Here is a 67265-nt window from a genome sequence, read left to right on the forward strand (position 1 = left end):
CAAACATTCTTCCAGTTCAAGCTAACAGTTTTTTTATTCAGTATTTAAATTGTCTGGAAAAATAAGTTTTGTTTTAGTTGTTCTTTGCAAAAAAAAAAAAAAAAGAAATGGATTAATAAATAAAAATCCTTGTAGAAACCATTCTCAAAAACTTTCTGGCAAAGTTCTTTAAAAGCTCTAAACAAAAATGTTCTTCAGTAACATTAATAGAACTTACTTTTGTTTTTTTATTTATATAGCACAATAAAACAACGTTGTTGACCATTGACCATTATCAAATCAAAATAATAAAACACCAGACAATACAGTAAAACAGCATACAATGGCATGGTACTGTACATACAGAGGGAATGGTGCAAAGGAATAACACGCTCAGGATGACTGATATTATAATCCTTTTCCAAAAGGTGAGTTTAAAGATTTATTTTAAATAGAGATTCTGTACGGGTTATTCTAATAGATAAATGTACACTATTCCACAATTTGGGGCCAACTATGGCACTTTTTAACCTTGATCTTGGAGCCTTTAACAGTTTCCAATTTGATGACCTTAAACATCTAGCAGATTAGTTCAAAGTCACAAGTACCGATAAATAAGAAGGTGCCATACTATATTAAAACCTTAAAAAACAAAGAGTAAAATCTTAAAATTGATTATTAAACATACCGGCAAACAACACAGAGATAGAGTAAAACAGGGGGATTTTATTTTGTATAGTCATATTTGTAAATACAATTTTAAAATCAAGATGTACTTGCAATTAAAATATAACAAAGTGATATGCACGGCGGCCCCACATCAACGTAAGCTGATGAAAGGTTGCGTAAAATTTTCTGAACCATTAAATAGAATTACATCCCATGTCATTCAGAGGAATGACCGAGAGTGCTCTGATTTGTGCCGGGCCCAGGAAAGAATTTCAGGGGAGAAATAGGATGAATTAAGCTACCATATATAGCAACAATTGGCTTCAGCGATGTGTGTGAACATTTGAAGGAAATCAGAGGGCAATGATACATTAAACTGGGTTTTGTAATCCACCTACTGTACGTATGATGCTCTCAAAGACCTGAACATGAGGAGAGATGATTAGCAGGATGGCTAAATCGTGTATGGATGGAGAAACCAGAGGAATGTTTTCCCATTCATTGCTGTGTAAGCAACAAAACTGTGTCTTGTAAAGTTACAGGCTATTCAAAAGTAGGTAAAGCATGTGTGTGTGTGTGTGTGTGTGTATTTCAACAAAACTTGGGTCAGACCTTCAGACCGTTCTGACTCTGTATGCTTTATCTTTTCTAACTGATCGAACATTTTGTTTAATCGTTGACCAAATCTAGGAAAAGTCCCTTTGAGACGATCAGGGACTCTAAACTTTTGGACAATAACACACATTGTGTATTCAAATGTCTATTCACTAGCAAAGGTTGACAACTATCTTAGGACATGCTTATTTGTGCTAGCGATATGCTAACAACATGTTACCAATATGTCAGTGTAAGGAACATTAAAACACGCTAGCAATATGCTAAATCATCATATGGAGCATGCTAGCAACTTGATAACTCATGTTAACTACATGCTAAATAATGCTAGTAATGCATCACATAATGCAAGCTACACTGACTCTTTAAACTTCAAGCTTTTCAGACTTCAAGCATTTAAAGTTTTAATGCAAGGCTTCAAAGTGCTAGTGCACAGCTCGTGTTTGAATCACTGTGAAGCGCAAAGTTTTTCCCGCCATAAATCTCCTGAGGCTGGAACTTAAACCCCAAATAAATACTAATACTGCTAAAAGCCTGTTGAGGAAAGACTTGCCAAGAGGTCAGATAAATCAGCGATCATCTGCTGCCAAGAGTCAAAAACTCTTGAGATCCCTCACACTTCAGTTTTTACAAATAAACGCCTGCCTCACGCCAAACTGATATTACTCCAAATCAAAGTTATCTTTGTATAACATGGTAAATGTGAAACAATACATGTTTTTATAATAATTATGTTGATTGAGACAAAACAGGAATGTGTAAAAAAAAAATGCTTGAAATGGCATTACTTCACAATTTATAGTTGTAATGTGGTGTATTTCGAATTATTACAAATCTGGGCGGGGCTTGATTATCGAATTTGTTTGTTAAGTCTGACGTCATGCATCATCGCTTCCACGTCCAAATGCTTCGTACCAAAAATAAAAATACATGGTGCTAATTTACGTGAACAATCTAGTGTAATATAATCATAAAATTTATCTCCATATCAAATTTCCAGATGCTTTCTTTCTTTGCTTTCTTCCTTTTGTTATCGTTAAAATATTCGTATCTTTGATGCCATGATCCCTGAGTCTGTACACCATAGTACTTTTTTAAAATGTTTAGCATAAATGTGTGATATTAATAGTGCCCACAATCGGCGTTGAGATGGTTTGTGGTGATCCAGATAGCCTTATTGGTATTTGACATCTGCTAAAAAAAAACTCGTTACGGAGGTGAGCAAGTTTTGATAAATAATAATAATAATAATTAAATATCAAGACATTATTTACTTTATTTTCTTTGGAATGACACTACTGATGAATAATTCACAATAAGACAGAAAATAAGAAAGTAAATATTTAATATATGTATTCAGTAAAGAGTCAGAATGTCAGAAGAGTTCCCTCTCTTTGATCTAGTCTGTAAATATTGTTCCTTTATTTTACTGTAGCCTACATCTGTGGAAAACTTTAAGAAACCTGCAAAAATACATACAGAACAACCCATTAGCATTTACAGTATTACTACATCTCTTAAAATAATAATGCATCCTATGGGAAAGAAGCTGTGAAACCCAAAGTAAACATGCAGGAGCTGCTTCGGGACACCAATAAACGCTTATATCAACAATTAGCTTCATTTGAATATGAGTCTACAGAGAAAGATGGATTCCAGATGGAGACTCATGTTGAGAGTAAGCTCATGGAATATTATTATTCCCCGGAACGGTGACGGACAGATATATAAACGTGCTTAGATGCTTAACACATTTCCAGCTGTGGCTGTGACTGTGTGGCCTTCTTCACAGCGTCCCGATGGTGTTTCCAGAGCTGCTGGAGCTTCCCGTCTGCAGTGAGGAATTCTGAAGCCCCTCCCATTCCCCAAACGTCTCAGATGTTACGTAATTCCCTCTCAGCCTGAATGATCACTTTCAAAGGAAGGCAGAAATACATTTTGAAATAAATATTCTGAAGAATTCCAGTTCAGAATATTACATCACCTTTACAGAGTGAAGATCAAAAGATTCTGTCCTCTAAATAAATGTGTTTCAACTCTGTAATAAGACAAGAAATTTCAAAGATTTATGTTTCTGAAATTTCATTACGACTTGATGGCATATTTAACAAAAATATTTGCATGTCTATCCAATTTCTGCCAAATTCACCTGGGGTGTCTTGCCTTAAAAGGCACACAAGCTTCAGAAAGTTTTTTGATCTCGGTTTAAACCCACCAAATGACTCACAACACTTAGACGCATTTGCCTTTATGGAATTAAGCTAATCCAGATGTTTATTTGATTTATTGGTAATGTTGGAATCTGTGCGAGGCTTCTAGCTGTGATCATTCCGTGTTTCTGTGTTGATAATCAGAAGCTTCTGGCCCTGGAAGTGGAATCATTTCTTCGCCAAAAGGAGCGGCTCATTTTAACAAACCCCAGATATTAAAAAGAAAAGTTGCACTGCTGTTCAAACTCCTTGACAAATATTATTGTTTAATTTCCCTATTCATACGCACATTTCTGCACAAACAGTGTGCTCAGCAAAGAAAATGTTGTAGTTGACAGGAGTTCAGCATAATTTTTTCTTTATGAATGTTTAACTTTGCAGAACAGCAGGCAGTTGAACTGCTCCGGACCAATGAGGGAATTATTAACAACTTTGTTTATTAGATGTTAGCATGATTAACAAAAAAAAACCTTGTTGTTGTGTTTGCTCCGAATGCATGGCTATTTTTGAATGACTGTCAAGATCAACTCTCAATATAATCTTTTTACCAGCATGATGGTGTAGTTATGACATGGACCAGCAGGAGGCTGAAAATGAGCAGATCTCCACATCTTTAGCTCCAATCTGACTTGAGATGAGTTTCAAATGAATACCCTCAGATTCTAAAGAATAGTCATTTTTGTCAGCATGAATCAAATGAGATGAAATAATGGAGAAAGGTGATCTTGAGACTCTCATTAGCTGCATTCATCTGTTATGACAGGTGTTTAACGCTGGAAGAGCAGACACCTCCGGATCAGTGCAGAGCCTGAAAAAACATGGCAAAAGCAGCTTTGAAATTTCCAAGAAGCCGCAGCTGCAGAGATGTTAAGCGTTCTCAAATGTAGTCTGCAAGAGTCATACAAGGACACACAGGGAACATCGAACCATCTCAAAATGTTCTGGTAAGGTTCTCTTAAAGTTCATCCAGTAACATTAATAGAATGTTCGTTTAAAGTTATTTCTTCTTAACTAATGTTCTCCAAATGTTAGCACCAAAAAAGTTAATCATACATCATCAATGGAACTGGAACTTTTGTTTGTTTTGTATTTGTATTTGTATTTTTTTAATGTGAACCCGAACCTATTGATTTTTAAATGTTACTTGTTTTAAATATTTTAGGGAACATTCAAAAGTAACATTCTCACAATGTTTGCAAAATGCTAAAATTGAAAGTTTCCTAACATTTGCATAACCACAATTTTTTTAAAGGGATAAATAATAATAATAATAATAATAATAATAATAATAATAATATATATATATATATATATATATATATATATATATATATATATATATATATATATATATATATATATATATATAATTTTTTTTTTCAGAAATGGGATCATACAGTAAATGGTACTTTAAATATCGTCCCTGAATGATTATAAGATGGGATTTTTGTTCCAGAAGTTCACAGAATACCATAGTATTACCATGGTACTCGTCTACAAAAAATTTAATAAAATAACAGTTTCATGAAATAAATAAAATCCAATACAATACTATTCCATGTGACAAATAACAACAAGAACATGAAACTTTTTACTTTTTAAAAAACTGTATTTATCTTTATAACTCAGATCTGTTTTGCTGTGCTGTCTAGCTTTGGGCCCTGAATGTTGCTTTAATATCTAAATGAGACATTATAAACGTTTCTAATATCCTAAATCTCCAATATTAAAATGCCTGAAGCACTGGAGACAAAGGAAGAAATAATATCATTGTTCACGGCTGAAAATCCCTCTGAATGTTGTTTTTTCTTCATTGTATCTGCTTCCTCGATAATCCATTGTCAAATGACAGCTTTTGCTTTCTTTAAAAGCAAACTCTTGACCTCAGTGTTACTACATGAAATGACCCGTATGTGCGAGATGAAATAGTCTGTTTTACGTGGCATTTGGGAGCTGCTGCGTAAGAGGGCTTTATACAAGCCATGAATCTTCAGGGACAACATGTCCTCCTTAAATCACAGCTTCAATTTAGCGTTTAGCTCAGAGATCTGTCAAAACACAAGCATGTGTACAGAGCTAAAAGTTCATAAAAGAATATTGTGCAACAGTTTCCAACTTGCTTTTTGGACAAGCTTAATTTGACTCTTGAGAAAAACTGATTTGACAAAGCCTAAAGTTGTTAGCTGGTCTTAATCGGTTTAACCGGCCAACTGAAGCACCCCAAACCTCTCTAAAACCTGAAAACAGACTGGCTAAATCAGATCAGCCAGGCTGGGAGACCAGATAAACACTTTAGGCTGGTTTAAGAAGGTTTGTTTTTAACACAAAAGATCAATAACTTGAACATAAACTCACCACAATACTTTTTATACTTCTTCAGAAAAAAAGTTGCCATTGTGTGAAGATAGTAGGAAATCAGTACAGCAATGATTATATATTGCAATCAAACTTATGGCACAGTTTGGTAGATGTGTATGTTGTTTGAGAATTGGCATCATCTGGGGTCCTCTGAGGGGTTGGCATCATCTCTTCTCAGGTGTTCGGTCATCTCTGGTCTTTGTAAGGACTGGATTCAGACTAAGGCTTGTGTGATTCATAGTTACCTCAGGATGGCAATCCCGTGGCAGAAACAGAGAAGCAAACAGAGAAAAATTAGCTGCTGTTCCAACCAAGTAAAAAATGATATGTTCAACCCAAGCTAAAGAATAATAATGTGTATTTGATCAGAAATAACTGAAGTAGAAGGTTAAGAGATAGATTATGTGAATTTTTAATCTAGATTTAAACAGAGAGAGTGTGTCTGAAACCCGAACATTATCAGGAAGGCTATTCCAGAGTTTGGGAGCCAAATGTGAAAAAGCTCTACCTTCTTTAGTGTTATATTTATATTTTAAGATGTTATTTATTAATTTGATGGTAAAGCTTGATTTTCATGATCCATTATGCAAAAATTCAGTGTCTGAAGTATGTGGGAAATTGTTAAATATAATGTATTATCATAAAATATCTTCTGCATTTTTGAATCCTTTTCAGAAGTGAAACTACACTGAAACTACAAAAGGTGAAAACATTTACTGATGCTCAAGAAGGCCAAACAATGCATTCATAGCAGGGGGTGTATTTTTTTGAACAGGATGATGATGTGTAAATTCTTCTCATTTTGTTTAAAGACCATATTTTTTAATTTAGTTCTGGACTTCAGAATCTACATATATACTTATATATTTCCCAGAATAAAAATGAGGTATAATTTACCCTGATCAACCTCTGTTTCTTGGTGCATTGTTTGGCCTTCTTGAGCATCAGTAAATGATTCCACATTTTGTAATAGTTATGCATGAGTTCCACAATTGTCCTCAGTGTTAAAAGGTGGATTTGGATCATACAATAACTTTTGGAAAGGGTTAAAATATGCAGAATATGCTGGAAAACCAGATAATGTGCAGGAGCTGGGGATTTTTCTGAAGAACAGCAGGCAGTTAAACTGCTCAGGACCAAAAGAGTCATGAACAACTATAACAAAATATGAAAACAGTTGTGGTTCATCCAGGAAATGACATAGTAGGGTTCAACTGAACTATAAACACCATGTGACTAACGGCTCTGTGGTAAATTACTGACATCATGACATCACTGACTGACTGCTGATATCAGAAGAATGTCATCAGTCTATTTCACAAACATTCACAAGAGCCTTCAAGAAGAAAGCAACCTATAATATCTATTTAAATTTCGCTTTTCTTAAAAGCGATATACACCTTAAGAAAACTCAAAAACATCTCTAAAGTCAGAACAACTGAAACACTAAACACACAAGCACTTGAAAAAATCACTAAAGGAAGAAGAAACTTAATTACAGTGTTCTTCGTGTAGCGATCTAAATTGTTAGATGCAATTACAATCATGAATATTATCAAAAGTATAGTGAGTGTCTCTCCAAACAGTGCATTGAGCACAATCACACACAAAATTGTGAGTTCAGCACCTACTGCACAAAACAGAAATAACAGGTATAGTTCTCAGACATTGAGTTTTTTTTTTTTTTTACTCAAATGATAAACCTAAAAATGCAAAAGCACCGTTTGAGACTCTAAATGCAGCATTGCATGCTACAAAAACTTCAGACAAAGTCCTTACACTAGCGATTGATCCAAGAGTCACTCCTAAACCAACTGTGAATAAAACCTGTTTTGATTTTTCTATTGTTACTGACTTGCGAAATATTTGACAAATGCAGCCACAACTGTGGAGCACAGAGTCAAATTTAGTGCAAAAGCAACATGTGGACTCAAAGCATTCCTTAAAGATGCCATAAATGTCACGAGTCCAGCTAAAGTTGCCTCAAATATTAGCTGTGAAACTGAAGGCACGGACAAAGACGGACAAGTTTGCCGCTGCTCAAAAGCCAATCAGAGCGTTCATTTCAGCCCTGCGGCATATTTCCCAACCAATCAGGTTTCTCGTTTCAGCTCGGGGGGCGGGATATAAGTGTGCCTTCTGATATCGCTGAAGTAAAATACTGCTTTATCCACAGTAAGATGTTAGGGAAATGTGTCTGATGATAGATATAATCTATGACATCTGAAAACAGCAAAATACTGAGTCAACATATTCAAATGGGAAAATAAACTGATTGGCTGTTCAAAAAAATGGCTACATATAGGAAATGTATCATAAATATTACTAGTGTTGATAGTTTTTGTAAAATTCAGTGAAATGAGCCATTGTACTTATAAGGAAGACAAAAATCATACCTTGGAGGGACATGGAAAAAGTCTTGAATAATAGGAAAACTCTTAGAATAACTTTTATGTTCCACAGAAGAAAGACAACCATACAGGTTGGGAAAGACATAAATATGAGTAAATTATTACTCAGTGATTACTTGATTATGAAGTTCTTGATTTTGGTGAACTAAGTCTATCCCTTTAAATAAAATACAAATACATCCCTTTAAGTAAAATAAATTACATGACTATAAGTATGAAAATATACTTAAGATATTACTTATTTTAACTTACGTTACTGGATTATAGATAAACGTGCTCTCTTTCACTTTTATTCCTGTATAATACTTGGTCAAATTACAGCTCTGCTGATGATGTATTATTTAGATGACAAGTGTAATGCTGAGATGGTTTGGTCCCACACTCAACTTGAATTAAAAAGGAATGGGATCCAGGAGATTTGTGAGTTGCTCAGTTGTGACATTTTGTTTTATTCCATCCTCTTCACAGGTTTTCTGAACTGTATTATCAGCATTAAAGAACACAATAGTAATGCTGGATAAAACCAGAAAGAATTTAGGAAGTATTCCAGATATACTTTAAGCAAACTCTACAACATCTCTAAAATCAGAACAACTGAAGCAGTAAACACAAAACCACATGGAATCAACACTAAGTCGATTGTAGTGTCCTTCATGGTGGGCTCTAATTTGAACATTGCAGTTGCAGTCATGATTATTAGCAGAATTATTGTAAGCATCTCTCCAAACAGTGCATTTAGCAAAATCACACACAGCACTGTGAGTTCAGCACCTACAGCACAAAACAGAAATAATAGCAATAATTCTCTGACATTTAGTTTTTGGGGCTCCGATGATGAATTTATGACTTCAAAAGCTCCAATCGTGACTCCAACAGCAGCACAGCATGCAGTGAACACATCAGACAAAGTCCTAATGCTTGCAATGGATCCAAGGGTTACTCCTAAACCCACTGTCAGTGTAAAAAAAACTTTTTTTTCTTTATCATTTGACTTGCACACTGGTAGATAGTTTATAAGGGCTGCCACAACTGTGGAGCACAGAGCCAAATTTAGTGAAAAAGCTACATGTGGACTCAAAGCATTTCTTAAAGATGCCATAAATGTCACGAGTCCTGCTAAAGTTACCACAAAAATGAACACTGTGCGCTTCTGTTCAGTAGCCAAAACAAATGCAATCAGTGAAATTATCAGACTCCATCCGACCAAAACTGTCATGCATTGTAGATGAGATCTTACTTTCTCCAAGTTTACCATCTATTTCTTTTAGCCTTTGTAAAAGCTCCAGTCTTTCAGCTTCTAACTGTTGTCTCAATACTGAGTGAAAGCTGTGACAATTGAACCAAACTAACTTGTCTATTTCCGCTATAAGAGTTGCTCTTTGAGCAGGTTTTGTTTCAGAGTCTCTTATGATGTGAATTCTTCCTCCACATGCGTTGATCATTTCTCCAGCAATCCCTCTGGATGCTCCTGTCAAAGGTTCCTGGTGGTTTTGGAGCAGAAGAACAATGCAGTACTGCAGGACTTCTGCTCCCAGCAGCTCCTGGGCTCGTTTCTCAATATCACACTGTTGTGATTGTTGATCTTCCAGATTCAGGAGCATTAAAACGGCGTGAGGTCCAGGAGACGAGAGAAACAGCGCTGTTGTGAAGGTCTGTCTCGCTGCGTCCTCCTCACAGAGGTTTGGTCCAGTGACCAGCATCATTCTACGAGCCCCGTCTGTAATTACTGGAGTCTTTACAATCTCTCTGTCCTCCTGTCCTCTGTCTTTCCTTCCTGACAGAAGATCTGCAGCATCTTAATATTACTTATTAACATTTGTACGTTTCATACAGTAAGTTGGATTTTATTTACAGGTTAATCTTCACATGAAGTTAAATCACAACAACATGATGTGAAAACTGCATTGGTTTGTCTACAGTCCTGCAGAGGAGGTAAGTGGACAATTAACATATTTTCATCCAGAGCTAGAGGATCTTACCAACAAGTAAAATGTATACATAATAATGAGTCTTTTGTGTTTTAGTCAATGTTTGTGATTTACACTAGATTAGGGTTCCTCAAGTCTTGTCGTGTAGAGCCAATGCGCTGCAGAGTTTAGGTTCAACCTTGATCAAACTCTCCTACCTGTGATTTTCTAATGATCCTGAAGACATTGATTCGCATGCTCAGGTGTGTTTGATTAGGATTAGAGCTAAACTCTGCAGGAAAGTGGATCTTGTGGGCCAGATTTGAGGATCCCTGCACTAGATTAATGAAATCTGCTTTTGCCAAATTACTATTAATGAACCAAATCATAATGCAACATTAAACAAGTAAGAAACTGATTACGTTTTCTACTATTGCTTTGGGAAAATTCACTACCACCTCTAAAATGGACAGAATGACTAATCCAATAAACACACAAGCACATGAAAAAAACAGTGTAAGACAAATTAACCAGAGTACAGTCTTTATCATTTCATTGTTTAAATGGAAAGTCATAATTGTCAATCCTAATATTAGCAGCCTTATTGTCATCATCCCACCAAACACACTCACAAACCAAATGGAAAATGTTGCCCCAAAGGTACAACACAGAAATGACCCTAGTGCTTGTATTGACTGTTCACAGCTAATCATTGTGGCGAAAACACTGAATGCAAAAGCACCAACTGTGACCCCAGGAGCCGCATAACATGCTATGAGCACATCTGCCCATGTCCTAGTGCTGATGATTGTTCCCAAGACCAGAGCTGAACCCATCAAAAGCACGAAAGATATCATTTTAGCGCATGGAAGTATTAGCAGCCTGAAAAAAAATATTATGATATGACTTATGATTAATCTGAAGTCTTGACAATTGCTCTTAAACTCAATATCAGCTAATTTAGAGTCTTTTGTAAGAACAGTTGCTAATGATGATAATAAGGCCAAATTAAGTGGGATGGCAAGATCTGGACTCAGAAAACGTCTTAGATAGACCATAAACAATACAAATACAGTAAATGCTGCACCATAAATCAAATTTATGTCCTTTCCTTTAGTGTAAATAGCAAGAGCAGTTACTGAAATGAAGAAAATCCATCCTATGATTCCAACTGCTCCTCCAAAAGTTTCATATATTACAGATAAAACCTGGTTTTCATGCATATCTTGAATGGTTTCTTCAGTTTCTAATTTATGAACTGAATAAAAGCTGCCACCATTGAGCTGAACTAACTTGTCTATTTCTGCTATAAGAGTTGCTCTTTGAGCAGGTTTTGGTTCAGAGTCTCTTATGATGTGAAATCTTCCTCCACATGCGTTGATCATTTCTTCAGCAATCCCTCTGGACGCTCCTGTCAAAGGTTCCTGGTGGTTTTGGAGCAGAAGAACAATGCAGTATTGCAGGACTTCTGCTCCCAGCAGCTCCTGGGCTCGTTTCTCAATATCACACTGTTGTGATTGTTGATCTTCCAGATTCAGGAGCATTAAAACGGCGTGAGGTCCAGGAGATGAGAGAAACAGCGCTGTTGTGAAGGTCTGTCTCGCTGCGTCCTCCTCACAGAGGTTTGGTCCAGTGACCAGCATCATTCTACGAGCCCCGTCTGTAATTACTGGAGTCTTTACAATCTCTCTGTCCTCCTGTCCTCCGTCTTTCCTTCCTGACAGAAGATCTGCAGCACTGAATCTGGACTGACCTCTGACCCCCACAACCAGGATCCTCACTTCATCAATGTCATCATGAGAAGCTGAAAAGGAAAGTTCAATCATCACACAAAGAAAAAAACTAATTGCCAGTGGAGTAAGAAAAAAAAATCGAAGATACTGTATGTTCTCTGATATATTGTATGTATATATATGTATATATGTGTTTATGTGTATATATATATATATATATATATATATGTATGTATGTATGTATGTATGTATGTATATATATATATATATATGTATATATATATTAGGGGTGTAACGGTTCACAAAATTCATGGTTCGGTTTGATAAGAAACACTGATGTCACGGTTCGGTACGGTTTGGTACGTTTTAGATACAGCAAAATGTAAAAACATCTCAACTTTTCAGAATGCCGCAAGCGCACCGCGGGTCATGTGACAAGAACTAACCAATCAGCTTCATCCTTTCCTATAACAACGTTGAAAGCTCAGCCAAGATGAAGGAACAGCTGATCATAGTTGTATATGGATTGCAATTTTGAAATAAATTAAGTAGCAGAGCTAGCCTACTGCAAGCGATTTTCAGAGCTGCAAATCCATTTATCCTTTGCTGAAATTTCCGCGTCTTCATGGAGAGAGCACGTCATTGTTGCTTAGCAAAGGCAGATGCCTCAGGGGCGCTTCTGCCCAAGCACTTTGGAAAGGAGGAGAAAGACGCACCTAGCGTTTTCCACGCGTTTTTAGGCGCAATATGTGAACGGCCCCTAAGGCGCTCGCTCACTCAGCACGCGCAGAAGGCTCGTTGCAAAATGTCTAATGCATTTATCAGACCAGAAATAGAAGATTCTCCAATAACCAACAGGTCTGGTGTTTGGGTGCACTTTGGATTCCCTGTAAGCTATAATGGTGATGACAGAATGAATGGTAAATAGTAAGGTCTCATATCCGCGGCTATAATGTAAATGTAACGTAAATGTAGCCTACAAATCGCCGCGGTGATGTCTTTTGCCCTGTTTGAATCAGTTGGAAATGTCTGTATAAATGCTGCAGGGATAGATGGTTGCGTGTATTTTTCTCCTTTTTTCCGTCTTTTCCCAGATACTGACACACTAAGGTGATGTCGGCGTAAATGAGTTGACATGTTTCAAGTATTCCCGCTGGTGTTTTTTATTTTTTTTATTTTTTTATTCCCGCTGCTGTACCCTATTGTCATGTAGCAAATGCGACCGTTGTTTTTTTATCCACCACTCACTTGCCATCACCTTTATAGCTTACAGGGAATCCAAAGCAAATGCACTCAAACACCAGACCTGTTGGTTATTGGAGGATCTTCTATTTCTGGTCTGTTAAACGCACTGGCCACCGCATACCGTGCATGAACTGCTCGCTCACTCAGCGCCTGACTGAGTAGCCTAACATAAACATATAAGTTGGTGTTTTTTTCTTCTTCAGGAGTGTCAGGGGCGTTGCCTGTTACGTCGTTTGGGTTATTGGGCTACCTTGTTGAACGCATATCATTATATTTCACTTTTTTTTGTTCAAATATAATTAATTAGTTCAACGAACCGTTCGGTACATAATGCGTAATGCGAACGGTTCAATACGAATACGCGTATCGTTACACCCCTAATATACATTAATATATATATATATATATATATATATATATATACACTGATGGGCAGTAGCATTGCTACCACCAACACTACACCTCGTAACGTCATTGGCTCCTCAAACTGTCAGTCAAACCTCATCAATCCACCTTTTTCGTGAATGAAGTATGGCGTGCAGTTTGGAGCATCTCAGCTTGTTTGCATTCGGAAGAACTGTTGATTTAATAAATATAGTGTTTTCTTTACTCAAGAAACACAACATTTATAAAGGCTAATGTTTTTGTATTTGAGGAGCGGAGAAGAGTGTCTCAGCATTTGTTGTCAAGTCACAGTCAAATACAGGTCAAGATAATGTTAACTGCATCTCCTGCACTCCATCAAGCCTCTCCCATCATAGCTGTCACCATTCAAATTAATGCACAATCTGTATAGCATGTGTGTAAGACTCAAATACAGTTATGAAGTAATAATTGTATGACGAATAATTATTTCAGTGAGTAAAACTGACTGTGTCTATTATGGACTACATGACATTATTCAATTATTATTCAATTATTTTTTAAAATATTATTATTTTCAATGATTGTCCCTGCAATAATTAAAAATGAATTTTGTCTAAGTCGAAATATAAGGTAAATCCAGCCCTGTACATGATACTGATTTTTGTTTCTAAATTGGTTTGGAACAGTTGTTGAATAAACAACTAAACTGAACTATTATACCTGTCTGTCCGCTTGACTGACAGTTTCATAGATCACTGAGAGAGCAAGGACTTGGTATGATGTTGGTTCAATATAAAATAATAAATTAGTAAAAAAAAAATAACTTGGATGTAGTTAACTACTTTTGCCATTTTGCTGTCGCTAAGCTTGCTACATTTCACAGGGCTGTAGTGTTAGTGAAGTGAAGCTTCATTTAATGAAGGGTAAATATTAGCTTACTCTAAATTGCTTGAAGAACTGTAATTTTTCATTCAGATGAATAATCAAGTTGCTAACAATGCTTTTATTGAATTTTCAAATCCCAGAGAACACAAACTGAAAAGATAAAGAAAAAAAGCAGCTACTAACCTTCTGAATATGTGATGTCAAATGCAAGAATCAATATTAGCAGCCAATTTGCATTTATCTTGTTTGACTTCATCTTATAACCACAGGTATGGTCTCACAAAATGAAGTTCAGAGCTGGGATCGTTGTGAGAAAACCAGAAAAAACCCGTAATGTGCTTAAAGGAGTTGTGTCATTATCAGGTTTATGATCTATTTTCTGTTTGACTGAGTTTTCAAGATTCCTGTCATTTGACCATGTCACCATTCACCATGTCACAAAGCTCAGATCATCTCAGACTGGTTTCTTGAACATAACAATGAGTTCACTTTACTCAAATGGCATCCACAGTCACCAGATCTCAATCCAATAAAGCAGCTTTGGGATGTGATGGATATGTTTTAATGAGAGATTCGCATCATGGATGTGCAGCTGACAAATCTTCAGCAACTGCGTGATGCTATCATGTAAATATGGACCAAAATCTATGAGGAATGTTTCCAACACCTTGTTGAATCTATGCAGCAAAGAATTAGGGTAGTTCTGAAGGCAAAAGAGGGTCCAACCCTTTGCTAGCAAGGTGTACCTAATTAACTGGCCAGTCAGTGTATATTAGGGATGTCAATGTTATTAATGCATGCATTGTCTCTTTTGCATAGATTTGAACACTTTGTTGGCATTAATGGAAGTGCATTAGCATTAGCATATAATCGTACTTATATCACCGCCATTAGTTCGTAGCAGTGAATGAAGATGTATCATATCGATCACAAGTGCAGTATGGAGTACCTCAAGGCTCACTACTAGGGCCGATACTCTTCACGCTTTATATGTTACCCTTGGGAGATATCATCAGGAAACATGGTATTAGCTTTCACTGTTATGCTGATGATACTCAGCTCTATATTTCTTCGCGGCCCTGTGAAACACACCAATTTAAAAAAACGAATGGAATGCATAGTCGATATAAAAAACTGGATGATGAGTAATTTCTTACTGCTAAATTCTGAAAAAACAGAGGTGTTAATTATAGGACCTAAAAACTCTGCATGTAATAACCTAGAACACTGTCTAAGACTTGATGGTTGCTCTGTCAATTCTTCGTCATCTGTTAGTAACCTAGGTGTGCTATTTGATCGCAATCTTTCCTTAGAAAGCAACGTTTCTAGCATTTGTAAAACTGCATTTTTCCATCTCAAAAATATATCTAAATTAGTTATTAGTAATTAGTAATGCTTTATTGGGTGGTTGTTCTGCACGCTTGGTAAACAAACTACAGCTAGTCCAAAATGCAGAGGCAAGAGTTCTTACTAGAACCAGGAAGTATGACCATATTAGCACGGTTCTGTCAACACTGCACTTGCTCCCTATCAAACATCGTATTGATTTTAAAATATTGCTTATTACTTATAAAGCCCTGAATGGCACCTCAGTATTTGAATGAGCTCCTTTTAATATATAATCCTCCATGTCCGCTACGTTCTCAAAACAATTTGATAATACCTAGAATATCAAAATCAACTGCGGGCGGCAGATCCTTTTCCTATTTGGCGCCTAAACTCTGGAATAACCTACCTAACATTGTTCGGGAGACAGACAAACACTCTTGCAGTTTAAATCTAGATCAAAGACCCATCTCTTTAACCTGGCTTACACATAACATACTAATATGCTTCTAATATCCAAATACATTAAAAGGATTTTTAGGCTGCATTAATTAGTTAAACCGGAACCGGGAACACTTCCCATAATACCCGATGTACTTGCTACATCATTAGAAGAATGGCATCTACACTAATATTAGTCTGTTTCACTCTTATTCTGAGGTCACCGTAGCCACCAGATCCAGTCTGTATCCAGATCAGAGGGTCACTGCAGTCACCCGGATCCAGTACGTATCCAGACCAGATGGTGGATCAGCACCTAGAAAGGACCTCTACAGCCCTAGAATTCACATAGGCTGGTCCATTCTCACAACATAACAGGTATTAAACATTTCAAGTCATTTTAATTACAAGAATGAACTTTAACAATTTGCTATGTTTATATAAAATTACATTTTAGCCAAAGAGGAATTTTAACTGATTTCAATGTTTTAACTTTAAGTCAAATAACTACGTCCGTCCACTGACTCAGTAGAATGACAAATAAAGATTGTAAACCAAACCAATATAATAATGTCCTTTTATTTGATCCACTGCAAAGATGAATATATAAGAATTGTGTGGTATAAATCCAGGCCATCACAGACCACATCTGTAATGACAGGAGCAGCTTCATTTATGTTAAGTATAGTAAACTAAGTGTATAAAATGTTAGAGCTTAGGATATTCGTGGTTCATTCTGACTCCATTGAACCCAAGGTGCTACCTGTAAATTGTCACTGCAATGCTTCAATGAATATCTTCATTAAGATCGTCAATGTCCTCATCACTCTTTCTTACAATGGTGTATTCCCACACATTTCCATCAGAACCCGCAATTTCAACAGAGCAATTTAACCAGTAGCTTGTCTGTTGGATCGGACCACACAGGCCAGCCTTCGCTCCCCACGTGGATCAGTGAAACTTGACCCGCCCATGACCCTGTTGCTGTTTGACCACTGTTCCTTACTTGGATCACTTTTGATCAATACTGACCACTGCAGACCACAAACACCACTACAAGAGCTGCAGTTTTGGAAATGTTCTGTCCCAGTCATCTAGCAATCACAATTTAGCCCTTGTGAAACTTGCTCAAATCCTTAAGCTTGCCCATTTCTCCTGCTTCTAAAGCCATATTCATTTTGTATGGTGCATTCACACAGTATAAGCGAAGCCTGTGATTTTACTTGCATTTGCATGGTCGATCCGCACGGGATTAAGATCACAGACAACCTCTGCAATTATTACAAATGACTGGAGGTCACCAGGTAATACTTATTTCATGCAAAATGGGCTTAACACATTAGCTTTGAGGACAAAATGTTCACTTGCTGCCTTACTTCTGAAGAAGTCATGTGTAAAGCAAGAATCAATATGGCGATCCAGTTTGTTTTTGTCTTGGTTAATTTTATTTATTAATCTGGTCGTCTCCCACAAAGCAGGTTTAAGAATTGACAATAGCAAACCATCACTTGGTTGGGTCTCACAGTTCTTGCTTCAAGTTTTCTTTATCAGCTGATCGTTGGTTGTAGTTAATGATTAGCTCTACAGTCTGTGCAGATGAAAGTGTGATGTTCACAATGAACAGCCAGTCACATAAAACATGAAGTGATTCAGCTAAATCACTTCCCTGCTGTAGTACAGTTGCTATGAAAAAAAATGATTTAAATATATTAACAGGTTAAGAGGAAACACTGCTGCAGTGAAAGCTCAAAAGGAATGTTAAAGCGTCTGAATGTATGTGATTGGAATATATTGAATTTATTCATTTATTCATTTATAATTTATGTAGATCGACAATAAGCTTACAAATGTGTAAGCTTTGCCATTTGAAAAACTTTATATAATTCTGTATTTTAATACATTGAAATATTCAAATTAAAAGCTTAATATTACTTGTCAAAATATTATTGCTCGTAATGCATTTAGGGTTTGTAGAGTATAACACTGATCACTTAAAAGACTTCTAGGTGGTTTATATGTGGCACCAATGAACAAATCATATTTGCAAGTTTCATACTTTCTGTTTTATGTTTATTTGCAGTCAGATCTCCAGATGTGAACCTCTAATCTGCACTGCTGGTTAAAATCAGAGGAATTAAGTGGACATTTCACAGACATCTTTATCCAGAGCGACTGCAGACTGTTATAGTGAGTGCTTTTGTTCATGATTCATACACTTCTCTGCTAAAAGATATTAAAGATTAATTTCTAGTGCAGTTTTATTGATGTGAAAACTGCATTGGTTTGTCTACAATCCTGCAGAGGAGGTAAGTGGACAATTAACATATTTTCATCCAGAGCTAGAGGGTCTTTCCAACAATTATAAGTAAAATATATATAGTCGGCTGCAAATATGTCTTGACCCCAAAAAATTCTAACAAAAGGTTTCTCAGTGTTTTACAGTAGCATCAAATGTACTTAAAAACATACTAAAAGTTTACCAAAGTTTGACTCCAAGAAAGGCCCCGTTTTTCAAAATGGCTGCCGCCAGGTCCTTAAAATGACCATTACTCCTTTGTATTCCTCCTAGACCAGAAATATTGGTGCCTGATACATGTTTTTGCCATGTAATATTATAGCTAGCATATTTGCATGATAGATAAGTGATTACAAGTCCAATTATATATAAAAGCAATTGGTTACAATATGTACAATTTCCCTTAAGTACATGCAGGTACATGTAAAACAAAATTGAATATCATGGAAAAGTTATTTATTTTTTGTAATTTAATTTAAAAAAGCAAACCTTTTATATTCTACATTTATTGCACATGCACAAACTGAAATATGTAAAGAGTTTTTGTTTGAGTTCTGATGGTTACGACTTACAGCTTCAGTATCTCAAAAAATTAGAATATTTTCTCAAAGATCAATCAATAAAAGATTTACAAAACAGAAATGTTCAAGATCTCCAAAGTAGGTTTAATTATGCTATCAATACTTGGTTAGGGCTCCTTTTGCAATTACTGTCTGTGATACTGCAGGTTGCTTTGATGGGGCCTTCAGCTCCTCTGTATTGTTTTTCAGATGTTACTTATCTTCCTATTCACAACACCCCATAGATTCTCTGTGAGGTTCAGGTCAGGTGAGTTGCCTGGCCAATCAAGCACAGTAATATCATGGTCAGCAAATCACTTGGAAGTGGTTTTGGCAGTGTGGGTAGGTTGTGAGGGTTTTGCACTTTGTTTTATGTTTTGTTTCTTGTGTCTAGTATCAGCACATGGCTTTGTTAATTGTTTTCTCGGCCATGTGCTCCTTTAGCCCCTCCTCCTTGTTTCCTGTTTACCACACCCCCCTCGTCAGCTTGGTCAGTCTTATTGTGCTCAACTGTCCCTCATGTATTTTCCTCCTTATTTATAGTGCCCCTTACCCTTTTTTGTTTGCTGGTTCATGGTCATTCACACCCTCTCTGTCTCTGTATGTGGCTGAACACGCGCCCGTGTCTCCTTGTCTGGTTGGTCTTGTGCCCTTGTCTAGTCCTTGTAGTTCTATGTTTTTGTCTTGCTCCTTATTTTAGTAATTTGTTTGTTCTTGCTTTTGGCTTTTATTTTGTAATATTTATTTGGCTTTTCTAGTCTTGATTCTTGTTGGTTAAACTGGTAATTTCTTATCTTGTTACTTAACCTTTTATTAGTTCATTGGCTTATATCTTCCCTTGTCTTGAGTTTAATTCGTGTTTTTTGTGGAGCTTTGTCCTGTCTAGTTTTGTGTTCGAGTTCATGTCCTGTCCCCGTGCGTCCTGCCCTGGTTCTACCTACCTGGCACTTGGTCTGTTTCAGAGTCAGTGGTTAACAAGTGTCTGAGATCTGCTCTACGGTGCCTTGTGTGGTCTTCTCCATCAGCCTGGTTTTGCTGCCCCCTCTGTTGCCAAGTATTCTGCCAGTTGTTTCCTGAAGCTTTCCCAGTGGCCTCCCCTAGCTGTTCCTGTTAACTGTTATCCTGTTGTGTTATCTATTGTTCACTTCACTACCCTCTTGCATCAGTCTGTTTTGTCAATAAAACCTTATTACCTCCCAATGAAATTGGGTCCTCCCTCCTAGATCCCTGACATAGGTGCTAAATTCCTGCTGCAAAATTAAATCAGCATCTCCATTAAGCTTGTCAGCAGATGGAAGCATAACGTGCTACAAAATCTCCTGGTAGATGGCTGCATTGACTTTGGACTTGATAAAACATAATGAACCAACACCAGCAGACGTCACGGCACTCAAATCATCACTGACTTCAGAAACTTCACACTGGACTTTGGATTCTGTGCCTCTCCAGTCTTCCTCCAGACCTTGAATTCCAAATGAAATGCAAAATTTACTTTCATCTGAAAAGAGGACTGTGAACCACTGAGCAACAGTCCAGTTCTTTTTCTTCTTATCCCAGGTGAAATTCTTCTGATGTTTGTTTTTTTGGTTTCAGGAGTGGCTTGGTTTTAGGAATGTGACTGCTGTAGCCCTTTTCTTAAAGATGTCTGAGTGTGGTGAACCTTGATGCACTTCGGCTTCGACCCCAGCTTCATCCCACTCCTTGTGAAGCTCTCCCAAGTTCTTGAATCTGCTTTTCCTGACAATCTTCCCAAGGCTGAAGTCATCCCTGTTGCTTATGCACCTTTTCCTACCACACTTTTTCCTTCACTGAAGGACTTCAGTGAACTCTTTGAAACACTTCAAAGACTCAAAGTTCAGTTGTTCATCAGTGGACCACTCCCGGCAAGGGGAACAAATATGTTTTCACGGTTGCTTGGGCTGAACACATGGCTACAAAGATCTTGTAATATAAAAGGAGTAAATTTCATCGACAACTTCAATCTTTTCTGGGGCCATAGACAATTGTTTAAACCGGATGGCCTTCACCCAAACAAACTTGGTGCAAGAGTGTTTAAGGACAATATCTACTTCTCCCTCCGTCATCCTTCAGCAGTGTGTGTCAATCCATTCAGCACACACACACCGGGTCCAAGTCATCATGTGGTTGACGTATCCCACAAGGACACTGATAACACCACACAGCCAAAACAATCACTGCTGATAGACACTATCCCTGCTGAGCCCTGTCCACAGAGCTCACAGACTGACTGTGATGTATCAAAAGAGCTACAAGATTCACCACCCAAGTACGACTTTCTGGAAAACAGCCAGGGAAGCCAGGACAACACATCACAGCCACCGGAAACACCAGAGACACAGCCCATCTCACCAGACACATTGTCCCTCTCTCCAGCATCTCCACTTCTATGCTTCTCACAGAAAATGGAGGAATTGGTGTATGTTGGGACTAAACTCTCTCACTCATTTGCTGCTAGCAAAACAGCGGGCCCCCCAACCACCAAAGCCTGTGGGCCCTGTTCCTATGAGAGCTCTCCGACCGCTGCCACAACGCCAGGGTCCAAACCCTCTATCTGCTGAAGGTGAACCAAAAACAACTGATAGCAGCTCTCAGTGATATGTGTCGGGTCCCCGCTATAATAGCAGCAACATTCACAAATGCTTACTGAACAAGCGGAAACCCAGTGTGCCTGTAGCTTTCTCTATTTCAGTTTTATCACGTGATAGAAAGTCTAAGGCCTTCTCAAGCCGAAGGGCAAACTCATCTTATCTGCGGCCTATTATGCATCAAACTAAGATTGATGTAAAGACACCAAGCACTGCCATCAAGTTAGCACTTTTAAACATTCGCTCACTAAAAAATAAATCATTTCTAATCAATGACTTTATAACCACAAACAATCTGGATTTTATGTTTCTAAACGAAACATGGCTAGAAGACAGCTGCAGTGCAACAACCCTAAATGAAGCAGCCCCTCCTAACTTCACTTACATGAGTGTTTGCAGGACTGTTAGGAGAGGTGGGGGTGTAGCTGCTCTATTTAAAGATGTATATCAATGGAAGCAAAGCCCCTTTCACACTGCACGTCGGACCCGCAATATTCCCGTAACATTGCCTGGTCGCCTTCTGTGTGAAAGCAACCACGTCCCGGAATTGCTTACCGAATCGAACCCGGGTCGGGGACATAGTAACATTGCGGTAATCGATCCGGAACGAGCGCTGTGTGAACAAAAGCCAGATCTAATTCCGTATCGAAGTGATGACGCGCGTTATCGCGCGACTCTTTTACCGGCTGTTTTGAAGAAAGATCAACATTCGCGACGAAAACATATGTGCAAACTGTAATGAAGCAGAGATCAGTTAGTTCCACACTTTCCGCGCTGACTCAGAGATCGTTTGCTTGCTTCAGTTAAAGTATAACGTGCCAAGCGTTGTCGACTTGTACATTACACGTCACGCGCTGATGTCACGTGTCGTTACGGGATCTTCAAGGGCTGTGTGTGAAAGCACGCACATATACCGGGTCATCACTGGCAGTGTGAAAGTGCCAAATCTAGCGACCAGGGAACAATTACAGGAACACTTTACCCCTGTATTTGCCGGAATGGCAGTGTGAAAGGGGCTCAAGTGTCATTTGGTCAGTACTTGTCTTTTGAATATCTAGGGATTGTGCTGAAAGGTGCCCCACGCATTCTGTTTATTATTATTTACAGGCCTCCAAAATACTCTTCAGCATTTGTTGAAGAGGTCACAGAAATGTTATCAATAATTTCCTCAGAGTTTGACTGTTTTGCAATTGCAGGGGATTTTAATATTCACATAGATAATGCAGAAAACAAAACTACTAAAGAAATGATAACGGTTCTAAACATATTTGACCTGATTCAGCATGTGCATGGACCCACACACAAAGGTGGACACACTCTGGATCTAATCATCAGTAGGGGTCTAAACATTTCATCCATTGTTATTAAGGACGTAGCACTATCTGATCACTTCTGTATTTTCTTTGACATATTGATCTCTGCTTGTCACGATCGGTGTACAGGAAACACAGAGAGGGAACCAATTGTAGGTAAGTCATTTATTAAGGGATAATCCAAATGGGTAAACAGTCCAGGCAGGGTCAAAACCAGAAGATCCAAACAACATAAACAAGACACGAACACAAGGCAAGGCACAGCAAGAATGACGGACATGAATAATACTCAGACATTAAACAAGGACTCCGTAACACAGACTCAGACAGACAGGGTATAAATACACAGAAGGATAATGAGGGAACAGGAGACAGGTGAGGAACAATCAATTACACAACAAGGAGGAAGGTGACCAAATAAGGGAACAGGAAGTGATATGGTGACAGACACCGTGAGAAAGGAGGACATCTAGTGGAATATAGATCTGTCTCTGTCAGAAGGAGATGCATGAAGGAGAACACAAGTGTACTATTTATGGAGGCTATATATTTAACACCAAGCATTTCTGCAGACTCTGTTGATATTCTCCTTGATTCCTTCAACTCAAAAGTTAAGAATGTTATTGATGATATTGCACCAATAATAGTCAGTAAGAAAACAGACAGAAATCAGTTTGGAGAAGATCAACAGCAGTTCAGATTATGAAAAGACAATGCAGAAAAGAAGAGCGGATGTGGAGGAAGACGAAACTTGAAATCCACTATAGCATCTATAAAGACATCCTTCATGCTTTTAATGTGAAACTAGCCACAGCTAGACAGAACTTCTTCTCAAACCTTATAAACAGTAACTTAAATTCAGATCGTCACGTCGGAGCATGTTCGCGACTTGGTTGATCGTTGATACAGATCGGCACTTCGGAGCCTGTTCGCGACTCTGTTGATTCAGATCGGCATTCTTTGATGAATAAAATGTTAAATAGAAGAGCATTTATTTAAAATATTAATATTTCCTAACAATATTCACAGTTCAATAGTTTGGGGTCAGTAAATTTTTAATAATTTTAAATAAACGCTGTTCTTAAAAAAAATTATACATCGAAGAATCCTGAAAAAAGTATCGCAGATTCCAAAATAATATTTGGTAGCACAACTGTTAATCGTTCTAAGAATAAATCATCATATTTTCATGATTTCTAAAGATCATGTGACACTGAAGACTGGAGGAATGATGCTGAAAATACAGCTGCACATCACAGAAATAAATTATATTTTAAATGATATTAAAATAGAAACCATTATTTTCTATATTTTATTTTGATAATTTTTAATTATTACTGAAATACAACCTTTTTTGTTTTTGTTTCAAACAGTTCATTGAACAATAATAAATGAAGTACCTGAAGCTGACAATTAGTAAATGTATAATAATTAGCAAAGATGATTAATTTAGCGCTGTAAATGCGCGTGTCAGGGGCGGGGACACGCCTTGGAGCGTCAGACGCGCTGAGGACCAAACACAGCAGAACGGTAGGAAACTTCACTCCTCTTATTATTTCTCTTTTACCATAGAGATTTATTTTTAGATACGTGATCTGAGTCTTTCATAGAGTTGTAGAGTTATTAGAAAAATAGAGTTATTTTTTACATTCTTTGGTAAAGTTTTCAGATGGAGACTTTGGAGCCTGTTCGCGACTTGGTTGATTCAGATCGGCAATTCGGAGCTTGTTCGCGACTCGGTTGATTCAGATCGGCAATTCGGAGCATGTTCGCGACTCGGTAAATTTTCATCCTTTCTTTTTTTTATAAGAAATTGTATTCTTTATTAGATTTTAGAATCTTTTATTCAGGATGTGTTAAATTGATAAGAAGTGAAATCAAAGATTAATATTGTTAGAAGAGATTTATATTTGGAATAAACGCTGTTCTTTAAAAAAAATTATACATCAAAGAATCCCAAAAAAAGTATCGCAGATTCCAAAATAATATTTTATTCAGATCAGCACTTCGGAGCATGTTCGCGACTCGGTGGTTCGATTGATTCAGATCGGCACTTCGGAGCCTGTTCGCGACTCCGTTGATTTTTGAATCATTTTAAAAGTTTGCTTGTTTTATTTTTGTTATAATTTTTCTTTATGATTATTTTACTTTCTTTTATGTAAAGCACTTTGAATTACCATTGTGCATGAAATGTGCTATATAAATAAACTTCCCTTGCATAGTGTGTTAGTGGGCTTATACACACACACACACACACACACACACTACCGGTCAGAGTTTTGGATAAGAATGATTTTTAATGTTTTTTTTTTTTTACAGGAATTTATTTTACTCATCAAGACAACATTTATTTGATCAAAAATACTGGAAAACATGTAATATTGTAAAATATTATTAACATTTTTCTTTTTTAATATACATGAAAGTGTAATTTATTCATGTGATGTGCAGCTATATTTTCGGCATTATTCCTCCAGTCTTCAGTGTCACATGATCTTCAGAAATCAGAATAATATAATGATTTATTATTAGAATTATCAACAGTTTTGCTGATAAATATTATTTTGGAATCTGTGATACTTTTTTCAGGATTCTTTGATGAATAAAAAGTTAAAAAGAAGAGCATTTATTTAAAATATAAATATTTCCTAACAATATTCACTACAGTTAAATAGTTTGGGGTCAGTAAATTTTTAATAATTTTAAATAAACGCTGTTCTTAAAAAAATATACATCCAAGAATCCTGAAAAAAGTATCGCAGATTCCAAAATAATATTTGGTAGCACAACTATTAATAGTTCTAAGAATAAATCATCATATTTTCATGATTTCTAAAGATCATGTGACACTGAAGACTGGAGGAATGATGCTGAAAATACAGCTGCACATCACAGAAATAGATTACATTTTAAAGGATATTAAAATAGAAACCATTATTTTATATATTTTATTTCGATAATTTTGAATTATTACTGAAATACAACCTTTTTTTGTTTAAAACAGTTCATTGAACAATAATAAATGAAGTACCTGAAGCTGACAATTACGTAAATGTATAATAATTAGCAAAGATTATTAATTTAGCGCTGTGCGCGTGTGAAGGGCGGAGACACGCCGCGGAGCGTCAGACGCGCTGAGGACCAAACACAGCAGAACGGTAACAGAGACAGTGGTGTGCCAGTTGCTACAATGTGTTCAAACAGTGGCGGCACCCTTGCTCTGGATGTACCAGCCCATGGAGGCGTGAAAAAAATAAATGAAGTGACGTGCTGATGAAGTCAAAGAGTTGGTGTTTATTCCAAAACGTGAAAAACAAAGATTTTCTAAAAGAATGCAAATTACATTTACAGTGTAAATCAAAAATAAGAAAAAAAAATGTACAAAGTTTAAATGTACAAACAAAACCTTTGGCTATGTCAATAATTTGACCCAAAAATCAAGCAAGCAACTTTCCCCGACTCACTCTACGAGCTCCCCTTGACCAGACTGAGAGAAACACTTAAAAAGTATAAGCCCCTCCCACTAGGACTAAACCATTAAATAATTGATGGTAACAAATATGTTCAAGAAAGACAAAACAATTAAATAGCGACTTAATTGTAACAAAGGCATAACTATTAGAACTAAAAAAATATACAGAAATATACAACCATTTCAAACAACACAAACTAAATTAATTATTATGGTTTACCAAAGCATCAAACAAACACCAATCTCCCCCTCCGGCATGAAACCAATTAAGTGTGCCTTCTATTGGCGGGAAACAGGTATTTAAAAATGGTGGCAAGGTAGTGCCCGGGTTTCTTCTGTTTGTTATGTGGAAATGTTCCAGTACGTAAGTATGACTGTTTACTTTATGTAAGTGGATGATTGAAAGCAATAAACATTTAACATGCCAACGGTCTTGTCTGTATTCTCAACAATACACAGCATAATAAAATTGACTCACAAAGTGTTAACCTAAACAAAAGTTGTGAGAACAGGATCAACACTTAAACAATACACAATCAATTACACACACACGCATACCTGGTGTTACAATGCGCAAAAAAATGTGTTGCTGTATGAAAAGTCTATGCATGCCTAGTGTGTTGTGTTCTAAGTCCAGTACCACAGTCTCTAGTCACAGTGCCCCACTGTCACAGGTAGGAAACTTCACTCCTCTTATTATTTCTCTTTTACTATAGCGATTTATTTTTAGATACGTGATCTGAGTCTTTCATAGAGTTGTAGAGTTATTAGAGAAATAGTTATTTTTTACATTCTTTGGTAAAGTTTTCAGATCGGGACTTCAGAGCCTGTTCGCGACTCGGTTGATTCAGATCGGCACTTCGAAATAATATTTTATTCAGATCGACACTTCGGAGCATGTTCGCGACTCGGTTGATCGGTTGATTCAGATCGGCACTTCGGAGCATGTTGGCAACCCGGTTGATCGGTTGATTCAGATCGGCACTTCGGAGCCTGTTCGCGACTCGGTTGATTTACATTAATCATTTTAAAAGTTTGAAAATTGCTTGTTTTATTTTTGTTATCATTTTTCTTCATGATTATTTTACTTTATTTTATGTAAAGCACTTTGAATTAGCATTGTGCATGAATGTCAGTAAATTTTTTATAATTTTAAATAAACGCTGTTCTTAAAAAAATATTATACATCGAAGAATCCTGAAAAATGTATTGCAGATTCCAAAATAATATTTGGTAGCACAACTATTAATAGTTCTAAGAATAAATCATCATATTTTCATGATTTCTAAAGATCATGTGACACTGAAGACTGGAGGAATGATGCTGAAAATACAGCTGCACATCACAGAAATAAATTATATTTTAAAGGATATTAAAATAGAAACCATTATTTTATATATTTCGATAATTTTGAATTATTACTGAAATACAACCTTTTTGTTTCAAACAGTTCATTGAACAATAATAAATGAAGTACCTGAAGCTGACAATGACGTAAATGTATAATAATTAGCAAAGATGATTAATTTAGCGCTGTAAACGTGCGTGTGAGGGGCGGAGACGCGCCGCGGAGCGTCAGACGCGCTGAGGACCAAACACAGCAGAACGGTAGGAAACTTCACTCCTCTTATTATTTCTCTTTTACCATAGAGATTTATTTTTAGATACAGTGATCTGAGTCTTTCATAGAGTTGTAGATTTAATAGAGAAATAGAGTTATTTTTTACATTCTTTGGTAAAGTTTTCAGATCAGGACTTCGGAGCCTGTTCGACTCGGTTGATTCAGATCGGCACTTCGGAGCCTGTTCGCAACTCGGTTGATTCAGATCGTTAATTCGGAGCATGTTCGTGACTCAGTAAATTTTTATCCTTTCTTTTTTTTTATAAGAAATTGTATTCTTTATTAGATTTTAGAATCTTTTATTCAGGATGTGTTAAATTAATAAGAATTGAAATCAAAGATTAATATTATTAGAAGAGATTCATATTTGGAATAAACGCTATTCTTTAAAAAAATTATACATCGAAGAATCCTGAAAACAGTATCTCAGATTCCAAAATAATATTTTATTCAGATTTATTTTTGTTATCATTTTTCTTCATGATTATTTTACTTTATTTTATGTAAAGCACTTTGAATTACCATTGTGTACAAATGTGCTATATAAATAAACTTGCCTTGCCTAGTGTGTTAGTGGGCTTATACACACACGCACACACACGCATACACACACTACCGGTCAGAGTTTGGGATCAGAATGATTTTTAATGTTTTTTTTTACAGGAATTTATTTAACTCATATAATGATTTATTATTAGAATTATCAACAGTTTTGCTGATAAATATTATTTTGGAATCTGTGATACTTTTTTTAGATTTTAGAATCTTTTATTCAGGATGTGTTAAACTGATAAGAAGTTAAATCAAAGATTAATATTGTTAGAAGAGATTTACATTTGGAATAAACGCTGTTCTTTAAAAAAATATATACATCGAAGAATCCTGAAAAAAGTATGGCAGATTCCAAAATAATATTTTATTCAGATCGGCACTTCGGAGCATGTTCGCGACTCGGTTGATCGGTTGATTCAGATCGGCACTTCGGAACCTGTTCGCGACTCGGTTGATCGGTTGATTCAGATCGGCACTTCGGAGCCTGTTCGCGACTCGGGTGATCGGTTGATTCAGATCGGCACTTCGGAGCCTGTTCGCGACTCGGTTGATTCAGATCGGCACTTCGGAGCCTGTTCGCGACTCGGTTGATTCAGATCGGCAATTCGGAGCTTGTTCGCGACTCAGTTGATTCAGATCGGCAATTCGGAGCATGTTCGTGACTAGGTAAATTTTTATCCTTTCTTTTTTTATAAGAAATTGTATTCTTTATTAGATTTTAAAATCTTTTATTCAGGATGTGTTAAACTGATAAGAAGTGAAATCAAAGATTAATATTGTTAGAAGAGATTTATATTTGGAATAAACGCTGTTCTTTAAAAAAAAATATATACATCGAAGAATCCTGAAAAAAGTATCGCAGATTCCAAAATAATATTTTATTCAGATCGGCACTTCGGAGCATGTTCGGGACTCGGTTGATCGGTTGATTCAGATCGGCACTTCGGAGCATGTTCGCTACTCCGTTGATTTTTGAATCATTTTAAAAGTTAGAAAATTGCTTGTTTTATTTTTGTTATAATTTTTCTTTATGATTATTTTACTTTCTTTTATGTAAAGCACTTTGAATTACCATTGTGCATGAAATGTGCTATATAAATAAACTTGCCTTGCCTAGTGTTAGTGGGCTTATATATATATATATATATATATATATATATATATATATATATATATATATATATATACACACACACACACACACACACTACCGGTCAGAGTTTGGGATCAGAATGATTTTTAATGTTTTTTACAGGAATTTATTTTACTCATCAAGACAGCATTTATTTGATCAAAAATACTGGAAAACATGTAAAATTGTGAAATATTATTAACATTTTTCTATTTTAATATACATGAAAGTTTAATTTATTCATGAGATGTGCAGCTATATTTTCAGCATCATTCCTCCAGTCTTCAGTGTCACATGATCTTCAGAAATCAGAATAATATAATGATTTATTATTAGAATTATCAACAGTTTTGTTGATAAATATTATTTTGGAATCTGTGATACTTTTTTCAGGATTCTTTGGTGAATAAAAAGTTAAAAAGAAGGGCATTTATTTAAAATATTAATATTTCCTAACAATATTCACTTTAGTTCAATAGTTTGGGGTCAGTAAATTTTTTATAATTTTAAATAAACGATGTTCTTAAAAAAATTATACATCGAAGAATCCAGAAAAACCTATCGCAGATTCCAAAATAATATTTGGTAGCACAACTATTAATAGTTCTAAGGATAAATCATCATATTTTCATGATTTCTAAAGATCATGTGACACTGAAGACTGGAGGAATGATGCTGAAAATACAGCTGCACATCACACGAATAAATTATATTTTAAAGGATATTAAAATAGAAACCATTATTTTATATATTTTATTTCGATAATTTTGAATTATTACTGAAATACAACCTTTTTTTGTTTCAAACAGTTCATTGAACAATAATAAATGAAGTACCCGAAGCTGACAATGACGTAAATGTATAATAATTAGCAAAGATGATTAATTTAGCGCTGTAAACGCGCGTGTGGGAGACGCGCTGCAGAGTGTCAGACGCGCTGAGGACCAAACACAGCAGAACGGTAAGAAACTTCACTCCTCTTATTATTTCTCTTTTACTATAGCGATTTATTTTTAGATACGTGATCTGAGTCTTTCATAGAGTTGTAGAGTTATTAGAGAAATAGTTATTTTTTACATTCTTTGGTAAAGTTTTCAGATCGGGACTTCAGAGCCTGTTCGCGACTCGGTTGATTCAGATCGGCACTTCGAAATAATATTTTATTCAGATCGACACTTCGGAGCATGTTCGCGACTTGATCGGTTGATTCAGATCGGCACTTCGGAGCATGTTCGGGACTCGGTTGATCGGTTGATTCAGATCGGCACTTCGGAGCCTGTTCGCGACTCGGTTGATTCAGATCGGCACTTCGGAGCCTGTTCATGACTGGGTTGATTTACATTAGGGAAACTTCACTCCTCTTATTATTTCTCTTTTACTATAGCGATTTATTTTTAGATACGTGATCTGAGTCTTTCATAGAGTTGTAGAGTTATTAGAGAAATAGTTATTTTTTACATTCTTTGGTAAAGTTTTCAGATCGGGACTTCAGAGCCTGTTCGCGACTCGGTTGATTCAGATCGGCACTTCGAAATAATATTTTATTCAGATCGACACTTAGGAGCATGTTCGCGACTCGGTTGATCGGTTGATTCAGATCGGCACTTCGGAGCATGTTGGCAACCCGGTTGATCGGTTGATTCAGATCGGCACTTCGGAGCCTGTTCGCGACTCGGTTGATTTACATTAATCATTTTAAAAGTTTGAAAATTGCTTGTTTTATTTTTGTTATCATTTTTCTTCATGATTATTTTACTTTATTTTATGTAAAGCACTTTGAATTAGCATTGTGCATGAATGTCAGTAAATTTTTTATAATTTTAAATAAACGCTGTTCTTAAAAAAATATTATACATCGAAGAATCCTGAAAAATGTATTGCAGATTCCAAAATAATATTTGGTAGCACAACTATTAATAGTTCTAAGAATAAATCATCATATTTTCATGATTTCTAAAGATCATGTGACACTGAAGACTGGAGGAATGATGCTGAAAATACAGCTGCACATCACACGAATAAATTATATTTTAAAGGATATTAAAATAGAAACCATTATTTTATATATTTCGATAATTTTGAATTATTACTGAAATACAACCTTTTTTGTTTCAAACAGTTCATTGAACAATAATAAATGAAGTACCTGAAGCTGACAATGACGTAAATGTATAATAATTAGCAAAGATGATTAATTTAGCGCTGTAAACGTGCGTGTGAGGGGCGGAGACGCGCCGCGGAGCGTCAGACACGCTGAGGACCAAACACAGCAGAACGGTAGGAAACTTCACTCCTCTTATTATTTCTCTTTTACCATAGAGATTTATTTTTAGATACAGTGATCTGAGTCTTTCATAGAGTTGTAGATTTATAGAGAAATAGAGTTATTTTTTACATTCTTTGGTAAAGTTTTCAGATCAGGACTTCGGAGCCTGTTCGCGACTCGGTTGATCGGTTGATTCAGATCGGCACTTCGAAATAATATTTTATTCAGATCGACACTTCGGAGCATGTTCGCGACTTGATCGGTTGATTCAGATCGGCACTTCGGAGCATGTTCGGGACTCGGTTGATCGGTTGATTCAGATCGGCACTTCGGAGCCTGTTCGCGACTCGGTTGATTCAGATCGGCACTTCGAAATAATATTTTATTCAGATCGACACTTCGGAGCATGTTCGCGACTTGGTTGATCGGTTGATTCAGATCGGCACTTCGGAGCCTGTTCATGACTGGGTTGATTTACATTAGGGAAACTTCACTCCTCTTATTATTTCTCTTTTACTATAGCGATTTATTTTTAGATACGTGATCTGAGTCTTTCATAGAGTTGTAGAGTTATTAGAGAAATAGTTATTTTTTACATTCTTTGGTAAAGTTTTCAGATCGGGACTTCAGAGCCTGTTCGCGACTCGGTTGATTCAGATCGGCACTTCGAAATAATATTTTATTCAGATCGACACTTAGGAGCATGTTCGCGACTCGGTTGATCGGTTGATTCAGATCGGCACTTCGGAGCATGTTGGCAACCCGGTTGATCGGTTGATTCAGATCGGCACTTCGGAGCCTGTTCGCGACTCGGTTGATTTACATTAATCATTTTAAAAGTTTGAAAATTGCTTGTTTTATTTTTGTTATCATTTTTCTTCATGATTATTTTACTTTATTTTATGTAAAGCACTTTGAATTAGCATTGTGCATGAATGTCAGTAAATTTTTTATAATTTTAAATAAACGCTGTTCTTAAAAAAATATTATACATCGAAGAATCCTGAAAAATGTATTGCAGATTCCAAAATAATATTTGGTAGCACAACTATTAATAGTTCTAAGAATAAATCATCATATTTTCATGATTTCTAAAGATCATGTGACACTGAAGACTGGAGGAATGATGCTGAAAATACAGCTGCACATCACAGAAATAAATTATATTTTAAAGGATATTAAAATAGAAACCATTATTTTATATATTTCGATAATTTTGAATTATTACTGAAATACAACCTTTTTTGTTTCAAACAGTTCATTGAACAATAATAAATGAAGTACCTGAAGCTGACAATGACGTAAATGTATAATAATTAGCAAAGATGATTAATTTAGCGCTGTAAACGTGCGTGTGAGGGGCGGAGACGCGCCGCGGAGCGTCAGACACGCTGAGGACCAAACACAGCAGAACGGTAGGAAACTTCACTCCTCTTATTATTTCTCTTTTACCATAGAGATTTATTTTTAGATACAGTTATCTGAGTCTTTCATAGAGTTGTAGATTTATAGAGAAATAGAGTTATTTTTTACATTCTTTGGTAAAGTTTTCAGATCAGGACTTCGGAGCCTGTTCGCGACTCGGTTGATTCAGATCGGCACTTCGGAGCTTGTTCGCAACTCGGTTGATTCAGATCGTTAATTCGGAGCATGTTCGCGACTCAGTAAATTTTTATCCTTTCTTTTTTTTTTTATAAGAAATTGTATTCTTTATTAGATTTTAGAATCTTTTATTCAGGATGTGTTAAATTAATAAGAATTGAAATCAAAGATTAATATTATTAGAAGAGATTCATATTTGGAATAAACGCTATTCTTTAAAAAAATTATACATCGAAGAATCCTGAAAAAAGTATCTCAGATTCCAAAATAATATTTTATTCAGATTTATTTTTGTTATCATTTTTCTTCATGATTATTTTACTTTATTTTATGTAAAGCACTTTGAATTACCATTGTGTACAAATGTGCTATATAAATAAACTTGCCTTGCCTAGTGTGTTAGTGGGCTTATACACACACGCACACACACACTACCGGTCAGAGTTTGGGATCAGAATGATTTTTAATGTTTTTTTTTACAGGAATTTATTTTACTCATATAATGATTTATTATTAGAATTATCAACAGTTTTGCTGATAAATACTATTTTGGATTCTGTTCCTTTTTTAGATTTTAGAATCTTTTATTCAGGATGTGTTAAACTGATAAGAAGTTAAATCAAAGATTAATATTGTTAGAAGAGATTTACATTTGGAATAAACTCTGTTCTTTAAAAAAATATATACATCGAAGAATCCTGAAAAAAGTATGGCAGATTCCAAAATAATATTTTATTCAGATCGGCACTTCGGAGCATGTTCGCGACTCGGTTGATCGGTTGATTCAGATCGGCACTTCGGAGCATGTTCGCGACTCGGGGTTGATTCAGATCGGCACTTCGGAACTTGTTCGCGACTCGGTTGATCGGTTGATTCAGATCGGCACTTCGGAGCCTGTTCGCGACTCGGGTGATCGGTTGATTCAGATCGGCACTTCGGAGCCTGTTCGCGACTCGGTTGATTCAGATCGGCACTTCGGAGCCTGTTCGCTACTCGGTTGATTCAGATCGGCAATTCGGAGCTTGTTCGCGACTCAGTTGATTTAGATCGGCAATTCGGAGCATGTTCGTGACTAGGTAAATTTTTATCCTTTCTTTTTTTTATAAGAAATTGTATTCTTTATTAGATTTTAAAATCTTTTATTCAGGATGTGTTAAACTGATAAGAAGTTAAATCAAAGATTAATATTGTTAGAAGAGATTTATATTTGGAATAAATGCTGTTCTTTAAAAAAAAATATATACATCGAAGAATCCTGAAAAAAGTATCGCAGATTCCAAAATAATATTTTATTCAGATCGGCACTTCGGAGCATGTTCGGGACTCGGTTGATCGGTTGATTCAGATCCGCACTTCGGAGCCTGTTCGCGACTCGGTTGATTCAGATCGGCACTTCGGAGAATGTTCGCTACTCCGTTGATTTTTGAATCATTTTAAAAGTTAGAAAATTGCTTGTTTTATTTTTGTTATAATTTTTCTTTATGATTATTTTACTTTCTTTTATGTAAAGCACTTTGAATTACCATTGTGCATGAAATGTGCTATATAAATAAACTTGCCTTGCCTAGTGTTAGTGGGCTTATATATATATATATATATATATATATATATATATATATACACACACACACACACACACACACACACACACACACACTACCGGTCAGAGTTTGGGATCAGAATGATTTTTAATTTTTTTTTACAGGAATTTATTTTACTCATCAAGACAGCATTTATTTGATCAAAAATACTGGAAAACATGTAAAATTGTGAAATATTATTAACATTTTTCTATTTTAATATACATGAAAGTTTAATTTATTCATGAGATGTGCAGCTATATTTTCAGCATCATTCCTCCAGTCTTCAGTGTCACATGATCTTCAGAAATCAGAATAATATAATGATTTATTATTAGAATTATCAACAGTTTTGTTGATAAATATTATTTTGGAATCTGTGATACTTTTTTCAGGATTCTTTGATGAATAAAAAGTTAAAAAGAAGGGCATTTATTTAAAATATTAATATTTCCTAACAATATTCACTTTAGTTCAATAGTTTGGGGTCAGTACATTTTTTTATAATTTTAAATAAACGATGTTCTTAAAAAAATTATACATCGAAGAATCCAGAAAAACCTATCACTGATTCCAAAATAATATTTGGTAGCACAACTATTAATAGTTCTAAGGATAAATCATCATATTTTCATGATTTCTAAAGATCATGTGACACTGAAGACTGGAGGAATGATGCTGAAAATACAGCTGCACATCACACGAATAAATTATATTTTAAAGGATATTAAAATAGAAACCATTATTTTATATATTTTATTTCGATAATTTTGAATTATTACTGAAATACAACCTTTTTTTGTTTCAAACAGTTCATTGAACAATAATAAATGAAGTACCCGAAGCTGACAATGACGTAAATGTATAATAATTAGCAAAGATGATTAATTTAGCGCTGTAAACGCGCGTGTGGGAGACGCGCTGCGGAGCGTCAGACGCGCTGAGGACCAAACACAGCAGAACGGTAAGAAACTTCACTCCTCTTATTATTTCTCTTTTACTATAGCGATTTATTTTTAGATACGTGATCTGAGTCTTTCATAGAGTTGTAGAGTTATTAGAGAAATAGTTATTTTTTACATTCTTTGGTAAAGTTTTCAGATCGACACTTCGGAGCATGTTCGCGACTCGGTTGATCGGTTGATTCAGATCGGCACTTCGGAGCATGTTGGCAACCCGGTTGATCGTTTGATTCAGATCGGCACTTCGGAGCCTGTTCGACTCGGTTGATTTACATTAATCATTTTAAAAGTTTGAAAATTGCTTGTTTTATTTTTGTTATCATTTTTCTTCATGATTATTTTACTGTATTTTATGTAAAGCACTTTGAATTAGCATTGTGCATGAATGTCAGTAAATTTTTTATAATTTTAAATAAACGCTGTTCTTAAAAAAATATTATACATCGAAGAATCCTGAAAAATGTATTGCAGATTCCAAAATAATATTTGGTAGCACAACTATTAATAGTTCTAAGAATAAATCATCATATTTTCATGATTTCTAAAGATCATGTGACACTGAAGACTGGAGGAATGATGCTGAAAATACAGCTGCACATCACAGAAATAAATTATATTTTAAAGGATATTAAAATAGAAACCATTATTTTATATATTTCGATAATTTTGAATTATTACTGAAATACAACCTTTTTTGTTTCAAACAGTTCATTGAACAATAGTAAATGAAGTACCTGAAGCTGACAATGACGTAAATGTATAATAATTAGCAAAGATGATTAATTTAGCGCTGTAAACGTGCGTGTGAGGGGCGGAGACGCGCCGCGGAGCGTCAGACGCGCTGAGGACCAAACACAGCAGAACGGTAGGAAACTTCACTCCTCTTATTATTTCTCTTTTACCATAGAGATTTATTTTTAGATACAGTGATCTGAGTCTTTCATAGAGTTGTAGATTTAATAGAGAAATAGAGTTATTTTTTACATTCTTTGGTAAAGTTTTCAGATCAGGACTTCGGAGCCTGTTCGCGACTCGGTTGATTCAGATCGGCACTTCGGAGCCTGTTCGCAACTCGGTTGATTCAGATCGTTAATTCGGAGCATGTTCGCGACTCAGTAAATTTTTATCCTTTCTTTTTTTTTTATAAGAAATTGTATTCTTTATTAGATTTTAGAATCTTTTATTCAGGATGTGTTAAATTAATAAGAAGTTAAATCAAAGATTAATATTGTTAGAAGAGATTTATATTTGGAATAAACGCTGTTCTTTAAAAAAAATATATACATCGAAGAATCCTGAAAAAAGTATCGCAGATTCCAAAATAATATTTTATTCAGATCGGCACTTCGGAGCATGTTCGGGACTCGGTTGATCGGTTGATTCAGATCCGCACTTCGGAGCCTGTTCGCGACTCGGTTGATTCAGATCGGCACTTCGGAGCATGTTCGCTACTCCATTGATTTTTGAATCATTTTAAAAGTTAGAAAATTGCTTGTTTTATTTTTGTTATAATTTTTCTTTATGATTATTTTACTTTCTTTTATGTAAAGCACTTTGAATTACCATTGTGCATGAAATGTGCTATATAAATAAACTTGCCTTGCCTAGTGTTAGTGGGCTTATATATATATATATATATATATATATATATATATATATACACACACACACACACACACACACACACACACACACACACACACACACACACACACACACACACACTACCGGTCAGAGTTTGGGATCAGAATGATTTTTAATGTTTTTTACAGGAATTTATTTTACTCATCAAGACAGCATTTATTTGATCAAAAATACTGGAAAACATGTAAAATTGTGAAATATTATTAACATTTTTCTATTTTAATATACATGAAAGTTTAATTTATTCATGAGATGTGCAGCTATATTTTCAGCATCATTCCTCCGGTCTTCAGTGTCACATGATCTTCAGAAATCAGAATAATATAATGATTTATTATTAGAATTATCAACAGTTTTGTTGATAAATATTATTTTGGAATCTGTGATACTTTTTTCAGGATTCTTTGATGAATAAAAAGTTAAAAAGAAGGGCATTTATTTAAAATATTAATATTTCCTAACAATATTCACTTTAGTTCAATAGTTTGGGGTCAGTAAATTTTTTTATAATTTTAAATAAACGATGTTCTTAAAAAAATTATACATCGAAGAATCCAGAAAAACCTATCGCAGATTCCAAAATAATATTTGGTAGCACAACTATTAATAGTTCTAAGGATAAATCATCATATTTTCATGATTTCTAAAGATCATGTGACACTGAAGACTGGAGGAATGATGCTGAAAATACAGCTGCACATCACACGAATAAATTATATTTTAAAGGATATTAAAATAGAAACCATTATTTTATACATTTTATTTCGATAATTTTGAATTATTACTGAAATACAACCTTTTTTTGTTTCAAACAGTTCATTGAACAATAATAAATGAAGTACCCGAAGCTGACAATGACGTAGGCCTAAATGTATAATAATTAGCAAAGATGATTAATTTAGCGCTGTAAACGCGCGTGTGGGAGACGCGCTGCGGAGCGTCAGACGCGCTGAGGACCAAACACAGCAGAACGGTAAGAAACTTCACTCCTCTTATTATTTCTCTTTTACTATAGCGATTTATTTTTAGATACGTGATCTGAGTCTTTCATAGAGTTGTAGAGTTATTAGAGAAATAGTTATTTTTTACATTCTTTGGTAAAGTTTTCAGATCGACACTTCGGAGCATGTTCGCGACTCGGTTGATCGGTTGATTCAGATCGGCACTTCGGAGCATGTTGGCAACCCGGTTGATCGTTTGATTCAGATCGGCACTTCGGAGCCTGTTCGACTCGGTTGATTTACATTAATCATTTTAAAAGTTTGAAAATTGCTTGTTTTATTTTTGTTATCATTTTTCTTCATGATTATTTTACTGTATTTTATGTAAAGCACTTTGAATTAGCATTGTGCATGAATGTCAGTAAATTTTTTATAATTTTAAATAAACGCTGTTCTTAAAAAAATATTATACATCGAAGAATCCTGAAAAATGTATTGCAGATTCCAAAATAATATTTGGTAGCACAACTATTAATAGTTCTAAGAATAAATCATCATATTTTCATGATTTCTAAAGATCATGTGACACTGAAGACTGGAGGAATGATGCTGAAAATACAGCTGCACATCACAGAAATAAATTATATTTTAAAGGATATTAAAATAGAAACCATTATTTTATATATTTCGATAATTTTGAATTATTACTGAAATACAACCTTTTTTGTTTCATACAGTTCATTGAACAATAATAAATGAAGTACCTGAAGCTGACAATGACGTAAATGTATAATAATTAGCAAAGATGATTAATTTAGCGCTGTAAACGTGCGTGTGAAGGGCGGAGACGCGCCGCGGAGCGTCAGACGCGCTGAGGACCAAACACAGCAGAACGGTAAGAAACTTCACTCCTCTTATTATTTCTCTTTTACTATAGCGATTTATTTTTAGATACGTGATCTGAGTCTTTCATAGAGTTGTAGAGTTATTAGAGAAATAGTTATTTTTTACATTCTTTGGTAAAGTTTTCAGATCGGGACTTCAGAGCCTGTTCGCGACTCGGTTGATTCAGATCGGCACTTCGAAATAATATTTTATTCAGATCGACACTTCGGAGCTTGTTCGCGACTCGGTTGATCGGTTGATTCAGATCGGCAATTCGGAGCATGTTCGTGACTAGGTAAATTTTTATCCTTTCTTTTTTTATAAGAAATTGTATTCTTTATTAGATTTTAGAATCTTTTATTCAGGATTTGTTAAATTAATAAGAATTGAAATCAAAGATTAATATTATTAGAAGAGATTCATATTTGGAATAAACGCTATTCTTTAAAATAATTATACATCGAAGAATCCTGAAAAAAGTATCGCAGATTCCAAAATAATATTTTATTCAGATTTATTTTTGTTATCATTTTTCTTCATGATTATTTTACTTTATTTTATGTAAAGCACTTTGAATTACCATTGTGTACAAATGTGCTATATAAATAAACTTGCCTTGCCTAGTGTGTTAGTGGGCTTATACACACACGCACACACACGCATACACACACTACCGGTCAGAGTTTGGGATCAGAATGATTTTTAATGTTTTTTTTTACAGGAATTTATTTTACTCATATAATGATTTATTATTAGAATTATCAACAGTTTTGCTGATAAATATTATTTTGGAATCTGTGACACTTTTTTTAGATTTTAGAATCTTTTATTCAGGATGTGTTAAACTGATAAGAAGTTAAATCAAAGATTAATATTGTTAGAAGAGATTTACATTTGGAATAAACGCTGTTCTTTAAAAAAATATATACATCGAAGAATCCTGAAAAAAGTATGGCAGATTCCAAAATAATATTTTATTCAGATCGGCACTTCGGAGCATGTTTGCGACTCGGTTGATCGGTTGATTCAGATCGGCACTTCGGAACCTGTTCGCGACTCGGTTGATCGCTTGATTCAGATCGGCACTTCGGAGCCTGTTCGCGACTCGGGTGATCGGTTGATTCAGATCGGCACTTCGGAGCCTGTTCGCGACTCGGTTGATCGGTTGATTCAGATCGGCACTTCGGAGCCTGTTCGCGACTCGGTTGATTCAGATCGCCACTTCGGAGCATGTTCGCTACTCCGTTGATTTTTTTATCATTTTAAAAGTTTGAAAATTGCTTGTTTTATTTTTGTCATTATTTTTCTTCATGATTATTTTACTTTATTTTATGTAAAGCACTTTGAATTACCATTGTGTACGAAATGTGCTATATAAATAAACTTGCCTTGCCTTGCCTTGCCTTCCAGTCAACTTTCTATAAATATATTTTGATATACAGCACTCTGTGAACAGCAGCCCTTTCAGCAATGACCTTCTGTGGCTTAACCTCCTAGCGGAGGGTTATGATGATTGTCTTCTGGACAACAGTCAAGTCAGTATTCTTTCCCATAATTGTGGTTGCATGTTCTAAACTAGCCCAGGAGGTACCCAGTATTTATACTAATAATTAATAAAACTAATCAAGCTCAAAATGGAATATTCAAATTTTTTGAGATACTGAATTTTTTTATTTTCCTAAGCTGTAAGTCGTAACCATCAGAATAAAAAAAAAAAAAAAAAAAAAAAGTTTACTTTTTTTAAATTAAATTACAAAAAATGAAGAACTTTTCTTTTAAGTAGTCAAGGATGAATTTTGTTTGAGCAAAATGGTATACACTGTGCTGCCAACAACATTACAATGAGTCACGCAATATCAAATGTCAATATTCTATTCTACCATCTTCTGAATTGCTGAAAATTGTGAATTTAGGTTTGTTGGGTTTAGTATAATGCCACCTTTATACTCTAAAACCTCTATAAAGGATGCATTACATATTAATTACCTAATTAAAATTTAAAAGAGTGACCATATTAGAGGTTTCACATACATGCCTCTGTTCGGGCTAATACAGGGTTGATTATGATCAAAGTTATACAACTCCAATTTAAGTTACTTTTGGGTGCAATAACTTTAACATCGAATGTAAATTCTGTGTTTTAGCAAAACAAGTTACATGACATAGACTAAATTGTTTAAATCTCTGGTTCACCCTAAACAATGATAAAACCTTACAGTATTCTCACAAAATCATGTATTCCATAAGTATGTAATCATTTCAGTGCAATTTAGACAAGTCCAATGGATTCACAGACCCAGAAAACATGGGGTTTAGACACCAAGATTACTTGAAAATTATACCTTTCTATAGTGGTCAAACTTTGGTAAACTTTTAGTATGTTATTAATGACACCTAATACTACAAAAAAACAGCTGAGAAACCTTTTGTTATAAATTTTTTAGGGTTAGGTGTTTTATTTTCATATATGCAGCCGTCTAATACATAATAATGAGTCATTTGTGTTTTATTTGCTGTTTGTGTCTTAAACTAGAATAATGCATGCAGTTTAATTCCCATTAATGAACCAAAAATACTGCTACATTAAACAGGTAAGAACTGAGCAGGTTTTCTATTATTACTTTGAGAAAATTCACTATCAATCAACCCTAAACCCATTGACAGAATGACTGAACCACTGAGCACACAAGCACATGAAAAACAGCATTATAAGAACAGTTAACCAGAATATAGACTTTAGCATCTCATTCTTTAAATGAAAATATGTTATTGTCAATCCTAATATTAGCAGAATTAAGGTCATCATCTCACTAAACACACTCACAAACCTGCTGAAAGTGTGGCCCCACTGATACAAAACAGAAACGACCTAGTATGGACATTGAAGATGCATGTTTAATAATTTTGGTGCAAAATAATAAAGCCATGTAACACGATAAGAGCACATCTGTGAATGACACTGAATGACATTGGCTGAAGTGAGTCACCGAGTTATTTTCAACTTGACAAAAACAAACAAAACCCGCCCATAATCTGTGGTTAGTGAGATCACTAATGTTTATTTTAGTTTTCTTTTTCTTATTGTAACTATAAGAGTCATTTATAATGTCATTAAGTTTTTTTTTTTTTTTTTTTACACCAAAACAGTCATATCTCAGCAATAAATGACTTTTCAATACTCTGACCATCAAAATGAAAAACACAATTTAAGAGCTGCTTCTCTTTTAAAGCTGCAGTAGGGAACTTTTGTAAAAATATATTTTTTACATATTTGTTAAACCTGTCATTATGTCCTGACAGTAGAATATGAGACAGATAATCTGTGAAAAAATCAAGCTCCTCTGGCTCCTCCCAGTGTCCTATTGCCATTTGCAGAAAGTCATCCGCTCTCGGTAAGAAACAACCAATCAGAGCTGCGGTCCGTAACTTTGTTTGTGTTCAAAATGTAGAAAAATGTATATAATAAGCGAGTACACCATGAATCCATTTTCCAAACCGTGTTTTTGGCTTGTCCTGAATCACTAGGGTGCACCTATAATAAGTGTTTATATTCTGACTATTTTAGATTGCTTCGGGGGTACCGCGGCGGAGTAACCCAGTACCTTTGTGATTCTTCATAGACATAAACAGAGAGAAGTAGTTCCGGCTACGATGTTCTTCCGCAAGACGCAAGCAGTTCTGTTTATTAACCGCTAGAGCGTCAAAAGTTCCCTACTGCAGCTTTAAGTCTTAAATGTAAATCATCTTTACGTAAGGAATAAGTATCATCACACCAAGACGCATTGCATGCACGTGAGCATGCAGAAAATCCAGTGAATGAAGGAAACATGAGCATATGTTTGAAAAAGAAAGAAAACAAAACATTTACAAAGATAACAAAACTCCAGAAAGCGTTTAATTCAGACATTAACTTATGTAAAGACCATCAGAAACTATAACAGATGCTTGACTGACAGTGAAAACATAGTTGAGAAATGAGAAATACTTAAGTTATTAGACATGAATGGTTTTGTAGAACATAATTCAAATAATCTTAGAAGAAAGAGAGTGGCTTTGCATTTTTATTTAAAGCTGGCAGCAGTAAAATGAATCCAAGTTTATTCTTTAAAGACACTGAATGCTCAGCATTGTTTTGATCAGCTCTGTTGATGGAGGAGAATTCGTGAGTTTTGATATGACACTGATGAACAAATTATATTTAAGTACAATTTGCATGTTTCATACTGTCAGTTTTATTTGTACAGTTTAATCTCCAGTTGAGAACATCTGATCTGCACTGCTGGTTAAAATCAATCACAACATCAGCGTTATTTGAGTTATTTCAAGCAAAACTGCATTGTTTCGTCTGCAGAGCAAGTAAGTGCACATTTAGCAGATGTCTTTATATGAGCAGTTGAAGACTCTTACAGTGATTGTCTTTGTTCATTTGTCCATGGATGCTTTAATAGATGACAGCAGCTGTTCTAAAGTAAAATCTTCAAGAATTAAGATTCAAATGGTAATTGATTAATAGTCATTCCCCATTACAGTAAGTCGGGAGTTTGTTTGAGACATTTGGTTTAGCAAGTAAATGAGATCTAAACAAAGAGTGACTATAAAAAATTATAAAAGTATATATATATTAATGCATATAATGCATACATAACAGCAGAATTCAGAAATGTGTTTTATTTATACAAAATTATGTATAAAGTATCACATTATTTATTTCATTTTGTGTGAAAAAATGAATTTTATGCCTACATAATTCAAAATATGAAAATAAAATTTTCAGTAAAAACTGAAAACATTCACAACATAACACTGATAAACTTAATACATCATTAAAAATGTGCAATAAATGTTTTTCCTGATATCTCACCCGATGTTAAACCCTCGTTAGTATACCTATTTAATAAAACTATGTTGTAAGAGAGATTATTTCCTGAAAGCACACAGGGCCAAAAGTACCCATCGTTGAAGAAACATCAATATGTGTTTGAAATAAATAATAAAATAAAATAGTGTTGTTGTTTTTTACATTTGATTAAAATAAAAAAATCAGCATTAACTTATGATCCAAAATCTGTTAGGGTCTTTTGATTTAGTCACTATTATCAGCTACAAATTACTATGAAAATATAATTAAATAATATACAGCATAAAAATGAAATTAAAGAACTAATAAATACACAACAGCATGGAAAAATCAGGAAAAAAACTACAAATTTCACCGCATCACCCTTTAAATGGAAAAACGCTTTTGCAAATCCTAATATTAGCAGAAATATTGCTCTCTCCACACCGAACAGAGAAAAAACAGTCACAAACCCCATTGAGAGCATCACTCCAACAAAACAAAACACGAATAACTTGAAAGCAAACACCAGGGTTGTCCGAGTCTGCATTTGATCTGGTATAATGGAGTAAATAGTGTATAAATGAGCCCCGAATGTGACTCCGGGAGCAGCATGGCACGCTATGAGCACATCTGACCACGTCCGTACACTGAGAGCTGTTCCTACAGTCAGCCCTAGACCAGCTATGAACACTATACTGGGAAATGTGAAGATCATGACTAAAAACATTATGATTCGGTGTCCACGTCGTGAATTGACAAAGTCATGATATGCAGCGGCTACAGTGAAAGTAGAGGATAGGATCAAATTTAAAGGAACAGCAACATCTGGATTGAGGATATTTCTTATAGTGACCATGAAACTAACAAGCACAAATAAGATTTCCGCGAAATGAAAATGTTCACGTGTTATTTTAGTGAAAATGAAGGCAGTGTTCAGTAAAATGAGTAAAATCCATCGTGCAGTTGCTGAATTGTCATGATTTTCAGAAAGCATTTGATTTTCTTCATGCACATCTTGAATGGTTTCTTCTGTTTCTAACTTTTGTGTCAATACTGAGTGAAATCTGTGATCATTGAGCTGAACCAACTTGTCTATTTCCGCTATAAGAGCTGCTCTTTGAGCAGGTTTTGGTTCAGAGTCTCTTATGATGTGAAATCTTCCTCCACATGCGTTGATCATTTCTCCAGCAATCCCTCTGGACGCTCCTGTCAAAGGTTCCTGGTGGTTTTGGAGCAGAAGAACAATGCAGTACTGCAGGACTTCTGCTCCCAGCAGCTCCTGGGCTCGTTTCTCAATATCACACTGTTGTGATTGTTGATCTTCCAGATTCAGGAGCATTAAAACGGCGTGAGGTCCAGGAGACGAGAGAAACAGCGCTGTTGTGAAGGTCTGTCTCGCTGCGTCCTCCTCACAGAGGTTTGGTCCAGTGACCAGCATCATTCTACGAGCCCCGTCTGTAATTACTGGAGTCTTTACAATCTCTCTGTCCTCCTGTCCTCTGTCTTTCCTTCCTGACAGAAGATCTGCAGCACTGAATCTGGACTGACCTCTGACCCCCACAACCAGGATCCTCACTTCATCAATGTCATCATGAGAAGCTGAAATAATGTTTAAAAACCATCATGCAAAGACAGAAAAAAATCTTAAAGGTGTTCTTTAAAAACAAGCCAATCCAAAATACTGATATTAATGAGCAGGTGCATTACCTTCTGCTTGGACAGTGTGAAATAGCAGAATCAGTGTGAAGAGCGAGACGGGTTTTGTGTTGGTCAATTTCATCGTACAACCTAAAGCCAAATAAATGTAGACTGTTACTCAAGTTAGCCTATCCACAAAGAATATAAATAAGGTTTTACTTACAGCCAGTCAGTCTAGAATGTGCATAAGGTTTTACTTACAAACAGTTAGTTTATGAAACGCTTTAAGTGTAACCCTGTCCTTTCTGTTGTTTTGGTAAAACAACTATGCTCCACAAGTCTGCATTCGATGTCAGAGAAGATAGTAAACAAGACTGTTTCTAGTAGGTCGCATATTTCAAGTTTCATTTCCTTTGTTTTAGTGAGACTTAAGTGTGTTAGCGATCGAACGGGTGCCATCTGTGTTGTGTATGAGAAGCATGAAAACGACAAAAGCGGAACGAAACCGCACAACGAAACCGGAAGAAAGCGCAGCGCGAGCTCAGAGTAAATACTGACCGCTGTTCGTCACGTGACCGTCATAAACAGAGCGGTGAGCTCCAGAGTGAAGCAACTGAGACAAGTTCTCCAATAGAAACCCACAAACTACTGATTCATACGAGCTTAAAACCAGATGAAACAGCGCTGAGATTCTCAACATCCCTGACATGTAAAACAGGAGAAACAGTGTGTAGAGATCCGGTTTAAATCCACAAATTACTAACATTTAGAAAGGATTAAGTGTAATGACATAAACTCAAATTACGGTATTATGGCAGAAAGGTGGGGATATTACTAAAACATTATGAATGTGGACGTTTTTTAAAATGGTTTAAAGAAGTAATGTAATTAATCATTGTTTTATTGTAATAAAGTGTAATAACCTTTTTTTTTTTTTGCATTTTTTTATTTACTTTGTTGTAAATAGTGAAAGTATGAAACATCATTATGAGAAACTTAAATATAAAGTGATTTGTAACTGTTTTTTCCAGGAAAATCCAGTTTTGCCCCAAAACTCCTGTCTCACGTGTGATCTTGTGTTAATTATGGAAGGCCGACGGGGCCAAAAGTCTTTAAGCAGAACACGTGGAATGTGACCGTATCAGCACACACTGTCTGTCTGCCTTAATGCAACAGCACAGCAGCCAATTAAATAGCTGTAATTACTGCATATATAAATTAGCTGTAGCTGTAAATTAGCTGAAATTTTTGCGTATGTAAAACAATGTTACACTGATATACATGTATACAGTCAACAGACATCATGTGTACTCATGAAGGATGTAGGAATTGTACACTGATATGCATGTATGCAAACATCAGACAATATATTTTTATACTGCCAGAATGTGTCTCATACAAAAGAGACAATTCAATATTGAGGACAAACATTGCGTGTTGATATGTACAAATCCAATCCATCATCTAAAAATTTTGGCCCTGTCTGCTTCCATATTTATTTCCAGTATCCCCTTCTCGCATGTGTTATGTTTTTAAACATATTTTACTGACCAGACAGAGTTGTCAAAGATTCTTCCTATTGAAAAGTTGGGTAATGTGTGATATCCCCTGACACTGATCTTTTGTGTAATGTGCACACAACAGCAAATAATGGCACCCTCGTCACTCGTGTAGTGTGAGAAGAACAGTTACCCAATGACTTTAAAAATTGTGCAGCGTGACCCCGGCTTAAAATGGAAAATGAAAACTGTAAATTAGTGTGATCACTATAAACAGTAGGAAGAACTGATAAAAAGAAATTGTATTGGATAAAACATTTGCCAAATGTATAAATGTTACTAGTTTTAAAATATATTAAATGGCAAAATAGTATAACAGAGCATTTACTAAAATTCTAGAGTCACTATGCCTATTTAGTTTGTCTTAGTTAACACACACCCCTATTTTGACACTATTTGGTATAAACTTGATGTTATCAACTTGACTTAAAAAGAGAATGGCATCCAGGAGATTTGTAAGTTGCTCAGTTGTGAGGTTTTGTTTTATTTTATTCTCTTCAGGGGTTTTCTGAACTGTATTATCAACATTAAAGAACACAATAGTAATGCTGGATAAAACCAATAATTCTCTGACATTTAGTTTTTGAGGCTCTGATGATGAATTTAAAAAGTTCCAATCGTGACTCCAAAAGCAGCACAGCATGCAGTGAAAACATCAGACAAAGGCCTTATGCTAGTGATTGATTCAATGGTTATTCCTAAACCTACTGTATATATAAACACTGTTCCAAAACAGATCTGGGTTAGCTCTCACAGTGCTCACTATGAACTTTCTTTATCAACTTAGGTGTTGATTGTGAGTTTATGATTAACTCTGGCTGTGAAGCTCAAACTTTCATGTGCAATGCAGCAGCATTCACTTCCCTGCTGAAGTTCAAGAGATCATTATTAAAATATGTGTTTATTTATATCAATAAAATGCAATTAAGTTAATTTATTAGTTCATTAATTTACAGGCCTACAAAAAGCTAAAAAAATGTAGTTTTTTATTTATTTATTTTTTATTACTGGAATTAAGCAATCAATCTGTACCAAGGTATAATACCATAGTATTACCATCACTGTGCCATATACTGTCACAGCAAGCTTTTCGAAAGCTAATTTAAACAATTTTATTTACTTAAAGTTGTTGCATATCTTTGCATTTGTCATAAATTATAGCACATCACTATTAGCCTATTTATAATACTCATTTAGCATACCCCTAAAAGTAATTTCTTAGTAAGAGGGGTCGCAAGATAATGTTCGGAAACAAATAATTTAAAATAATAAATTAAAAATAAAACTCCAACGTGGAGTTGTACTCCAGCATGTTGCCTGCCCAACTAATTAGGTAAGATTACTGTTGAAATTTAAGTAATGAGTAAATTATTATAAAATAATATAACTGTTCTTATATACTGTAATTGTATATATTTGTATATATTTAGAATTTTTTATAAATGTAATATAATTGATGTGTTCCTTTGTGTTGTCATTATGCTATAGGGTGCATGTGTGCCGTTGTGCAAAATATTAGTATACTTTAACCACCTCAGAGGAAAGTGGTGGTCCTGAGGTACTGGGACTGTTATTTTGGGGTTCATGGGCTGAAAAGTTTGGGAACCCCTGATTAGTTGATGCTTTTGCTGTCTCTCCAAATTACTGTTAGAAACCATACAGCAATGCTACATAGAACTAGAACATGGCAAAACCAGTGTAAAACAGTATAAACAATTACATTCTTAAAATTAAAATAACTATTGTAAATACTAATATCTGCAGAATTTAAATATTTTGTAAAAGCTTATTATTTTTTTTTTTTTGTAAGTATTATTCATTGGAGGCATTTGGTTGCATCTACATGAGATAACCTATATAAATTTAATATTAAATGCAAAGTGTAGAAGTATTTTTCTATTGTAATGCATGCACCATAGAAGATTTTGTTATATTTTGTGCAAAATAATGCAATCAATGTTACAATATAATTTGTGTGCATTTAAAAATAGTATGAAATTAGTTTTAGTAACACAATAAATTGGCCATTTCATACCAAAAACTAAAAGAAATAGGAGAATATTTTCTGCCTCTGTATGATGACTAAAAAATGACACTATGATTAATACATTATATATTATTATCCCGCAGATACGTTTTCTATGTTGTTTACACTTTGATTTGAACTAAAACAACGTATCTGTGTGGCGCAGTGGATATTCTCCAAAATGGCACTAGGATGATGCGGAAGAGACTAATTTGTTGAATAAATTCGTTATTTTGGTTTTCTTTGCATACAAAAAGTATTCTCGTAGCTTCGTTAAATTACAGTTGAACCATGGATTATTTTACTGATCTTCTTGCTAGATTTCTGTACCTTGATCGTGGTAGTTACATTGCTGTCTATAAAATATATTAATTTGTGCTCCGAGGAAGTACGGAGGTCCTATGGGTTTCGGAACAACATGAGGCATGAGTTATTAATGAAAGAATTAAATTTTTGGGGTGAACTTACCTCTAAATATCTTTTTTATTTTCAGACATCTTCAAATGATTCAGAATACAGTGGCACGTCTGAACTTCAAGGAGCCCAAAAGAGCCCAGATCACACCTCTCTTTTTCTCACTGCACTGCCTACTGGTAAAAAATTTTTATTTCTATCTTTTGCGGTAGTGTTTCAGAAGGAAATATTAGTTTACATGAATTGTAATAATGCAGTGAGATTTTAGTCTGACAGCAGCCAGTGATCCACATAGAGATCTGATCTGATCATCATCAAAACTTCAGTTGCAAAAGTTGAGGGAAGAATCATATTTACAAGAACATGCCACATTTGAATTCAGGTTATTTTTGATGTGACCATAAAAATAACAAGTGCACATAATATTGCCTCAAAATGAGAACATTTACACCATTATAGAACTTATTTCACAGTGTCACAGTTGTGTTTCTTCGTTTTCCAGATTCAGGGACATTAAAATATTGTGAAGTCCAGGAGACAAGAGAATCTGCTCCTGCTGTCTCGCTGTATCCTCATCAGAGGCTTTCAACTCTTTTATCAGTATAAAAGAACCCAACAGAAAAGCTGGATATTACAAGAAAAAACCAAGCAAGTATTCAGAAAATACTTAAATAAAACTCAATGACTTCTCTAAAATCCGAACAAATGAAGCAATAAACACACAATCACATGGAAACATCACAAAAGTAGGAGGTTAATTAAAGTTTTCTTCATGGACCTTGATATTGTGATCACAATTATTAGCAGAAATATTGTTATTTTCACTCCAAACAGTGTACTGAGTGCAATCACACACAACACTGTGAGTTCAGCACCTACAGCACAAAACAGAAATAACTTGAGTAATTCTTCGACATTCAGTTTTTGGGGCTCTAATGATAAATTTATGAATTCAAAAGCTCCAATCGTGACTCCAACAGCAGCACAGCATGCGGTGAAAACATCAGACAAAGTCCTAATGCTTGCGATGGATCCAAGGGTTACTCCTAAACCCACTGTCAGTGTAAAAAAAATGTAATCTGTAACTTTCTTTTCTTTATCATTTGACTTGCACACTGGTAGATAGTTTATAAGGGCTGCCACAACTGTGGAGCACAGAGCTAAATTTACTGAAAAAACAACATGTGAATTTTGAACGTTTCTTAAAGATTCCATAAATGTCACGAGTCCTGCTAAAGTTGTCACTAAAATGAAGACTGTGCGCTTTTGTTCAGTAGCCAAAACAAATGCAATCAGTGAAATTATCAGACTCCATCCGACCACTCCAAAACTGTCATGCATTGTAGATGAGATCTTACTTTCTCCAAGTTTACCATCTATTTCTTTTAGCCTTTGTAAAAGCTCCAGTCTTTCAGCTTCTAACTGTTGTCTCAATATTGAGTGAAAGCTGTGACAATTGAACCAAACTAACTTGTCTATTTCCGCTATAAGAGTTGCTCTTTGAGCAGGTTTTGTTTCAGAGTCTCTTATGATGTGAAATCTTCCTCCACATGCGTTGATCATTTCTCCAGCAATCCCTCTGGACACTCCTGTCAAAGGTTCCTGGTGGTTTTGGAGCAGAAGAACAATGCAGTACTGCAGGACTTCTGCTCCCAGCAGCTCCTGGGCTCGTTTCTCAATATCACACTGTTGTGATTGTTGTTCTTCCAGATTCAGGAGCATTAAAACGGCGTGAGGTCCAGGAGACGAGAGAAACAGCGCTGTTGTGAAGGTCTGTCTCGCTGCGTCCTCCTCACAGAGGTTTGGTCCAGTGACCAGCATCATTCTACGAGCCCCGTCTGTAATTACTGGAGTCTTTACAATCTCTCTGTCCTCCTGTCCTCCGTCTTTCCTTCCTGACAGAAGATCTGCAGCACTGAATCTGGACTGACCTCTGACCCCCACAACCAGGATCCTCACTTCATCAATGTCATCATGAGAAGCTGAAAGAGAAAGTGAAACTATCATGCAAAGACAGAAAATGGTATAGGAATGCTTGATCTTGTTCAATTGACTTAAGCATTAGCATTCTGCTTGAGCAGATGAAAATTGTAACTTAATGAGAGTATGACAACCAGAAAACTAGGGTTAAATAATAAAGTAAATTCAAAATTCTGTTGCCTATCCGCTTGGGGTAACTGGAATTACAATTGCCTCAGGCACATCATTTTACCATTTTTGTAGCATAAACACCATCAAATTTATGAGAGCTTCAGATCTTCCAGTGTTTCTCTATGGCACTGAAACTTAAAGATGTTTAATTTGCACTCTGAGTGCAATTGATACTCGACTGCCATTGGCTCATCAGCGTTCAAGGGGAGGGGCTTACAGATAGATCAGTTGTTGCTTCTAAAATAATTTGATCTGGATTTGTTTTTTATTTATAATGAGACTAAAATACTGATTCAGAAGAAGGAAAATCATTCAAGGTTTAGAAAGACATCATGATGAATAAATGAAAACAATCATGAGCTACAGGTACACTTTTAATTTGACATTTTTGGTTAAACGTAACGAGCAGGTACATTACCTTCTGTTTGTACAGCTATGGTGTGAAATACCAGAATCAGTGTGAAGAGCGAGATGAGGTTTGTCTTGCTTAGTTTCATTGTACAATCTAATACAATGTAAGCAAATGTAACTTTAAATATCTGTGAATCAAGTTACCCAGATTAACAAAACTAGAAAAATCGTTAATTTTTTTTTTTTATGTTTTTGTTTTTCTTAGAAACACTCTAAAGTATAGTTCTCTTCCTCTCTTCCGTCTCTTCCTTTGCTAAGACAGCTACGCTTGACAAGGATTATTTCTAAAGGAAACCCTAAATTTAGATACCAAACCTGTAAGACAGGTTTTTAGAAACAGCCTAAAGCTAGTGACATTTTTAAGTTAGTGTTTATGGTTTATATAAATATTTGTAAAGTTTAAAATGCCCATGCTTAACAGAAAGTTTCTGCCAGCACTTTTCATTGGTCAAAACACAGTTTTTTGTCCACCAATGTTTTTCACATTCAAGTACAGCATGTAGTTTCTGTTGTTTTAAAATCCCTCTGCACCATTTGTGTGCAACAAAACTAGAAAACAAAACAACAAAACTAGAAAAATTATCTCTGTGAATAACACTGATACAGTTAAAATTAGTGTATTGACTATGTTCACTATTACATCCATCAACAAAACTCTTCGGTTGCTATTAAAATACAGATGATGAACCATAGAGCATAAACATGAACAAAATAAGTAACAAAAACTTGTAAAATGAGAATAGCAATATAAAGCACTGTGACAAATTATATCCAAAAATTCTTCAAACAGTGAACTACCAGTAAAACCGATACAAACTTGGGAGCAAAAATTATTCAGACCAAGTCTGGGAAAAAAAAAATTAAGTTCAGGTTGGCATGAAGCTGGATGAAGGCGTGCCCAGGAGACTACAGGCAGTCATTAAGGCTAAGGTTTGCCTGGTTAAGTATTAATAGTTGTGTAAATATTGTCATACCAACAGCTATCTGAATAATTTTTGGTTGATTGTAATCCATTACATACCTTTCTATCAAAGTTATCTTACTTTATCTATATTAATTTGTTCTGACACAGTTTAACTCTGAGTTCTTGTCATATTTTATTACCATCTTCTAAACCATAGAGAATAAACTGTGATAATATGTAATGTTGAAGTTGTCTGAATAAATGTTGGTCTGACTGTATCTATTTAATAAATTAAGTCAACCAGCTAACATTATACATACTCTTTTGGTTTCTGTACCCAATGTTTAAAAAAATCTACAAATGCAATAAAAATATTGGTATCGGTACTCGGTATCGTCAAGTACCAAAAATAAAAGTATTGTATCGGGCGAGTACTTGAAAAAGTGGTATCGGTGCATCCCTAGTATAAACAATTACATAATAAAAATAAAAATACACTATTATAAATTCTAATATCTGCAGAATTTAAATATTTAGTAAAAGCTTAATATTACTATTAGGTGTGCTCCGATCACGATCGGCCGATCGTTATGCGCATCTCGTCAGTAAAGCCGGTTCTCTAATCAGCGGTTAATTCCATCAGGTGCGTGATTTCACATAGAGCAGCTGTTACTACACAGAGCCATTGTTAACTGAGAAGATGCGCAAATAAACATTCATTTCAGCGTTTATTTGCGCATCTTCTCAGTTAACAACGGCTCTGTGTAGTAACAGCTGCTCTATGTGAAATCACGCACCTGAGGGAATTTACCGCTGATTAGAGAACCGGCTTTACTGACGAGATGCGCATTAAGGATCGGCCGATCGTGAGAGGAGCACCCCTAATTACTATTATTCATTTGAGGCATTTGGTTGGATCTATGTAATGTTAAATGCAAAGTTTAGAAGTATTTTTCTATTGTAATGCATGCACCATAGAAAATGTTGTTATATTTTATGCAATGAGTGTTAAAATATAATTTGTGTGCATTTAAAAATGGTATGAAATTAGTTTTAGTAACACAATAAATTGGCCATTTCATTCCAAAAACTAAATTAAATAGGAGAATATTTTCTACCCCTGTATGATGACTAAAAAAATTACACTGTGATTAATATATGATAAATTAATATCCCACGGCTATATTTTCTATGTTTACGTTTTGATTTGAATAAAAACAACATATCTGGGTGGCACAGCTGACACAGAAGAGCATACGCTGTTTCTGTTCAATGGATACTCTCCAAAATGGCACCAGGGTGACACAGGAGATGAATTGTTGAATAATTTTGTTATTTTTGTTTTCTTTGCATACAAAAAGTATTGTCGTAGCTTTCGTAAAATTACAGTTGAACCCCTGAGGTCATAAGGATTATTAGTTATTAGTTGCATTGCTGTCGACGGAGGGTCAGAGAGCTCTCAGAATTAATCAAAAACATCTTAATTTGTGCTCTGAAGAAGTACGGAGGTCTTACGGGTTTGGAACGACATGAGGGTGAATAATTAATGACAGAATTTTCCTTTTTGGGTGAACTAACCCTCTAACTGGACTTTAATAATGCGCGTTCAGACCTCCTCAAATGATTCAGAATACAGCAGCACGTCTGACCAACACAAATGCAATCAGTGAAATTAACAAACTCCATCCGACCACTCCGAAACTGTCATACATTGCAGATGAGATCTTACTTTTTCCAAGTTTACCATCTATTTCTTTTAGCCTTTGTAAAAGCTCCAGTCTTTCAGTTTCTAACTGTTGTCTCAATACTGAGTGAAATCTGTGATCATTGAGCCAAACTAACTTGTCTATTTCTGCTATAAGAGTTGTTCTTTGAGCAGGTTTTGGTTCAGAGTCTCTTATGATGTGAAATCTTCCTCCACATGCGTTGATCATTTCTCCAGCAATCCCTCTGGACGCTCCTGTCAAAGGTTCCTGGTGGTTTTGGAGCAGAAGAACAATGCAGTACTGCAGGACTTCTGCTCCCAGCAGCTCCTGGGCTCGTTTCTCAATATCACACTGTTGTGATTGTTGTTCTTCCAGATTCAGGAGCATTAAAACGGCGTGAGGTCCAGGAGACGAGAGAAACAGCGCTGTTGTGAAGGTCTGTCTCGCTGCGTCCTCCTCACAGAGGTTTGGTCCAGTGACCAGCATCATTCTACGAGCCCCGTCTGTAATTACTGGAGTCTTTACAATCTCTCTGTCCTCCTGTCCTCCGTCTTTCCTTCCTGACAGAAGATCTGCAGCACTGAATCTGGACTGACCTCTGACCCCCACAACCAGGATCCTCACTTCATCAATGTCATCATGAGAAGCTGAAATAATGTTTAAAAACCATCATTCAAAGACAGAAAATGGGATATGAATACTTGATCTTGTGCAATTGACCTAAGCATTAGCATTCTGCTTAAGCAGATGAAAATTGTAACTTAATGAGAGTATGACAACCAGAAAATGAGGGTTAAATAATCAAATAAATTCAAAATTCTGTTGCCTATCCGCTTGGGGTAACTGGAATCAGTGTTACAATTGCCCCAGGCACATCATTTTACCATTTTAGTAGCATAAACACCAAATAATTAAGAGCTTCAGATCATCCAATGTTTCTCTATGGCACTGAAACTTAAAGATGTTTAATTTGCACTCCAAGTGCAATTGATACTCGACTGCCATTGGCTCATCAGCGTTCAAGGGGAGGGGCTTACAGATAGACCAAATGTCATACACTTGCAATGAAGCTAAAAATATAAACAACTACACCATTATGTTGATATCCTATATTTTTACAATAAAACTTACGACAAACATGTCTTCTAATATCCTCAGTTGTTGCGTATTACAAACTACTTGTGACTGGATTTGTGCTCCAGGGCCACATTTCTATTGACTGTAAAGTTACATAAAAATTTTTTAGCAGACAGATATTCACATGGTTATGATTCAGCCTACTAATGCAATATAGTGTGTTCAGTATGAGCACACTAAGCCATATATTTGACATTTACCATGAGGCAATCACCCATCTGCTTTTCTCATTGTGAGGCCTTGCAAACATTTACGTCATATTCACAATCTGCCGCAAATAATCTTTAAAGAATTATGACTCCAGATTCTCATGCGTAAGTTTCTTTGAGCAATATGTTCTTCAGATTGACCCATTTTTATTCATCTCTGGTTGTCTTGGACATCGTTTTGAGACCAGACTGTTCTGCCATGTTTGTTCAGGATAGTGTTGTCAACTCCTTCAGACCCGAGGGCAACGTAAACCTCTCTCTTCATCGCCTTATCTTCCAGACATCCGTGCTGTTGGCCAAGGTCAAGATGTCGTCTTTGCTGTAAGTGCAACATCATATATTTTTGCTGTTTGTGTTGGGGTGTTCGCTTATGCTATGATCCAAACCAAACCCTAAAGGGTTTCGCGTTCAGATCCAATTTTATTTGCTTGAACTGGAGTGATTTAAAAGCTCAGTGTCATGCATTAAAACAACTGTAAATCTCAAGCTGCGAGCCAAGATGTTATCTTTCAGTGCTTCTGTAGAAAAACCAAAATGTCTAGACCTTGAAATTTTCCCTCTAGAAATGAATGAGAAGAATTTCCTTTCCACAGTTGCATCTTCTGACTTAACCACAGCACTGAAGTGGAGACTCAGCACGGGTCTCGCTTTCTGCTTATTTCATTTCCAGGACTTTCACAGAGAACTGGGTTGGCCAGAAAACAAACTCTACATCACTTTAGAGCATGGATTCACAAAGACTGTTTGTCTGCCTTACTCCTTATTACATATTAAATATTAGCTTGAAGTCATCCTGAGATTTTAAGTTCATCCAAAAATGAAAATGTGCTGAAAACTGACTTACTCCCAGGCCATCCAAGATGTAGATTAGCTGTTTCACCACCAGATTTGAAGAAATGTAGCATGACATCACTTGCTCAGCAATGGAAGCACTGCAGTGAATGGGTGCCGTCAGAATGAGAGTCCAAACAGCTGATAAAAACATCACAATAATCCACAGCACTCCAGTCCATCAGCTAATATCTTGAGAAGAGAAAAGCTGTATGTTTGTAAGAAACAAATCCATCATTAAAGGGTTTTACCGTTCTTGCAAACGCCAACATTGGCATCGTTACTGCTCCCAAAGCTGTTTGGCTCTCCATTTGTCATCTTATTTAGAGAGCCGGTCATACATGACTCTGTTTGTGGCAGTTTCACGGCTCTACAGGTAGCAGATTTTGTCATTTGGCTCGGACACGGGTGGCTGATCATGGAGTTTGCAGACACCTTTTATCCAGTCGAAGGAGGAAAAAATATGGATGATAATTGAGCAGCCATCAGTTAGGTGGAAAAATAGACTCCTTCCTTTCGACTTCTCAATCTTAGCCCTTGAACTTTTCACCCATAAATGACTATTTACTCACCCTCATATCATTTTCTAAATGTGAAATATTACAGGACAAATGTTAAACAAGCTTTATGCATTGAAAGTTTAGGGACATTCAATTCTGCACCCTTGCTTTAGAAGACATTGAACATTGTGCAGCATTTGGATTATTGTTATGAATGGTATGAACTGTATGGATTTGGTGTTCTTGCTGATACTACATTTGATAGAGTATCATGATATTGTTTGTAAGAAATGGTATCAATGTTATCAAAAACAGTAGCATTATCACTAGTACACAGAGCAAGTGCACTGCAGAATTAAACTAAGACACTAAGAATATAGCATTTCTTTCAGTTTCAGTAGTTAACCTTTCACAAAGCCATGCTAAAACTTTCAATAAAGCACTCGGCAAAGTTCATATCATATAGCACTGGTACCTAAAGAAATCTATCACAGTATGTTTGCATGAATAATCAACAAATAATAAAATCAACCGTCTAATTTAACAATGTCCATCCCCTTAAATGAGAGAATATCTTTTACAAACATCTACATGTCTGTCTCTTTTAAAGTTTAGATGTACTGTATATATTGAATTATTACAATTAATGGCAAAATGAAAGCTTGGGAATGTAAAATGATATATCCTATTGACACACTACAGCAAAAGATAGTAATAAATGGCTTAAAACCTTAATTTTTGGTGAAGAAACTAATGGCACAAGACTTTTGCACAGTATAGTATGTAGCTTGTTTGGTTGTTGTTAGAACAGGTAGTTTTTTCTTGCATTTTCTGTGCACATTTTGGGAGAAAATGTGTAAAGGATTCAACCATTTTGTTTGTAGGTCAAGCGACTAACATGAACTTCCATGAACCAAAAAAAAAAAAACGAACACCTACCTTGGTGAATGGCGTGAAATCTTAAGGCAACTGTGAAGGTGAGTTTGTTCCTCTGTTGCCTGGAGTCTTTAACAGTTGCTTATCCGTCAGTTTGACAATTACTTGCCCGTGACAGTGAGGCAATTGAAAGTCAATTTCAGCGAGAGTAACACCTCTCTGTCTGAAGATGTGGGGCGGGAGGTAATATTGACTTTTCCTACAGCTGCGATTTCATCTCCATAAAAGAAACCGCTGACCGTTTGATCAATATTTATCACTTTTACAGCTTTGCATACAAAGACGCAGGAAACGAAAAAGAGACATAAATCGCAGTGTCAGGCTGGTAGTTTGTTGAATCAAGACAGGGAGATCTGAAATTCTAATATAGCATCCAGAGTGTTTGAAACGTTGCTATGTGATCGCCACAATGTTTTGAGTGATTGCTAAGGTATTTTGGTGTATTTTTGCATGGCCTTGTCAGCTTTCATTGTTGAACGAATCACACATTTCAAGCAGCCCAGAGGAAGTCCGTTCAATTGTCCTGGGATTTTTCACACGGTCAGGTCACATATCTGGGATATGTGAATCGTAGCTCATTTATTTCAACCTTATCTTTCTACCCCACGAAAGTACATCCAGAACTTTGAGCAATTCAATTAAGCACTGAAGTCTCCTGTATTTAAAAGATCCGTCTCCTTGCAGATTTTGGACAGTATTATTGTGTTTGTTCTTAAGTTAAGCAGGCAGCAGGTCAACTCTTCTAATGCTGACATTCTTTGAACTTGATATTGTTCGTTAGAATGATGTGTGGAATCCTAAGAAACGGCTTTGCTGCCAATTTGGACCAATTACGAGCATCAGCCGTGTCAAAGTGAGTCAGCACAGCGTGGTGTCATATGACTCAGCTCCAGCGGATCAGATGTTGTTCTCGTGTTTGGTTTGGCTGTACTAATCACGATTTTGATAAAATACCTTTGTAGTGCATTTTTCACAAAATAAGTGTGACTTTTCATATTACCGTTTAAACTGAAATGATTGGCACACCGTGAAACTCACGAAAATGGTCCAGAAATTTCCAGGCCATATTAAGAAAGGCTTTATTTTTCTGGCATTTAATAAAAGTTCTACATTTCACTTTTCAAACCCTCAAATAAACATGTTCTCAGTACGTGTACTATAATATAACGGGGAAGTACAATTGTTTAATGCTAGTACGTTTGACTGATTTGTTACAGTGATTTTATTTCCCTTCCACCTGATGGCGTCTATAAAGAGTGTGGCATTTCTGCATTTACACCCAATTCAAGTTGGTTCTGTGTTTCTACACTGATTTAATGTGAATGCGTTCAACACTAGCTACATTTTTCAGGGTTTAATTGGGTTGTAAAATGCGATTGTACTGATTCTGGTTCTTCTGCTGTAACCTTTTTGTTTCTTGTGATCTAATTATAGACGCTCAAAGCAGAAAGGGAACACAGAGACCTTCATCATTTTTGACCCATTGATAATCAAATTAGTTCAGTGCACATCTGGTGACTAAGAGAGGACGATTGGCATCAGAGGGTCGTTTTATCTTTTGCTCTGTTTAATTAAAATATAACATCCCTGAAAGCCTGTTTGAATATGAGAGGCCAGTTTTTCTTTATGATACAAATCCCCTTTAATGCAACATAGCTTAATAAGATGGTGACTCATACTTTAATACCTCAGTAACACCAGTGACAATAGAAAATCAAATCAATTTGCCATTATAGATAATCGATTTTGCATAATTCAAGTATCACTGGGATGAGGGTTTAATGAATTTACATTTCTCACAATTATTGCTTTGGGACATTGACATACTGACTTCCAGTGGGTGAGTTCACTGAACAATTACACAACTTTAGCATGCTTTTCAGTGCAGTGTTTTTATTTTTATTTTTTTTTATCCCAAAATGTACATTTTCTGAAAATGTCTTCACCTTCAGGTCATTCAGTATGCAGATGGGTTTGTTTCTTCATCAAATTAGGGAAAGCATTTTGTCACTTCCTCAGCAATGGATGCTCTGCAGTGAATGGGTGCCGTCAGAATGAGAGTCCAAACAGCAGATAGAAACATCACAATAATCCAGAAGTAATCCATGAGTTAAAGTCTTGAAAAGAGAAAAGCTGATTAAGTCATTTTAACTTTTATCCAATGCCTTTTGGTGAGTTTACAATCCATAATAATGCTTAACCCAGTGAATAAGTCCATCTCCTTCACCCACATACTTGCTTAGAAGAGTTTTTGCTTGTTAACGGTGCTTGATCTGTGCAGATTTCTCTCCTGATTCAGACCAGACCACTTTTTAAGTGAAGGAAGCAATCTTATGGATTATGTCCCCATGTTTTAGCTAGAAGCAACAGTTTAGAGTTAAAATCATACTTACAAACATAGCTTTTCTCTTCACAAAATGTAAACTGACTTGTGGATTATTGTGATGTTTTTATCAGCTGTTTGGGCTCTCATTCTGACGGCACCCATTCACTGCTGATGATCCTTTGCTGAGCAAGTGATGCAATGCTACATTTCTCCAAATCTAATGAACACATCTACATCTTCAATGTCCTGACAGTGAGTACAGTAAATGTCAGCATATTTTCATTTTTGGGTGAACTATTCCTTTAAAGGTGAAAAAAGGGTCTTCTAAGGACTGCTCACCAAAACCTTTTGAATCCTGTGCTGAAACTGAACCCTTTTAAGCATGTAATGCAATAAAAATTTTAGATAATCTAAACAGAGGTTTACATTTACATTTGTACTTCACATACAGCATGAAAATATCACATTGTGTGCATCAGAAGCATTATTGAGGGTTGAATGTAAAGAGGCAGTCAAGTGCATCACTGTGACAGCGCTGATTGGGTGACATTTCAAGGAGGTGTAACACGGCACCCTAACAAGAGACTAGACCTGCATTAATGAGCCTTAACCATCATTATGACAGCTCATAAATGTGATTGATAATCCAAGGGGAATGTGGGAAATTTTTCATTAAATTAATAGATGTTTCTATCACAATAGCCACATGCCTCTGCCATTATTGATTGAATGATTTTTCTAGATTAGGATTGTGCAACATTTTATTTATTTTTCTCGATCCAAGCGCAGAATGTCGGTGCATTTCACAGGAAGATACGCTGTGCACCCAACTGAATACCTGAAGGATCCCAAAAACTCTCTTATCGCCTCTTGACCAGGCATCTGTTTATATAACATATATTGGACTTTTAATGATGAGCATGCCTCATGCAGCACAACCAGTCCAAAGATGTGTCCGGTTGAATGAAAACAAGTTTTCCAGAAGCTGATGATCACTTCCCAGCCTTCCAGTCTTCAGTTAATGGCACTGCTGCAATGCATTGTATAGTCTTGACTATAATTCAGCGTAGGTTGAGGAATGCTGAGTGAATCTGGTTTGGCGGTATATCTCAGAAAAACAAAGCAAATGCCAAGTCATGCAATAGTGGTCAGTATTAAACACAAAATATGCAGTACCATTCTTAGAAGCAGTATATATTGTAACGTTCCAATCACAGGATTTTTGTGAACTTTTATTAAAACATGGTGCATTTGAGTGTTTCTGATATTATCCTTTTGATTCCAGTATTAGAAAAACTCTCCTTTTAATGTTTCTAGACTCGGAGGCACACTACCACAAAGAATGTATCTTTATATTGTTGTTTTAGTATAGCAAGAATAAAAAAAGGAACTTAACATCATATCAATTAACCCTTGAAAACCCTTTTTAACACATTACAGAATGAAATTACACCTGCAATCAAGCTTGTGTAACTAGACGAGTACACTACGTGCCTAATAAACAGGCATCCTGTAAAAATAACATGTTGCTGTCATATAGCATATTTTCTTCATTATCCTTGTGCATTTTTTAGGGTTTTTACATCGTGAATTCCTAGGCTGTCTGGGGAATTGAACTTTATCTGGGATCTTGGCCAGACCAGAAGAAGAGGAATTATCAGATAAGCTCGCTGATGACTTTATAATGGACATGGGAAGTAGATCCTATAAAGAGCAATTAGAAATAACACAAAGCTACAGCGTGGTCATTAGAGTTTTTCAAAATCTCTTAATAATAATGAGAGATCTGATTCACTGATTATTATAACAAAGTTTAGGTAGATTTAATGTGGAAATGGCAGAATAAAATACATTTCAACATTTTAATTGCTCAAAGAAGAAGAAACTATTATTTGTTTATTATATAGATTTACTTTTACTGAGATGTCACTCCTGTCATAGACCAAATCATTGCACAATGGCTGTGTTTGCAATCTGACTGATTAGATACTCAGCTAAAAAAAGAAAGTTATGTTAAAAAAATTATGTTCATTCTGAATGTTCTCAAGAATGTTTTAAAAACTTCTTTTGTTATTGGAACGTTAAGGGAACATTATATTTTATGTTTTAGCAAACATGGGAAAGTTATTTTTAAATGTTCTCTGAACATTCTGTAGTAACATAAAAAAAGATGAACATTCCAATTTAAATGTAACTTTGAAAGATAACTTTGAACGGACATTCTATTAAGTCAAGTCAAGTCACCTTTATTTATACAGCGCTTTAAACAAAATACATTGCGTCAAAGCACTGAACAACATTCATTAGGAAAACAGTGTCTCAATAATGCAAAATGATAGTTAAAGGCAGTTCATTATTGAATTCAGTGATGTCATCATCTCTGTTCAGTTTAAATAGTGTCTGTGCATTTATTTGCAATCAAGTCAATGATATCGCTGTAGATGAAGTGACCCCAACTAAGCAAGCCAGAGGCGACAGCGGCAAGGAATTTCATTAACAATACTGAACATTAGCTGAATTTCTGGGACTGTTCCTTGTTAGTTATTCCGGCACTGGTCAAAGCTGTAATTACACAATGTTTTTCTTTAAGTTTAAATCTCGCAGTTCTGACTTTTTCACAGAATTGTGTTATACAGTATAAATGTGAAATTCTGAAATGTTTTTGAGTATTGCTTAATATAAATGTTAAAACGTTAAGTTTACATTATGTTACATTAACTGTTTTTCTCAGAACTGCATGATACTGTAAACTCAATTCTGGATTTTTTCAAAGAATTGTGAAATAAAAACTTGCAATATCTAGTTGCAGTCAGAATTGTGCAATATAATGTCCCATTTAAAGACTTTTTCTTGCAATTGTGTGTTTTTATCTTCTCAAAATTGTGACTATTTCTCAGAATCGGGTGATAAAAACTCACAATTGTGAAAAAAAAAACAGTTTTGTAAGAAAAAAGTCACAACTACCTTTTTTTACATTTTAGTCAGTGGTGAAAACGGGCTTCCATTGGCACTTTACATTTGGCAAGTTTTTCAAACATTGTTTTAAATTTAGTTCTAGATTATTTTATAGTTTGTACATCAACTTTCTTAGATTTAGATTAACATTGCGCTAAAGTAATCCACATGCCTTTCAAGAGACAACCAATCCTGAACTTTAACTGCCTCCTGCGCCCAATCAAAGCAGAGACATGTGGACAACGGTACACCTAATCCATTATACATCAACATCTGTCTCAAGATCAGATGAGGAGCACAAGGAGCATCAATAAATCAGTGTGAATCTGGCCTGTAGTGGCTGAACACATGTTATAGGTGAAAAGGACACCGCTTTGGCAAAACGACAAGTCGAGTAAGATTAACAGTGCAGGGATCCACACAGAAGGAAAACTGTGGAGAGAATCCAAGAGAGCTGAATCTGCATTTACACACACACTGATGACCAGAGATGTTTAAACATCCTGAAACCCAGAGATTTTCCATGTGTTGACTCTAAACTGCTTTGCAGACTGCAAGAAATGGGCCACAGGACACGAGGAGTGAATGCACCTGGAGTATAAAAGGAGGACACAGGCCACTCGGAGACAAACTAATGAGAGAAATCCAACTCTCAACTGTAAGGAATTGCAATTACCTGAGGATAACAATTCTGTCTTCATTTACTCTCCCTCATGACTTTCTTCCATGAATGACAACATAAAAATACTGCTTTTGAACTGGAAAGAGGTTAGTGATTTACAAACTGATCCAGGCACCATAAAAACTGCTATTAAAGAATAATAACAGTTGTCCATTTGACCTGTACACTCGTAAATTATATATATAAAATTCTAAAATAATATATTTTATTTTATTTTTTTTACACGTTTTTATTTTGTAATAATCTACCCCTCTGGCATCACCATCTACTTTCCTTTAAATATTAACAGTAATGTTTAAGAGAACTTCTAAATGGTTTGCATTAGCGTGTTTTGCGAGATTAGACACATTAGTCTCTCTGTGTGAAAGTCTGCTATTATCTGCCATTCAACTAAACTGAGCTGAATAATGATACTATTATCTTTTGTGCAGCTTAAATCGAATGTTTCATAATTGATGAATTTTACAACATTAGCATTGTAATGTTAGCTTATGTGACTCTGCATTGGAACAACCTGTACTTTATAAAGCGCTATATAAATATATGTGATTTGGCTTGACGACGTGAACGCTGAAACTTCTTCCCCTCAGGTTCTCATTCTGACCTGACGTGCCTCATGAAGAAAACATGTCTGCAGATATACATATTTGTGCAATATGGGTTGTGCAACATACTGTATGCTGCACATACAGAATAGAATAACATCCTGCATGAAGCAATATGCACTGTACGAACAGAAAGCTTGGTTACATCATTCCACAAGAGTGATATGAAAACACATTGTCATTTATTATCTCAAATTTCTAATGAACAATAAAACAAAATGATGGAAAGCCACAGTTGTGAAAGCAATCCTGAGAGAAGATCTGAACCACAATGACATAAAAACATCACCAGAATGATGATGATGATGATCGCTCAAGTGACGTTTCCACTTGAGAGCATGTTTTATGACTTGCATTCAGCAGACATCTTCTGAGCGTTCTTGTGAAACACTTGACATTCAATTGTTTTAGTTTGTTCCTCACAGCCATGACCTCCAGTCGCCCGGTGAATTGGTTTTCTCCAGGAAGGGGATCATTCGCCTGTCATGTCACTGTTAAATCCCAAGTCGAAGTCCGCACGACCACAGGCCTGAATTCCACAGTCCTGGTTGAAATACTTTGTGATCTGTGAGGGAACAAAGAGGTCAAATTCTCTGGTCTGGTCGGGACCTATTTCAGTATCTAGAAACAAATAAACCAGCAGGAGCCGTGCAGTTAGACATGCAGCTATTAACTCAGGTGATTACTGAACTCTAGCTGTGACTCTGTTTTTCATTTAATAATAAAGCTTAAATGCATGATTGGACTCTAGTTAACGTCTACGTTAATATCCTAATTGTTGTATTAAAGGGGTCATATGATGCAATTTTTCCTTTCTCTTTGGAGTGTTGCAAGCTCTTGGTGCAAAAAGAAAATCTGTGAAGTTGCAAAGACTAAAGTCTCAAACGCAAAAAGTAGTGGTGGGCATAGATTAATTTTTTAAATCTAGATTAATCTCACTGTGATCTTGAAATTAATCTAGATTAAAATGGCTCATTCGAATTCTGCTGAAGGCATTCAGAATATATGTTACCCAAATAAAATTGACAAACAGTAAGTCTTTGAGAAGGGGTTTATCAAGCTAGATAGTGCATTAGAAAAGGGGCTCATCTCCTGTTTCCAAAATGCATCACAAAGTGCTTGAAAAAGCTGTAAACTAATTCCACATTGCACAAGGTGCAAACAACCTTACGCCTGTTTCACACATACTCCGTCTGCAGTGCGTATGCGTTGCATATTTTTTTACGCACCCATGTTAACGTATTCCAGTTGCGTCCCAGGAGCGTTGCGTGAAAGCTGGGGTCAGCGGGGACCCGGTGAAGGTTGTACCAGTGGACCCTGTTTGAAATTGTTTAATTTGTATGTTCGTTTATTTTTATTTCTTTGTGCTATTTACACAATGTTTACGTTTTTTTCAAGTTTGTATGTGTCAAGGTACAGAAACCAAATAATTAAAGGTAAAACGGCACTGCATAGTCTTCAATGTAAAAATGAAATATACAATCAAACCTACATTTATTCAGACACATTCAACATATCTCACATTATTACAGTTTTGCTATATATATAAAATAATATATCTGGTGTGTGAATAATTTTTGGTTTGACTGTTAAAACTACAAAGTAATTCAGTCCAGAGCAGTGAGTGATTTTCATTTTAATTTTCTATCATTAACATTACTGCAGCCAGTCGCTAAATTAGGTGCGGTCCCTTTAAGAGACGATGAACGCATCCAATATATTACACATCCCATTTTTTCCTCAACTGTTTACTTTCACTTCAGAAATAACTGACAGTTTTTTTGCGCATAATTTCCAAGGTGGATATTTTGATATATTTCATATGTATTTGTCGGCACAAGATCAAAAATAAGCAAAT

At 35.6% G+C, this 67265-nt stretch overlaps 1 protein-coding gene across 1 annotated transcript; it reads right to left on the reverse strand.

Annotated features, from left to right (window-relative positions):
- Positions 1–9225: 9225 nt before the first annotated feature.
- LOC128014026 (uncharacterized) lies at positions 9226–46614 on the reverse strand. Its single transcript, XM_052597266.1, has 4 exons — positions 46125–46614; positions 11081–11953; positions 9593–10028; positions 9226–9271 (listed from the first exon to the last, which is right to left on the reverse strand). Exons 1-4 carry the CDS (start codon positions 46195–46197, stop codon positions 9226–9228), a joined length of 1428 nt encoding a protein of 475 aa, XP_052453226.1. The 5' UTR covers positions 46198–46614.
- Positions 46615–67265: the final 20651 nt, after the last annotated feature.

This window comes from Carassius gibelio, chromosome B25, assembly GCF_023724105.1.
Source record: "Carassius gibelio isolate Cgi1373 ecotype wild population from Czech Republic chromosome B25, carGib1.2-hapl.c, whole genome shotgun sequence".
NCBI classification, from domain to species: Eukaryota; Metazoa; Chordata; class Actinopteri; order Cypriniformes; family Cyprinidae; genus Carassius; species Carassius gibelio.

What these genes read in the sequence shown, in the direction of transcription:
- LOC128014026 (XM_052597266.1), bottom strand. Translation starts at nt 46,197, where the DNA reads ATGAAATTGACCAACACAAAACCCGTCTCGCTCTTCACACTGATTCTG. An exon ending in TCACACTGTCCAAGCAGAAG is followed by an intron (nt 11,954 to 46,124) that starts GTAATGCACCTG and finishes TTTCCTTTTCAG; the next exon opens with CTTCTCATGATGACATTGAT. An exon ending in TATTGAGTTTAAGAGCAATT is followed by an intron (nt 10,029 to 11,080) that starts GTCAAGACTTCA and finishes AAGATGCTGCAG; the next exon opens with ATCTTCTGTCAGGAAGGAAA.